Source organism: Pagrus pagrus (assembly GCF_965226575.1).
Source record: "Pagrus pagrus genome assembly, chromosome: 15".
NCBI lineage: Eukaryota > Metazoa > Chordata > Actinopteri > Spariformes > Sparidae > Pagrus > Pagrus pagrus.
The window spans coordinates 3844724-3895257 of NC_140199.1; the positions used below are offsets into that span (position 1 = coordinate 3844724).

The window sequence follows — 50534 nt, forward strand, 5'->3', positions numbered from 1 at the left end:
TCTGCACTTCTTGCCATCATCTGCTGCTGAGGAAATAGCTGAATACGCATCAATTCAGAGTGTTTAAGCTGCTGTCTGTCAGGCGCCAACACCAATTTACGTTCAGTCATAAACTCCTGTGTTTCCTCTTTGTTGTTGTAGGTTTGCGTTATGTTTCCGCTGCTAACATCCGAGTTTGAATGTTATTGTTCTCAATCGCCCGATCAAACCCTCATAAAAGACGCATTGTTCGGATTCGACCACGTCTCTGCTTTCTTTTCTCTGTTTTTCCCTTCTCGAGTTCACACAGCTGCCTTCACGGCCCACAACCAAAGACTTTCAATAGCACTTTTCAGAGTGAATTAATCCGACGACAGAACAGGGAGAACGTTCCTCCTCAGACACGACTGAGGCTGTTGTTGGTATTAAAAAGTACCCGTCACCTCCAACCTGGTCCGTGATCAATCATTTAAAACCTCAATATACACAAACAACACAGTCGGAGTCACTAAACTACTCATGCTAATTTTTTCAGATGAGAAAATAGCAACTCCATCTCCTAAAAATGATAGTTTTATATATTAAATTATGTTTTTAATGCGGTTTATAAAGCGAATAGCTCAAATGGTTTCTGCTTTGTTTTGCCATCGTGTCCCTGTGACTTCCTGCGGTGTGTCCTTGCTTTTTGGTTCCTGAGTCACTCTCATTATTTCTGGTTTGTACTTTTTTTGCTTTTTGGCTCGTATTTTGTTTTGCTTTTGTTCTCAGAGTTTTGTTTCCTGCCTTTTGTTGCTTCTACTTTGGATTTGAATTTTCAGCTTTTTGTTATTATTGCTCTCTTTTTGTTTAGTTGATAACCCCGCGACAATACAGAGCTGAGGGGGAGAAGAGGAGTAAGGACTGGTGAGTACAGAGTTCATCGAGAGGCTCAACTGAATTTAAACATACGGACGGTCGCTGCTCGCTAGATTACGGTGAACAAACACTCGCAAGAGTGCATGAAACAACAACGAATGATCCTGAAGTCAAACTCATGCGAGGAACGCATTAACTTGGTTGAGGTCGGGGATAAATTGTGGTTTTGGTTTAATATTTCAGTCCACGATGACTTGAACTTCTCGACATGCCATGTTTTTTAACATTTAACTGAAACCACAAGTGTTTTCTAACCAAAGAATAATGATTTACATCTTTCATCAGATCAAAATGTCTTGTTTTCTTTCGACCTTCTCTCTCTGTAGATCCAAAGATCAGTCAAGTTTTATTCAAGCGTTTTTATCTTCGAATCTTATTTACATTTCCGAAGTATCCAGACTGAGCGGCTTCCCTCTCTCATCGACGCCTCAAGTACCTTCAGTTCTATAGAGGCTTTTCAAACAACAACTCAAGTAAAGTTTCTTCAGTATGTGCTAATCTCAACTACTTCCTGAAGAAGGACAAAGCTCCTATATTTGCTTTGATCCACCTCATCGTGATAATGGCTTTAAAGTAAAACTGAGACCAAGTTGGAGAAACTCAAACTTTTGAGTCGCCACTGAAGTCCTTGTTTGTGAGAGAGCTGGAGGCAAACAGCTCCAGATGACTCACATGGACACACAAATAAAGGATAAAAACAAGAGGGGAGAGTCAAAGAAAAGAGGCCTGAGAGAGTGTTTGTGCAGGATGGTGGAAGGAAAGAGTGAGAAAAGAGAGAGAAGAGCTGGTGTCAGACAGAAAGGAAACAAGCAGAGGACCTGGCTTCACATGTCTGACGTCAGGAGGAAATACCGCTTATCCAAAACTAAAGTTTGGCCTCGGCAGAAGTGCTAACGCTGGAAGTTTTTTTAGCTCATGAGGTTTTTTTTCTCGACTAAATGAATTATTGATATGAGGTCAAGTCAGCATGAGATTACACTAAGAGATGGTGGGGAATCTGTAAGCTTGAAACAGAATAGCAAAGCTTCAGAGTGTATCAGATGTATGTTTGTGCTGGTGAGGAGGTGAAACTTTCTCCCCCTCTTCCCTTCACTCCTCGAAACACAAATTAAACTCTCCCTGTTTCTACACGTTTTAACAAGATAAACATGATCCCAGACGGTAGAAAACCTGGCCACAGATACAGCCTGTGTTAGCGTGTGTGTGTTAGGGATAACTTGACTGACAAGGTCAGAGCAGAGAGTGTGTGTGTGTGATGCCATTGAAGAAGGTGTTTTGTAAAGAAGAAAATAAGCTCTTAGATCTTTACAAAGCTGTCAGCTACCTGTCATTGTTGTGCTTTATTCAGCTTTAAAGTGGAAAGAATAAAAGTTTACAGTCATGCCAGCAGCACTGTGAGATCACAGGCTACTTCTGACATGCCGGTGCTAAAAAATGCCTAAATACTGCAGAGCAGGTGTGTATCAGCATCTTAGTTGAGCCTGTTCTCATGCTAACATCTGGTAATTATCACCAGTGTTGAGCAAGGTTAATAAATAACAATTACAATGTTTACTGTAATGCACAAAAATACAGAGGCGATTTCCAAATGTGACCCCAAACATCCATTGCACTGAACACAAAGTTTAGCTGAAGCTGCTGAGAATTTCATCAGTTTATCAGGTATTTGGACAAATTAAAATTTTTAAACAACACACTTTATCCTCGAGCCCAAAACGACCACATCAAATAGCTTGTTTTTGTCTGATGAAGAGTCCGAAGGTTGAATGTTTTTCAGTTTTATTGTCACAAGAGACAAAAGAGAAGCAGATACTCACAATGACGCGGGCATGTTTGGACATTTTGCGCGAAAAGGGGAAGTTAAAGATGAATTGTTAGATTTTCAAACTAGTTAACCAAATAATCCTTCAGGTCCTAATTGCTTTTTTTGTAAAGCACTTCTGTGTTTGTATTTGAATATGCTCCTATTACTGTTTGCACTGCGGAGTTTTAGAAAACAAATCTACAGATATCTGCTGCAGGCAATCAAACCCAGAAGACATCCACGACTACCGAGCAGTGGTGTAACTCGTGTGTGTGCCCTCCAGCGAAATATTCTGCCTGGAAATTCAAGAAAACAGCTTAAATGCAAGAAGAAAATGTGGAAATGTGGATTGTAATGGATTTTTCAGCTGACAACAAAATGACCAAATCATCTCTGTTGTGTTTGTATTTCCTTATTTTCAATCAATCCTGAAATGAAGTAACTTGTTTTTCTGTGGATCCAAAACAACAAAATGAGTCACAAAGTTTTGAACCCAAAGTGTCTTTGAAGAGAGTTGTTCTTTTAAATCAAGCGCTCTTCACATGTCCACACCTCCCACGCCTGTTGGTTCACCTGCTGAGAGCTCCTAACAGGTGACGACAGCTCTGCAGCACCAGTGATTTACAAGGTTAACCTGTTAAGCCTGAGCAGAGCCCATATCGGGCTATTTTTTGAGCACCTATGGTAACATATAAAATAAATATATAGTTTGGCACATGAGATATTTTAAATGGCACAGATGGTGCCAAAGCTCTGTACTGAAACCTCTTTAATTTTGCTCTGATTCACTTTATTAGCGTTGAAGTTGGCAGAGGTAATGTTCAGATGTTTTGCAAGAGATTTGGAGCTGCAGCTGCATCATTCCTCAGGGGTGGAGACGAGAAAAGGTAACAACATCGTCATTCCCTATGTCGCAAGAACATCTGAGAAACTCAGAAAAAAAATAAAAGGCGAGTCCTTGACAGGTTAAGAGAGTTTATTAAATGCTTTTACCTCCAGGCCAGAGCCACAGACACCGTGAAGACTTCCTCGCAGCTCTGAGATGATAAATATGAACCAGAAATACAGATTTCACATTCTGACACTTTGGTGTATCTGTCTTTATCGTGCTTTACATTATAATTAACTAAATTCTTTAAACACATTCATAATTTCTCTCTGTTCGTTTTGTGTTTGCTGTCGATTATCCTGCACTTTAGTCATTTATGTATTCAGCTGAATCTGTCTGCAGGCCTGGAAAATTAACTTTCTTTTTCCATCCAGCCTGCTCTGCTCTCTGTGAGGAACATTGAATTTCATGGCCTCTTAGCGAACACTTAAAGGCATCGCACTCAGAATAAGTCCTCAATAGATTAATTTGATTTTTGCCGATGATTAAAACCATCTTTTGACAGATTTTCATAAACGTCCAATAACAACACTTCTAGGAGGAAATCAAGTTTTGAACGATGAATAACAAACTGTGAAAACATCTGAATGTACAAGTTCATGTTGGACGCGATCTTTTGAAGAGATTGGGAATTTAACAGATTAAAAAATGTAATGTTGATGGTTTTATGTGTTTAAAACAAATTCAAGAAACATTCTGACCAGTCCAATAACTTGAATATACAACGAAATTGTGGACGTGTTTCATCTTTTCATTATGTTTGGTAAAATTGGAAAACAACATCAACCCTGGTAAAATTACAGATCAAAACAAATACATCTTAAAGTGGTTGTTGAGCTGTTCAGAGCTGTGTGTAACATTTGGTTGAAGCCTTCACTTGAGCGCTTCGTCAGATGTCTGTCTGGAGGCACTTTCAGAAACAACTGCTGCCGTCGTTCTTCTTGTTTCATAGACAATCACATCAGGTTGTACTCACGCTGCTTCCTGCACAGGATAAGTTGTAATAAATGGACGAAGTAGGTTTTTTTTAATTCCAACTAGATCTCGTGGCAGTCTGACCTGCTGAGTAACATCTGTCTCTACCCAGCGTGAGACATAAACCCTGAAACCAGAGCTGTTTGTGTTTTTAAAAGGCTAAAACAACAACAAAAAAAGCAGGAGCTCACAACGTAAATCTCAAACTAGGCTTGAAATAACAAAGACTGGAAATGTAACTTGGCAGTATTAACAGGCCATTTATCGAGCGTTCGCATTCGGTCCCGGCTCTCTGCGGTTTTGACTGACGGCTGTAGAAATGATGGAGAAAGGAATGAGAAAACTCGCAGCGTGCCTCCTCCTCTCCCGGCGAGGGCCAAATAAATCATGCAGTCACAGTAAATGACACAAGCTTGTCATGAACTTGACTCCTGTTGGAGACTTTGCCTCCTGTCATGTGCATTTAATCTGATTTTTATTTGTATGTTGCTCTCTAACAGCAATGCAACAACCGAGCGAGTCACCACCAAGGGAGACGGCAACAATAATGCCTCCCTCCGGCTTTTGCTGTCACAGTATCGCCTCCCGTCGAGCGGTGCTGTTTCCCACCTGCTTAAAATTCAAAAACATTGTGTCTTGACAAACCGGCCGCTTTTATTGAAGTGTTAATAAAATTCTGATCAATTTCTGTGTCTTGTTTTTGTTCCTAGAGGAGGCCATGTCCTCACCTGCATATTATATTGTTATCAAAGAGACCACAGTGTTTTAATATTTGGTCGACATTCAGTCGCACTCACAAAAAATACAATTTTATGAGTTATATTGTTGTTTTTTCCTTGTTAGTATCTTTAATGTCATGAGTAAGTATTGCTCTAAAAATCCTGTGCAAGTGTTTTGATGCCTATGTTGATATATAATAAATTCTCAGTTTTTAAAGTCCCCCTCCAGTGAAAAATGTGTTTTTTCTTCTTGTTCCTACAGTTAAATGTTTGAGCTCACTGATAATCTTATTTTATGGGCGTTATTTGTGACATCACAAATAGTTTGGAGGCTGATTCTGGTCCAATTTGCAATTTATGCAAGTACGATGTGGAGACTTCACAGTAGACTTCCTGTGTCAAGAAGGAAAACGTATTTATGTTAATATTTATAGACATTAGAAGGAGGATATTATGTGCCTAATTATAACTACTGTTCAAGCCGAAAAAAAACACATTTTTGTTCCCAGCTGATTATTTGTTTTTAAATGCCAAGAAGGGATCTTTAATATTATATTTTCTAGCCCATGTATTAAAGAGTTATATGATATGATATAATCTATAGGCCCTTTGAGAAATGTTTCTTGGGCTCAGTGTAAGTGCATTTAGACTGTTTTCACATATATCCATCGTATGTTTGTGCAAGTGCCAATAAAAGAAAAACAAACAAACAAACAAAAGCAACATACTGAACTGACTTTATATCATCGAACCTTTCAACGTATGAGCATTATTGCACTCAACATATTACACTGTATAGCTGGACTGCACAGAGTATCAGGTATTGATTGAGGCGCTATAGAAAATGCACATTGCTGACATAGTGTGAAGGCTCAGGATGTTGAGAACGTTAATGGAGGAAAGAAAAATTTTTCTCCATCAAAAGAGCAAAACACCTTCACCTCGACTCCAAACTAACAATTAATGACCGGTGACGTTTTGTACAATGTCTCTATGTTGATGTTCAGTGTGTTGATAAAAACACTGATGTTTATGAGAAGAAATTCTCTAGAACATTTTAATGTTTTGTTTTCTTTCATGTAACTTGTATTTGAGATTTTTCTGATAAACCTGGAAAAGGAGGGAAAGCTCGGGAGTCCAGAAGTAAAAGTTGGCAGAGCTTCTGGATCCGATGAGTGACGCCGATGACCAGCAGGGGGCGACTCGTCTGGTTTCAAGCATAAGTCAGATTGAATGTAAGCTTATGAGAAAATGACCATACTTCTCACTTGATTTATTACCTTATTGGTCTCAGTCTCTAGTTTCAAATCTTCTTCATCACAGCGTGATGATCATTTTCTAACTTAATGTCCTGTTTAGAGTCAAATATACGATAAAGCAGGGTTTAATTTAGGGCGTGGCCACGTTGTGATCGACAAGTTGGGTTCTCAGTCAGATCCAATCAGGATATCCTCTCCCGGCTCCACCCTCTCGTCTAAATATGGTCACTTCTGGCCCCCTAAAAACAAGATGGCGACGACCATAATGCCAAATTGAGGCTTCGCTAGGTACTCCACAAAACAAAGGGTGACATCGTGCTGAGTTGTATTGTTTGTGTCGCCATTTAAAATTGAAACTCACCAGTCGTCCTCAGATGTGTGTGTGTGTGTGTGTGTGTGTGTGTGTGTGTGTGTTCGTGTGTGTTCTGCTTGTGTCAGTGGATCTTTAGGACCTGTCCTCCCTCCATATGAGCCGAATTTATGGTCCATATTTTATCATATTTATCACACTCGTAACGCTACAACTAACCTCGGCTGACTTTGATAACTCTGCATGGTACTCATGACTAGGTGTGTGTGTGTGTGTGTGTGTGCGTGCATGTGTGTGTATGTGTGTGTGTGTGTGTGTAAGACTGAGTATGACTTTCAGAGCATCTGCTGGGTGCGGGCATGGCAGGGGGGCACAGGTGGTATATTGTTTGTACCCACGCACACACACACACTCACACACACACTGATGAAGCTCACAGATGCTGACCTTGTACGAGGCCAGGCTCCTGGACTGTCAGCACTTGTCACACACACACACACACACGCGCACACGAGCGCACACACACAAGCACACACTAAAGATGAGGTGCCCATTTACTCAGGGCTTGTCAGAGGCTGCCATCCTTCCCAGTGGGGGTATATGTGCGCTGCCGGGGAGGGAGCGGGGTATCGAGGTGGGAGTATTGATGAATAATGCTGCAGGTAATGAGATGGGTGATGATGGGGACAGAAATGTGAGCAGCCAGGAACTTGTTTATATGTACTTTGCTGTCGGATAACTTCTTGAATTATTTGTGAAATTGTTAGAGAGATAAAAACTGCCGACTCACAGCAGGGTTACGATCCTTCAGGTGCTCTCAGATAAACACTGCATCGAGCGCTGTGACAAAAAACCTCCGTATGTACAAATATAAGTAGGCGTCCGAGAAGAAATCCTCGCATTCACTATGATTTATCACCAGAATCCACTCCGGGAGATGAATGTGTATGCTGAAGCAAAAACAGTTTCTCCAAACTGCATTATAACTGTCACAAACGCTGTTTGACACAGAAATGCAGTTTTTTTACTAATCACTGAATTCCTTCCACTTTGCAGCCTGCAGGTATTTCTTTTATCTACTTTTCCTGCTTATACACAATATTTTCTTTCAAGAAAAACAGTGTGAGAGCTGTAAATGAAAGACAAACACGCTCGTCGTCCGAAAAACTGTCTCCGTTCCGACATGCAGGACGTGAATCCCTGGAGATGAGTGCAGGTGATTCAACAGGTGAAGCGTCGGTCATGAAGTTAAGCATCCCTGACCGGTGCTGGTGAACAAAACCATTTAGCAGCTGTACAATCCACTTCAAATTGACTGCATGTGACAGATTTCACATCCATCCATAGATGCATTCATGCACGCATCCATCGATCCATCCATTATCTATAATCCACTTACCCTTTCGAGGGTGGTGGGAGGGCTGGAGCCGATCCCAGCTGTACCACGCAACAGCCACTTTATTTACAGTTCCTTCTTACCACAGACCACGAGGAACAGTGGCACTAATCCCATTTCTCTTTTTCTTGTACGATATATAATTATATATATATATACATATATATTTCTTAGACCATATGAAACTCACTGTTACTTTGAGTAAACTTGTGGATTTCTCTGGTTTAAACATTGTTGGAAACATTTGGGATAATGTCAGGACACAACTCAACAAAATATATAACAAATGTCTAGTCGTTTTTAGACGTTTTGATACAGAATTACAAGGTATTATATCTTTAACTGTATTCAGAGTTTGTGCAAAGTGATCCAGTAATGTATTTGACCTTTGCTTTTCCTGCACTGACACATTTGAATACAGACCAAGTAACTCGAGAAGTCCACTGGTTGCATTTGCATTGCCAAACGGCTCCCTGTGGTTTTGCGCCATGCTCCCTCGTCCGTCAACACCCACCGGCTGCGTTTTGAGTGCAGCGCCGGGCAGCACTGCCGGACAGCTGGAGAGGCGAGACCGAGCCGTTCCTGTGGTAATAACAGAATCACGGGCAATGGCAGGTATACATATGTGTTATAAACACGACAACAAACAGACAAAAGGTTAGCGTTTCCAACCGAGCTGTTGACTCCAAGCCTGGCTCCGCCCGTTATATGGCTGAATTCGGCTGAATTGACACACTGTGCTCCGGCATCCGGCAAAAATAGAAGCCCTGGTATCAGACTGGACTGCCGGAGCTGCGACAGAGTAGTTACACAATGCGGCAGAGCCAGTGGAAGTACACACATAGACTAATAATAATAATAATAATAATAATAATACATTTATTTTATATAGCGCTTTTCAAGGTACTCAAAGACGCTTTACAGGTTAAAAAGCAGAATAATAAAAACAACACACTAAAAACACAAACTAGAGTGAAACCTATAAGCTCGGCTTGCGTGGGGGATCGGAGACGGGCCGAACACGGATCTGGTTGAATTTGGGGGGTAAACCGCCATTTACGAGCCACAACCAACTAATTCTGGATTTCAGCTTTAAAATGTGTTTGCATATATTTTGCCCAACTTTAATTGAAACCATTAACTTTTGTACTGACTGTGACTCTCTCCTGCCCTCTCCTTTGTACCCTGCTCCATTAGACTACACGTCGCTCCAACTGGATGCTGCGTCCCATCTGAAAGTCTCTTTATACAAGCGCAAGAGCAACTGACATTTTTATGACCCTCAGTATAAACCAGACATGTTAATTACACTCTTGGTTACAGGCGTGATTCAAAATTACAGCGCATCAAGAGGAAAATGGCAGTAAAATTTGTCTTTGGCAGATAAATCAGTCAGGGTCAGATGAAGCTCTGTTTGACTCTAAAACATGGACGTTTGAGTAAAAACTGTCAGTCTTTGGGTTATAATAAAGTGTTATCAGGACCTGGTGTCAAAGAGGCTGCAGCTCGACACAAACCTGCTTCTCTGCTGTCAGGAAATTAACTCCGATTCTGTCTGACCAAATATTGATTTGCTGCCGTTCATGGTTTGGGGTTAAAGCCCAGGTGATTTAGGCTTATAGTTATCAGTTATGTCCAGTTAAATCAACTTTATTTATATATCACCAGATCACAACTTTCTCTCAGAGCACTTAACAATCTGTACAACCGACTCAGTGTCCCTAATAATCTTCATGCCTTTATTGGATGATTCTCCACCACCAAGGGTCACGTGTCATGCCTGCTAGAGTTGCAGTTCGTAATCCCTAACCACACCTTAACTATAGTTAATGTGCAATAAATTAAATCTTTCCTAAACCTTATCCGTACCGCAGCTGCCAAGAAACCTCGCCAAGAAATACTGAACATACCATATTGTCAGACTGTGCACACCTCATGTCACGACCCATATTTACTTTTCAGTTAGGCAGCGACCTCTAGTGGTCGTAGTAATTGTTGCAGCAGCAAAGGAGGAAGTCAGGTGAACCCGTTTTTTTTTTTTTTCCATTATTGCATTACTTGAGTGCATGTAAACACGTCAAATCAGATTATTATCGTAACCTGATTATTCCCAGTAATCAGATTATTGTGGTCATGTTAACGTGCTCACTGACTTATTATATGATGACGGTCACTGACAGTCGAACTATGCAGTTATTGAGGTATGAGGATGTGTTGGTCCAACACAAGTCACGTTATATCAAGCTGTTCTTGTTTAAATTGATTAACTTGCTTTAAAATTTAACACGTTTTATCTATTTTCTTCAGGTTTGGTTTATTTTTACTAATGTTTCTATCAGCCACTTACATTCCCTCCCCAGATACCCGTTAATACTTGGACTCAGATGTTACTAATGACTCACCTGAGGGCCAGGTGGTATCAACGACTCACAGGTGACATTAACGACTCTGAGAGGGTTCAAAGCCTGCAACTCCCCACCAGTCAGTCAGAACTGAAGGCGCCTCAGTCTTCCCAAACATATTTACTGATTTAGCTTTTTCTTATTTTTACAATTTGTTATTATTCGTGTGTTTTTTTTGCTGTCTGGGTCTTTTGTATTTTTCTTCTTCTGGGTTATATTGTAAATTAGTTCTCTAAATCAATGTATTTCTGAGTTCGAAGCATCAAAATGTGACTTCCTGGAGAGTAATGGTTGGTTGTTGGTCAAAATTCATGAAATACTGAGGCTTCTGACACGAGCTGCCATCCCAAAGCCTCAGTATTTGATCTTGCTTTAAATGAAGGTTGAATATCTTCAGAAAAAAAACCTTTTAACCAGAAGACAAAATGCTAGAAAACCTCCGTAGGGCAACAGAGGAGGGAGCCGTCTTCCAGAGGCCGATGTGGATCAGACAGAAGCAGCAGTATCAGAATTACAATATGAAGGAAATAAAGTAAATAATGATTTAAAATAATGTCATATTAGGTTAATATTGAGTCAAGTAAGAAAACACACGTTTCTCTTCAGTTTATTTTGTCTTCTGATGTTGTGGGAGTTGCTCTATATTTCATCCAAGGTGTTGCTTTTCCACTAAAAAAACAATATAACCCTGATTTTGATCAGAAGCAGGTTTCAGAGGAACGGTTCACCTGGAAAATGTTGGTGAAATCGATGCAAAGCAACCGTTTTTAACCCAAAGTGCTCGTGTTGCTTAGCGATACATGCGGTAAATGTGGATATTTTATTCAAACAGGCTGCTGTTTATCTATTTTTTGAAGTGACTGATCTGCTGTTGGAACAGAATGAAATAGGCATTTTTTTATTTTTTTTTTACAGCTGGAGTGCTGGCAGCACAATGTGCCACAATAAACACTGAAAATGGATTTGGCAGGCTTTACTTCAATCATTACAATATGCGGCGATTGGTTCAGATATTGATCCAGCGGACCAGTTTCTAGATATAAAGCTGTGGGAGCTGCCCAGTATAACCCTGCTGGCTGAAAGGGCTCTGCGGCTATGATGGAGCAGCTGGAGGTGAAACATTTCAGTCAAGGGCAGTTTGCTTTATAAAGCACAATCCAAGACAACTGGATTTATGAAAAAAACATAAGCAAGAAGAGTCGAAAAAACAACCTAATGGATTTAATGCTTCTGTCTTCCTTTTGGCAGGACATTTGAACGTTTCTCTGCAGGAGGAATAATCAGCTGCTGCTCTGGGGACCTGCACTCACTTACATTTCTTTTAAAAACATAGAAAAACAACACTCCTGACATACCAACACGACAGAGCCATGTAATATTATTTCTCTGCGTGCCCAGGGTCATACTTTTCAACAGGAATGGTCCCCTGTCTGCACATATTGATATTGAAAGCTTGAGGGAAAAAAAGCCATCACAAGCCAACCTTGAGCTTCTGTAAAGGAAAAAAAAGAAAAACACTCAGAACAAGATGAAACAGATAGAAATTGATTTTATGTACTATTGTGACTGCTTGGCCTCTCAATGTGAGACTTCTGCTGATATTACAAGCTGAGCTGGCCGCTGTGAATGAGAACAAAGTAAGAAGCCAAGTGCTTAAGTCAGACTATTCAGCATGTCGGTCTTAATTAACTTCATTATGATCGATAAAGACAGAAACACCAGGCTGTGGCTTGTATTTCATTCTGCATTTACATTACAAATAAAACACATAGTTGTCATTGTATTATTTAAGTCTACAATGCACTCGGCACTCTATAAACTAGTGCTGTAAGGATTAATGCAATTAACAATGATTTTATTGTTGAATAAAGATGCTGAATGTCAAATTGTGAGGATTTCCTGTTTTTCTTTATTGCACAATTACATGTTTTTCAGACTGGTTAGTCAGTCTCTGGTTGTTGGAAGTTGTGATGAATATTTCTTAATATTTTCTGACATATTCAGACGAAATGATTAATCAGGTAATCATAAAAAAAAATAAGTCGATAAAGAAAATAACCATTATTTGCAGCTAAGACGAGTGCTCAGTGTGAAAGCTGTCTGCTGCGTTGGTATTTGTAAGGAGCTTTGTTGTCTGTGTGTGTGGGGGAAAAAAATGGTGTGAAATGTAATATGATGTATTTTAAACCATGGAGATGGAAAATACTCATTTCTGAATGCCTGACAGGCGTCAATTAAGATCACATAGCGTGACATCTCAAGAAAATGGGCCTCATGCTGATCTAAATGGAAAAAAAAACGACTCCAACACTTTTGTTGCCATGGCATTAACACGATAATACACTGACAGAGAAAGTGGACAAACATTGTCATGTACAATCTCTGACTTCCTCCATGTCAGTAATGTGTTACTGGTATAAATAGCAGCACTTCGTATGTTTTTCATGAAGCAGCGACTTTTATTTTAAAACGATCAGATGCTGGTGTGATGTGACGACTGTGTAGTGGTTCAGCACCACAGCTGTGCCTTTTTAAAACTTCCATTGCACACTTTCAGTAAAGGAAAATGACAGGAAATATTTGAAAGTATGCGTCAGGTGTGTCAAGAATACAAAATGGGGATTATTGCTCTTTTGTTTTGTCCTTGTGGAGTTCCCGTGTTGGAAAGCATTTCCACTGTCTGCAGATATCTGCATCCAAATTTCAATCCGACAATCTCTTTCTTTATGTTGCACCTCTGATTACCCGTGACAAGTGCGGCTGTCACACTGAGGTACTCAGCGACTGTGATCGCTCAGTCATTAGCAGCTGCAGCACTTACATGTCGGGTGATGATGGAAGTGACTGCTTCCCTCTTTGCGGCGGTTCAATTAGCAACATTTGCATTTTGCACCTACACCTGAAACACATCACTACGCCGTCGTCGTGCATTACAAAAAAATCCTGCCGTGTTCTGGTACGTCTGTTCTTTGCACTGGAGGGACACGTTACATATTCATGTGTGTTGAGAGACACATTAGCAGCTTTACTATCTCAGTAAGTGCTTTTAACTTAACTGTGAGACGGAGCGCTCCTTTTAGTCATTTTTGACCTTGTGAGGAAATATTCTAAGCTTAAGGGGTCACAAGGATACCCGAGTTAACACCTAACACAAACCATTCAACACCTTAGACATGAAGACCAGAGGGGTGTATGAAACACTTGCAGCAGCTGTGGGGAACACGACATGTGTGAAACAGCCAGGACCCACAGGAGAAAGACTTGAAGAGGCTCAGGATGTCCCAGTCAAAATCTTTTGGCACCAGTCCTGATCCAAGTCCTTTAATATTGGGTGTCTTGAGTCTGATATTTATAGTGACCTGAATGTTGATTAGATATGTTTCAGACCAAGTATAAACCCACTGTGATGTCAGCCGTTGGCTTGTGGATGTTTTAAAGAGTCAGGTTTGGCATTATGAACGCGCCATCTTGGTTCTTTGGAGCCAGAAGTGACCGTATTAGGACGAGGTGATTGGTACAGATTAGTGCTGAGGATGATGTCGAGAAGCTTTTCAATCGCCATCGATTAATCTCCCAATCCCCTTCCATCTTAATCGATCAGTCATCTGGTCTCAAAAATGACGCAAAACAGTGAAAAACATCCAAGATGACCTCTTATATCCTGTTCAGTGTTGTATCAGGTTTTCTGAGTGACTCTCATATTCCCATAGAAACCAGCGTTAAGTACAGTATGTATCAAACATTCACTGGTCTTGAAATAAAATTCAGCGTCCTCTTTGTCTGATCCGAGACGAGATCGAGACCTTCAAGAAGTGGTCTCGAGACGAGTCTTAAGACCGAGACCTTTCTCGAGTACTACAACGCCAATCCTGTCGTCAATCAAAACTGCATGTTATCAGGTCCAGAGGAGTGGTGAAGTATACAGAGTATATGTAAATATATAAATATCTGTCTTTGCCCTTCACACTCCTCTACGTGCCAAAACATTGACAGAAAGTTGAAAGCAAAAACCAAAAGAAAACATTGAAAAACTACCACTGGAAAGTACAGACATGAAGAAAAACGCATCAGAAAACACAAATAACAAAATAAAATAAAATATTTTTTAATGTCTGTGTTTGATTTTTCAGAGGAACTTTTTTCCACTGCCAAAAAACTTTTTTCCAGTACGAGTGTTTCAGTGCCAATGTTTTTCTTTTTCAGTTCAGGTTTTTGTTTCCGATGCCAAATTTTCTTTGGCACTGAAGATATTTAAGAGGTGTTGGGTGTGAATGCTGGTGGGATGGAGGACTGAGGCAGCAGCTTTAAAAAGTAGCTGGAAGCATCGGGCTCAGGTGCTCACTGCACTGCATCACCAGCCCTGCATACAGGAGGTACGTGCCAAGAAACAAAGACGGAGGCCAAGAAGGGCCGTCACAGTCGGTGTTCGAACTGAGTTTTGTCCTGAGTGAAAAAGGCAGACCCCTTTTTTTCATTTTGAATGAAGTGGCACAGCAGGAGGGGGGAGCGGCAAAAAATTGCAGGGTCAACCGGCAGAAATGTTGAACCGGGCTCAATTTATGCCTCATTGTGCAGTGGCCAAGAAAATCACTCCAGTCAAATATGTGCATGTGCATATTTTCCAGTTCTCTTGGTGAAACATAAAACAACTGTCACCCTGAGTTTTAAAGTCCAGTTTCAGAGAATTAAAAAAACACTGTGCTGTGTTTACTGTCTGAAAAATGCCTTCAAACTCATGGATCTGCTCCTCAAACAACACACACCACAGATTTAGACACTTCCTCTGCTGTTGTTGTTGTTGTTGTTGTTGTGCCGGGCTGTTTCAGGTCCGAATGCTATCAGACACCCAAGTCTCTAGCTGCCTGTACTGATGTTCCTTCTGTGGTCGAGTCTGGTGCAGGTTGACTATAGTTTGAATTGTCTAATTGTCCTGGGGTCTTTTTTGAAAATGTATTTATGCATGTTGGGTTCAGGTCAGTTTTCAATCGGTCCATTTTGGATGTGGTTCAAAATACCGGACCGGTTCAGACCTCTAAGACCTTCCAGTGTCTGCATGCAACATGAGTTAGCATCAGCAACACAATTAGCTTTATTCCATTGTTTCCTATTGGAGTGACCTCACTGTTTCAATGCACCCAGCATACAGTACTGCCCTAACGTTAGCCAGCGTTAGCAACGTTAGCTATGTTAGTTTGTGCAGCAAACTGGAAAACCCTTGAGGTAGCAGATGATTCGATCATCAGCGGTGTTGTGACCTGGATGCAATGAAAGGAGGTGAGATAATGACACATGTAGTGGCTGAATGATATCTTTAACACCTTCAGGTAAAAGTGCGTAAGTTGTTACTCCCCACCTCTAAAGATAACACACATTCTCTACTTGCTGTTGGCTATCTTATATGTCATTTCTAGTTGGAAACATCTTTGTTCTCTGTTTAAAAGGCACAGACAAAGGAAGGTAGGCTATCTTAGGAAACACTCCCATCTGTCACCTGAGTGGTTTTAGACACATTGTTTGTTTACTTGACATAACACAATGCATGTTTATCAGATTCAGTGTCCATTGTGTGGCATCCGACGCTCACATGCAGTCGAGACCGACTAAACAGAAAGTAGTAACTTTAATATCCACCCACCTGTGTTCTGTGATCAAATGGACTTTCAGTCTCCCTTCAATTTTCACCTCATCGGGGAGCTTGGACTGAAAACGTCTTTTTACCGCCTGTTTTGATTCAGCCTGCGCGCTTACACCAACAGAGGAGATTGTCACTCAGTAACACAAAGTGGCACACACACACACACACACAGATACAACCAGGTGAACACACACACACACTGAGAGAAACTTGATACATGCATTCCCACATCCATTATACACACAATCAATGAAGAAGTACACGTTCTCATGCACACAAAACACACACAAGAGGAGTGAACTGAAACACTCTCTCTCTCTCTCTCTCTCTCCTCACACACACACACACACACACACACACACACACACACACACACACACACAGCGTGCCATTGGGGGTTTGATCGCCCCTCTCTGTCAAATCAGTGCATTCCTTATTAACGGCCTTTTTCTTCTCTTCCCTTTTGTTTTCTCTATCTTCTTTTTTCCTCTCTTTTTCTCCCTCCCTTCTTGGCCTCCCTTTCCTCTCCTCCCCTCCTCTCCTCTCTCCTCCTCTCCTCTCCCTCCCTCCCTCCCTCCCACTCCTCTGTCAGAGAGCAGATCTGCCTGAATAATTTCTTCCCCCTGGACCAGCTCTGCTCTTTAATTCATGAGCCAGAGCGCGAGAGAAAGTGTGTGTTTCTCTGTGTGTGTGTGAGAGGGAGTGTGATTGTGTCAGGGAACATGTGTGTGTGTATTTGTGTGTCAGCAAGTGAGGGAACAAAAAAGAGAGCTAGTGACAGAAAGTGTGACACCGCCTGTGTGTGTGTGTGTGTGTGTGTATAAGTGAGTTCAGATAAAATGTAATTGTGGTGTTTTGAGGTCTCTGCATCCCCACGTTTGCGTGTGTGTGTGTGTGCACGTGCATGGCGACAGTACGTGTACCAGCAAGCATCTGTGCACGTGTGTGTGTGTGAGTGTGTGTGTGAGTGTGTGTGATCTTCTTCAACCACAGAACGTCTATTTTTAACTCCAGGATGAAACTGGCTCAGAGTCATATAGAACTGACTCCTCTGAATGAATCACTTGCTTCCATTCAACATTAAGCTCCTTCCACTTCTGCTCAGATGAATCATTTACTTTCTTCGCCACTCTCAGAATTAATCTTTTAGCGCCTTTTCCCAACATTTCCAAATTAATTATTTGGTTTATTTCCGTTGTTCTAAATTGAGCCATTTAGCTGATTGCAAATCTTAACTGAAACACTCAGATCATTAAAGCAGAGTTCATTTTAACTCTAATCAAAATAGTTTGAGCTGAGCGGCACGCTGTTCACACACAGGAACGTGACCGGACTCCAGAAGAGGATCGCTCTCTTTATTTATTCCAACTTCAACCAACTAAGTTTTTTTTTAACTAACAGTTTATGCTTGTAAATGATGTTCCATGTTGCTTTAATACAAAAAAAACCAAAAAGATTATTAAAATGCGGACATGCCCGCGAGGCTCCGACAAGCTGTGAATGACAGCAGGTGAAATGTTCATCTGTATTGTTTTATTGGCAATAACAAGAGCCTCAGTCATGGATCTGAAGCTGATTTACAGGTTTCATTTCAAGCCGCAATAAATTTTTCTTTACTGTCTGTTAATATTTCAGAAACACAGTTTATTAAGTCCTTAAATCGTAACAATTTGCCGAGCAAACGTGACACGACTCTTAACTCTAATAGTGCTGAGCTTTACTGCCAGCAATCATCTGCTGGTAGGCGTGAAAAAAAAAAGTATATATATATATATATATAATTCTTGTGTGGATGTCTAATTTTGGAATGAAAGTCTTCATATTTTATTTAAGAGAAGTCTAATTATCAGTGGCAATAAAGTAATCTGTGAACACTGCTGTCATAATCTGACTCAGATTAGAATCAAACAGAAACACGAGTTTCTTAAAGAAAGTCTAATTAGAGAAACTAAAATATTCCTTGTCGCCCTCTTCCCTCCTTACTGCAGCATTTTCTAAACACTTTCCATCTGCATAGGAGCTGCTCAGTACTTTTTGGTGCATGATCCTTAACTGTGTCTTTTGCTATCAATAATGAAGGAGGGCTGCATTCAACAGTGAGACGACGTATACATTTTTAATGTGCAGACATTAAGTTATCTGTCATACATAATATAATCCAGAAGAGACTCTTATAGTCTTGATAAGTGGCTGATATGAGGGGATAGCTCTTTAATGAATGTTATCACATATGAATTTTGGATTTATATATTTTTTTCACCCAAGGGTGTCCAGTGCCTGCGTCCTAGACTTCCACTCTATTAAAATTCATCCCTCAGACCCCTCACGTGCCTCCTGTGCCACCTTCAGTCGACAGTTTGTGACGAAAATATCATGTGCCAACAACATCGTAAGGATACAGACTAATAACCATTTATTTCACATGGACGGTCATAAATGAATCCAAATGGAGAAAGTAGTGTACCGTCAGTGCCGCCACTTAAAGGATAAACTCACCCCAAAATGAAAATCCAGTCATTATCTTCTCACCAACATGCTGATGGAAAGTCAAGTGTAGTTTCGTAGTCAACAAAACATTTCTGGAGCTTCACAGCAAAACAGCGTTGCAGCGTTCTCCTAAACAACTGAAGGATAGCTGGGGTTGGAAAGACATGCAAAAAACCCCCCAAAACAACCGTAACAAGGAAAAAAAACATAAAACGGCTCCATACAGAAGCCCTGAGACCCCAAATTGATTTGAAAAGACATTGTTTACACTCTCGACTCAAAGATTTTGTCTTTAAATGTCATATTGATGAAATTATTACGTAGACAATTCATTCATCATTTTAAAATAGAAATAGAAATACAAAGTTTTTATAAAGGTGCAGAACAAAAGTATCTCTTTTCCTTAAAAACATTATGATTGTGAAATAACAATCATAATGAAATATATTGGGGTCCAATATGATTGTTTTGTTTGTGAGCCAATAGTTTAACGCCGTTGGTATCACATGGTATCTGTTTTGTCAGCGTCAAGAGTGGTAGTTGTCAGTTTGTGGGAAAAAGCATAGGTGCTAGGTAGCATAAGCAATGCTAATGTTTGCTAGCTTATGTTAGTAATGTTAACGTTTGTTAGCTAACAGTTTAGTGGCTGATTGTCGTCAATAACATATTTTCAAATCAATTTAGGATCTCGAGGCCTCTGGAGACTTGGATTACGGCAGACACGCTGTACGGAGCCATTTTATGCTGTTTATTTTCGGTTGTTTTCATGGGGGTGAGTAGATAATGACTGAATTTCATTTTTAGGTGAACTTATCCTTTAAATCTACCTGCTGTCTTTTGATTATCAGCTGACAGAGAGAACCAGTTTGGATCACAGGAAGAATGATGTCAGACGTCTGGAACCAGGCTTACCATTCAGGGCCCTCCTCAGACTGTCTCCCTGCCCACTTCCTGCCACATTATGTGCAATCCCGAGCCAATTAGCCTGGAGTAGAAGTGGGTTGTAAAACCCTCCCACAGGGACGCCCAATCCCAGTGTCCACACTAACGGACTCACAGACTTTGAGGCCACTCCTGGTAAGTCTTTGAGGGTTTAAGGCTGCCCTACTGTCAAATCATCAAAGTGCAAAAGGGCTCCCTCGCAGACATGTTGAGCTCTTTAAGGCCACTTTCCTTAAGTCTGCATTTCTGAAGACCTTGCCTGAGGGAATTACCCACAGTTCATAGCATTGTAATGTTAAACACGGGGTTACCATGGGTTACCAGGGGTCCATCCAGATGATGGCACTCCTGAATATCTGATTAGAAAGAGAAACAGAAATTTTACATAATTATACCTAAGATCTGACATTTTTCTACTAGTACTGATTTTCTACTTTATTCTCTCACGTTGAGGTTTAAAGTTCAGGAGTTAAATTAATGATATTTTGATCGTTTCACACGACCTTCATCAACAGATGGAGTTTGACGACGTTATCTTTGAATTGTAAATGTTCCAATTTCTGTTCAAGGACTCGTCAAAGATAATATGTTCCCGTGCCCAGAACAGTAACAAAATGTACCTCGTAGTGAGATTGTTTTCTGAACAACTCGGCCTCCATTAACGCTCCCATTGATTCCAGTTATCTGCCAGTGTACCATCACCCTCCACTCCTCTCTGAGTGACTCGGAGCAGTTCAATTCAATCTTTATTGTCCCACGAGATGAATATGGTTTGCAGATGGAGTTAACAATAAAATAATGAAATAGAAGCGCACAATAAGAAAGCCTTGTGGGAATGCAATAAAATGAGGGAACACAAGTAAAATCACGAAAAGCAACCAACAGTTTTATGCCACACAGTCAGGCATGAGCTGATAAAAACCCTGCAGGGAGTCGATATCTGAATATACCGCAATAAAAAAACCCTCAGTCATCAGTGCTGCCGGTGCATCCACCAAAACGAATTGGTGGCAGCACTTATGACTGACAGTAATAAGGTTTACAAAAAGCTCTGTTCAGCTGTGAGAAGGAGTCTGGACATTTTTTCTAGTGAGTGAATAATGGGACAGCTAGTTAAAGGGGAAAATCCTCCTGAGAACAGCTTAACATTGTTTAGAAACTCAAAAATATCTCTAATTCTTCTTATTTAGTGCAGCGCTTCTCTGTGGATGACTGTGGTTATTATTAGATGTTTCCACTGCAGATACACAACAAGTAAAAAGGGCCAGAAAAGAAGCATTTCATTCTTCTTAAACATAGGTTGAACATCCTGTCAGTCCCTCAGAAACAGATCTTTCAATTCAGTTTTGAGGAGTCAATTATTTATTTGGTGCTGTGTTTTTCTGTGGATAACTGTGGATATTTTTAGATATTTCCAGTGCAGATACAATGGTACAAATAAAGTATAAAGGACTGTGAATGCAGCACTTAATTCCTCTCAAACATCCACAGTAGGCTGTCCCTCAGCGACAAACACTTGAGTTCAGTTGTGAGAAGGAGTTGGTACTTTTAATTGAATGACAAATATCACCACTCTGCAAAGGTTTGGGTTTGAATCACTGCGTTACTGCTCTAACTTCTGTTACAAACATACCTACATTACCTTAGTAACTTACATTCGGTACAGTATGTACAGTACATGATGTTACTTAACTATGGTGGTGAGTTAGAAGAACTCACCGTTGACTTCTGGGACACTGGACACGAACAGCGGTCTCCTGAATTAAAGTCCTGTGTTTGCTTACTCCAACTGTCCATCCCCGACCTCCTCCCTAAAGACTTTTAAGTCACAAGCATGATGTGTTGAATATCTGCATAGATGCATGCCGTATGCCGTAGCCTGCCGTGCACCTCCCCAGAAATGTAACTGCGCATCACAGCGACACTACGACTGCGATTAGGGGTAGGTTCCTCATAAGCCTTGGCTATGTTTGTCATTCATACGAAATAAACATTCATTCATTCATTCATTAGTCCACTTTGTAGGATAACATTTTGCGATTTCTCCTCTGGTGCTAATACCAGGGATTGTGAACTGTAGTTTTCCCAGTAAACACACCGCCCTCTTCAGCTGTTGCAGTATGAAAAAGTGTCTTTGGGCTAAAGAGAGCGGACAGGCCGGATGTTTTAAGGACGGGCAGCCCGGTGGCAAATGGCACTTTGCTGAAACCGAGTCGTCCAAGCTCAGTATGTATGCATTCACTGCAGACACTCACTCTGCATAGCCCAGAGACACAGATGTGAGCCGAAGGGTACGTCGTGTTCAACATGGGAAAGTACAGCTGGCAATCCTCTCAACAGCGCCAGTAACAACGCCAGCGCACATGTATAAATGCTCACTATGTTGTAGGCCCATAAATCAGCCTTTCCTCACTTCCTCCTTTGAAGCTGGAATAAATACTACAGCCACAAGAGGCCGCCGTCTAACAACAACCGTAAGTATGAGTCAAAATTAGCTACTCGCATTTTCAATGTATATGGTTGTTTTTCTGACGAGGATATGGTAAAGATAGTTAAAGGAAATATCCTCCTGAGAACAGTATAGCCTGAAAAATCTCAAATTCTTGTTATTTGTTGCTGTGTTTGTCTGTGGGTATTATTAGATATTTCCAGTGCAGATACAATGGTACAAATAAAGAAAAAAGGGGCACAAATGCAGAACTAAATTCCTCTAAAACATCAACAGCAGGCTAAACAGTCTGTTTTGGTGTCAGTCCCTCAGGATTATTGAGCAAAGCGCTCCTTTTCAGACTCTTCATTTTGCACACACTTTCAACCGTCACACAGGGAGAAAGAAATCCACCAAGAGAGGAGGAACACACAACAATCTCTCCACCGACAGTACCCTCCAGGGACCCAGAGTACAATACATCCAGCAGACGAGTTGTGTTATCAGTAAAAGGATACGATTTTTCCCTTTTCTATGATGAAGAAAACGTGTTCTCTTGCTGTCACTATCACTGCCGCTCCCGCTATCGCTCATTACCTGAACATAAAACACAAAGCTAACTACAACAAGTTCACACCTGTTCTCTTCGGGGTTGTTTAGAAATGTAGGAAATCATCATCTAGAGCAAATGTAGACAAGACAGATTGAGGGGGAATTCACAGAAAAAGGAAAAAAAGGGAAGAAATTACAACATCTTCAGCAGAAAATAACTCCTGGATTGGGAGAAGCATCACAGGCTGATGAGATCTCAGCGGTGTGCTGGGAAAAAGCCGCAGAGGTGATGGGAGGTCTGGGTCTTTATGCAGCGGTGTGCAGCCTCTCTCTCCCTCCACAGAGAAGTTTTCTCAGTCTGTGCTGATAGTTGCCTAGGTGGGCCGGCCTGGAGGCAATCTTTCCTGCCCTTTCCTTCGCCCCCGGTGTCGTGCAGCTGCTTGATGGGGAGCAACTGACAGCCGATGACCCGCTCAGCCGTCAGCAGCGCAGACAAGGTGCTGCTGCGTGTCCTTGGAAGCAGGAGGAGGCCGAGTCCGACTGAATACCAGGACACTTTCGATTACCAGCTCGTGAAAAACTGGGCTGTTATAGGCTGTGTAGTGTCAAGTTTTCTCTGATGTTGTGCTTTGCTAATTAAGAAGAAGGCGTTTTCTTTGCATCTGCATTCATGCGTGTGCGCTCGTGTTTGTGTGTGCGTGTGCATGACATGCGTGGCCTCCGCAGTAAGATCGATGTTCGTATGAATATGAAGGAGGCTGTTATAGGACAGAAATGGTCATGTAGCAGATATTGTGATTTATTAGACTGCCCTCAGAAGGAGAGAAAAAGAGGGAGTGGGAGCAAACAGAGAAAAAGTTTGCTCGAGGCAATATTACCCACCTCTGTTATCCTAAAATCCAGCCCTCAGCCGCATACACTCAGGAGTTGTGTCAATATAGGTTATTGTATACAGAAGCACGTATCCTTCAGCATGTAGGAAGGGCGCCATGCATGACAAATATGTTATAAATAAATATGTCGACATCAGATGAAATATAATAAAAGTCACATCAGAGCGCGTGAGCAGGCGTACAGACGATGCAAACACACGACTTGTGACGACATGTTTGCAGCCAAGGACGATGTTACTAGAGCAAACTCGTCGTCTCACTCTGGGACTCATTAAAGCGCACAACTAGTACTGTCATTATGTGGGCACCCAAACTGAGTAAATGTTGTCCCTTAAAACTAAGGCTCATTAAAACACACGAGAGTAAATGAGGAACCCAGAAGGAGCAGGCGTGTGTGACCCATTTTGGCTCGTGACTGCGCTGTGGTTTGCTGTGCGACACGCGAACGCACACCCTAAAAAGTGAACTGGCCGACGAACTGAGACAGGATGTGGATGAAGGCCACACGTGTCAAATGTGCCAAATGAAATCACATTAGTAAGTTAAGTGAAATCTAATTCAATCAAGTTGAATCAGCAGCTGAAGCGGTAACACCACTGCTGGTTGGCTCTGCGCCCTGCAGCCACGACACGATCGCACGCTTCTGGTTACAACAAAAAGGGGGTTTTCTCTTCTTAGCAGGAGATCAAACTCAAAGGACTGCAGCTCTGTTGTTGCAGAGACTGTTGCTGTTGCATTTTCTGCTTTGCCTTAATTTACTCCCCAAAGCACTTAAGAGTTCAGAGAGAAACACAAGCTTCACATATAAGTCTGAAAATTTCATCCAATACTCAGTAAAGGCAGTAAAAGTCAGACCAGGGGTGTCTTAATTGACCGGCGGTCTTTATAATCAAACTATTAAATGGAGGCAAAATGCTAATAAAACAGGCATATGCCCACCAGCCAGATGGTGGCTCTGTAACAACCTCTTTCATACAGACAATTATAGACAATTATTTGTAAACCACCTATCGTAGAAACACATTTCTTTCCCTCATGAGTTCTTTGTATGAAGAACTGCACGAGGGAACCAGTTTCTGCACCACACTGACTTTTTTTTTTAATAATATTTTCGTGTAAACTTCATCTCATCACCTTGGACTTTGCAATTTGCCATTTGGCTTCTCTGTCTCTCTCTTCCCATTAATGGAGCCATGATTTTGGACAGGCTTGTCTTAATCATGAGGTTGCTGCGGGTGCAAGGCTGCAGCACGAGTCTAACAAAACAAACTATTACTCGTTCACGTGATTTAAATGTTAATGAAACCTGGCAACCTTTTCTGATTTTATCGCCTTACGTCTGCAGAAACCAACTGTAATGATCAGACACTCGTGACTCCACAGAGCTTTCTAAAAACTGACATTTGAAGAAAACTGTTTAGTTGACATTCAATAAGATTTTTTCCAATATACCCGGAGAGTTCATTTTGATCCAGTTTATATTCAGGTGCTTGAAGTCATCCTGTTGTTTCTGAGGAGCACGTTTATTAATCTCGGTCACGTTTTGATATCAAATCGCTTCTCTCAGGATTTATGTTGGATTAATTTTGTTCATACCCGAACACTGAACTGTCCAGTTCCTCTCTCATCTGTTATCTCTCCTCAACTGGCAGATACTGCAACACTGCCACCTGGTGGTCAAATACCATGTTTTTTTTAAGTTTTTCGTTTTCATTTTTATCATCAGAAACATTAAATGACTCTTCATTATAACTTTACCCATACCTCATATATTGCAATATTATTTTGGGAGTTATCTATTTAACCATTCAGCTCAAGATCCAATCAATATTTAACATAAATAAATACCAAACTTGTTTCTTAATTTTCAAAGTTTTGCACCAGCCTGCTTCACTTTTCTGTGTGTGTTATGTAATTGTAATATTTATCAGGATTGTCTCCAGGATCTTTCTGTCTGTAAGATTTGTTAATTTCATCCATATGTGGTGTATAATACACGTCTTCTTTTCTTATTCTATGTTTTATTCTGATCCTATGCATAGTTGTCTGTATTTAATTTTTATGTTCGGGACCACAGTGAGACTGGAGGCACATCCATGTGCTTCTGAGGTGGATCCTTAATAATCATAAACATTTTCCCAGTCCAACACTGATGTACAACTATAATACAAGACATACTAAATGTTTACACCTCCCAATGTTGCATATGGGCTCTTCCAGTTCTCTATTGGATACAAGGGGGACGGCTATGGAAAAGTTATATTTAAATAACTATCCAGTCTACGTCTCTCAAGAATTACAAGACTTGTTTAATGAACTATACTTAACTATCTGAACCGACCATATAAGACAACATTTGACCTTTCTGTCTGTCTGCTTTGTATAAGAACATACGTACACACACCCTCATTGTGTTATTTTATTTGTTTTTTGTTATTGCTGTTTGATGTAGGCTACCTTATGCTTGCTTTTTGATCCTATGTTTTACCTCTGCTTAGTTTTGTGGATCACATGACTATCATATTTGTTTGTAATATGCATTAAGGTGAGATTCCTCATAATAAGCCTCTCGAGGGGTTTTCTATATCTCACCTGCACAACCAGCTTCTTTTCTTTTCTAGCTGCATCCCTGCTGTTTTGTTTTGCTGTGCAAAATAAATAAATATATGATATAAATATACTATTATGAATCAAAGTACAGAGGCATATATTTTAATATTGAGAATCCTTTTCTGATATTGGTCATATATATGATTATTTCCCAGCAGCTTTTCACTTAAATCTATGATTTTTCTTGTAATAAAAAATTCTGTGATTGTTTGTGTTCTGTGTGACAGTATTATTGGCTTATTTATGTCTGTCTCGAGTAAGAGATTTTAACCTAAAATACACTTTTGTTGAGTTAAATGTTTACAAAATGCTAAGAAACAAAGTATTGTAGAGTAAATTAAATGAAATAAAAGTAGCAAAGTAAATAGAGAAATAGAAATTAAGGTAATTTCAGTGGGAAATACATTCAAACAAAATAAAAACGTAGATATATTTGTAAAAATAAATGATTTATGAAGGATTTCTTTGAGCCTATCCCAAGAAACAGATGTAGTTTTAATCTTTGTTCCAGCTGGTTTTCCTTAACTGGATAACTTCTATCTGTAAACTACAGTACCCGTCGTGCATCTCGGCGCGTGATGACGTCACAGACCATCAACAACTCACATGTGGCCTAGCGCCGTTGCTGTGCCGCTGTGCTAGCAACAACTGGGTAATGTGGAGCTGAGTTCCCAGCCGAAACACCACATTGAAATAAATATTACTCGGCTATACGCGTTTTTTACACAGCTGTTCCTGAGCCAACATGCCTCCGAAGAAACCCGCCCAGCCCGCGGGGAATAAAAAAACTCAAGAGAAGAAAAAAGAGAAGATTATTGAGGTAAAACTAACACGAGTTAGCATGTCGGTGTTTAGCGTTAGCTGGCAAGCTAATGTACCGTTATCGCACGCGCTGTAGGCTGGTAGTCTAATGCTAACCGGAGCTAGCATGGGAGCCAACAAGTTACACTGGCCTCTGGGCACTTGTCAACGTAACCTAACTGTTCAGGAGTCACTGTGATTAATTTACCTTCCTTCTGACAAAAACATTAATATCTGTAATTAAATTTTAAAGCGAGTTGAGCAGCTGTCAAGAAGCTAGCTGTTCACTTTGACAACTGCACTGTACCTGAGGCGGTCAAAGTGCTAGCAGGGCCGTGCCGCCGCCTGAAGAGTTCATAATCCTTCTAGAAATGTTGATTTTAAATCCCTGAAGCTATCATCTAAAACCAGGGGCCGTAACATAACATCTTTATATTGTGTTGTATGATAAGTTTGGTTGTTTTTTATGTGTGAGCGGGCATCACGACGCGAAGCGATGGGCCTGCTAACTGTCTCTGGTCGGCCCGACAGGACATGAGAGGCACCAGATCTGAGCCTGTTTCCATGACGAGCCAATAGAGAAGAAAAGTTAAACGTTTATTAAGTTTATATGAGTGTCGTTAATACCGATGTTGACTCTTGCAACCAGTAAACCTCGTTATCTTTCTGTCAGTAGTCATTACCGGCTTATTAGCGTTAGCCGCCTTTTGCTGTTGGACACAGTCACATATTGTACTGCAACGTGTTAATGTGCCAGATGGTTTGTTATCTTCTGAGTTAGTCCAAAGAGTTTATCTTCTGGTTATGTGACTCATCTGCCCTGAATATCAGAATCACCTGTCTTAATTTCAAAACGGGAAGTGTTTTTGTTGAGGAAGTTAGTGTGATGGCACTTTGTATATCAGCTCTGATGTCTCTCTAAAGAAAACTAAACTAAAATGAACACTGAGTTGTTTCTGTTACTAATGTGTGATCCAAAGCCAATACTAGTATTAGAATAACAATACTTCATACTTCTTTCCATACCACTGCAAATAGAAATAAAAGTCCTAGACACATAAAAACAGATCCTTCTGGTGGACCACCATGGGACCTGATATCGGAAAAAAATATGCTTAGTGGTAAATCGAGAGATAAAACTATGTTTTTGAGCCTGTTTCATTTGTCCCCCAAATTATACAGATGTTTGCCAACTTTAAAGATAATTCCTCAACTTTAAAAGTCAAGTAAGTGACGTTGTCTGGTTCAACGCTCAGCGGTTTCACACAAAATGCATGATATTTTACTATCTTTACTACAAACTTACACTATCTTGCAAAATTATCTTTCTTAGTTGATGAACATTGTATTCAAACAAAATAAAAAATGTGTTAGTCTCTCCTCAATGACTACTGTACAGCTTTTTTCCCGAAATTAGGACCCACGGGGAGCACCGGAAGGATGGGACTTAGCCTCTCTAAAGTCCAATAGAGCTAGACAATATGCAAAAACAAATCGTATTGTGATTATTTAGACAGATATATTTCTTTTTTGCTGAGTCTGTACCAAACAATGTTCCCTTATGTCTGGAGAATATGACTCTGTAGCATCGCAATGGTTCATTTACAACAGCATGTCATATGTGACACGTTTTACCTTCATCAAAATTGTGATTTTGCACTTCAACATATTGTGATGTTGTCCAGTAACTGTTGAGAATTCATGTGAGCCACACGCTTGCACTGGATGACATGTTAATCTGTGGCTGAATATAGTTCAATAAAAACATGTTGCCACACAACACCAGTGATCCTTCAGTTTTAACAACAGTCTGTCTCTGAAAACTCATCCTAATGTTAAACACAGTGTGCACTGGCAAATTTAGACCAGAGTCTGTCAATAGTTTTGCTAAATTAAAAACAGATCTGGAAACAATTCGTCTTGTATAATCATCAGCAGTGATTCCAGACAAATCCACCAGGGAAGGAGTTGTCACATCTGATTTATTACAGCTCTCTCCTCCTAAACAGACTTGGACAATTGCTGAGACAGATTGTTGTTGACCCGGTGGTTGTAGACAGATTAAAGCAATGTAACATAATTAATCTTTCATGCTGTGCGTTTTGCTCCTGGTGTGCTCAGAAAGCGTGTGAGCTTTGTGTTGCTGAAAGTTTCCCCGAAATCATTTATTAACCACCAGCATGTCCGATTGTTGGTGTTAATATAACCAATGAAAACAGCTGAATTATCATTATTTTGCGACTCCTATACATTGTGATAACCACAGTTTGTCACACTGGGGGAGCTGAGTCGACTAAAAGCCTGGCCGCAGTCTGCGTCAAGACTGTAAGATCTGAATTTGAGGCATGTCAGAATGTGCAGTGAATGTCTGAATTGTAGCGCTGTGCTATAAAAATAATTGTGTAAGCAGAAACACAATCTCTCGTGAAGAAAAATGTCATGCCTTCTCATGAAAATGCATCAAAAAGACGAGCAGCAGTTCAATCTGAACTTTTCCCCGTTCATCTCTTGCATTTTCTCAAAATAATTAACATAACGACTTAATTCATCTCGCAAAACCCCATAGCTCTGCTCCAAATAGTTCTTGGTTATGCATTTTTGTTTTGTTGTTGGAAGTTAATTGTGTCTGACATTTTTTTCCTATGTTTTTTCCAGGACAAGACATTTGGCTTGAAGAACAAGAAAGGGGCCAAGCAGCAAAAGTTCATCAAGAACGTCACCCAGCAAGTCAAATATGGACAACAAAGTGCCAAACAGGTTAGAAGGCAGCACTTGTTCTCAGTTGTTTCTCCACCAGGATATCAAACGGTCTTGTCTCTCTTCCTTTACTGTCTCTCCTTCTACTTCTTGTCTGATTCTACCAAATAATTATAAATGTCTGTTGTGAAAATTTCACATTTCTAAGAAACTAAAGAACAAGAAAAAGACATCTGATTATTGACTAGATTGTACCACCTGTCAGGAGGTTTTATCCACCTGGCTGTGTGATGCAAATACTGCTCCATCTGCTCAGATATCTACAACTAATCACACTACGTATTTAAACCGTTGTGAACTAATTCAATTGGATCAGATCATCTGCAAACATATGTAATTGACTGTGTTTGTGTTTGTAGGTTGCCCAGGGTGACACCGGTAAGAAGACCGATAAGAAGAAAGAGTTGGACGAACTCAACGAGCTGTTTAAACCTGTAGTCGCTGCCCAGAAAGTCAGCAAAGGTAACCAGCAACACTGTCTGTGAAAGTGACAGAAGATGAACTGATTATAACTTTTCCATCCTTTTGTTTTAGTTCTTGTGTTTTCCTTGTGTGTGTGTTCTTTTAAAATTGACCAGTGTACTAGAAAAGATAATCAATTGTTCCCTCTTCTCTTTTCTGCAGGTGTCGACCCAAAGTCAGTGCTGTGTGCGTTCTTCAAGCAGGGCCAGTGTACTAAAGGTGACAAGTGCAAGTTCAGCCACGATCTGTCAATGGAGAGGAAATGTGAGAAGAGAAGCGTCTACGTGGACGAAAGAGATGAAGACCTGGAGAAAGGTCAGTGTGTGGTGAAGGTTACTGGGATATATTATAATACAGTATAGTGCTAAGTGATGTCAGCATTTCCTCATTACGATTTAGACTTTAGATAATTAGACTGTTTGGTATAATCATCTTGAAAAGGCTAAAGTAATGAACAGAAATTCACTTTCTGACAGCTGTTTCTTCTTTCTGTTTATTTAAATTTGAATGATTCAGTATTAGTTATGTGTGAAACGAGGTACAGATGATTTTTAAACACCTGAGACCTGAAATTCACCCTGCTGATGAAGCCAAACTCCTGCTCACTAAATGCAGATTCATAGAAACACTGACTGCTAAGATGTTTTACATCGATGCGTCTGCGCCAAGAAGCACAGCTACAGTGTTAAACATTTGGTTTTATTTGTTGTAGAAGACTTTGTGTTGATGAACATGTGGCCTGTTGTGTTGTGTTTAGACACCATGGACAACTGGGATGAAAAGAAGCTGGAGGAGGTGGTCAACAAAAAACACGGAGAGGCGGAGAAGAAGAAAGCCAAAACACAAATTGTAAGTCTACTCGGAGGATGAATAATGAACACAGGCCACCGACTGATAATTGATAAAGAACTTTGTGAGGAACCCAAACTGGTTGGTTTTTTTTTCGGTCTTGACTGAAGAATCTTCAGAGCAAATAAGTCATTTTCTAGACATGTATCAGAGGTAATGAGATGAAAGGGGAATGTAGAAGTCAAGAAGATGATGAAGAGACTGGGGAATAAAATCTACAAGGGCTTCCATGGACTAGGTTTGGGCTTTTGTATATGTGTGTGTGTTTGTCCCCAAACATTTGGACCCACACGACACATGAAACTTAAAATTCATCCAGCTAAAAACATTGCTAATACAAGATGATGTCTGTTTTCCCTGTTTCCTCTCTCTCTCATTATCTTCTCTGTTGTGTCGTGTCTTCTGCAGGTGTGCAGGCACTTCCTGGACGCCATAGAGAATAATAAGTACGGCTGGTTCTGGGTGTGTCCAGGCTCCGACACCTGTATGTACCGACACGCCCTGCCGCCCGGCTTTGTACTGAAAAAAGACAAGAAGAAGGAGGAGAAAGAGGACGAAATCTCGCTGGAGGAACTGATAGAAAATGAGGTGAGGATGGATGCAGAGCAGCTTTGTGATTTGTAGTTAAGAGATGCAGAAAATACTTTGATCCAATTGTATTTCTGGGGGCTTGGATGGGATGCAAGTGAGGATGTTTCATCACTTAACTGATGTACTTTCAGATTAACAGATTCAATGTGCTTCAGACAGACACATTAACCAATACTACAATGAAATACAGTAAAACTATTATAAGATAGGCTTATTAAAACAAGTTGTAAATGTTGTAAAATGCCTGTCCATACAGATGAACTGGAAATCCAAGAGAGATCATTGTTCAATAAATACCATATATATAAATAAATAAATAAATAAATCAAACAATCAAGTGAGCCAGAGCCAGCCAGCCACCTCAGATATTATTGGACAGAAGGACCTCCACAGAGGCTACCAATGGGGCCTGACTGATGTTAGCCTGGAAGCTGTCTGTACTCTGCTCATCCTGATGTCTGTCTGTCTGTCTGTCTCTGTCCCTGCAGCGTGCTGCTCTGGGTGCTGATGTCACTCGGATCACCTTGGAGACTTTCCTGGCTTGGAAGAAGAGGAAAAGGCAGGAGAAGGTTGGAACATCTTCAGTCATTTCATTATCATCCGTTTGTCACATGTTCCTGTGAAAATAACATGTTCTGGTGATTCAGGACATGCAGTTGTTACTCCACAACTAAATCCCACATTTTCTACACTTTTAAATTGATTAATAGGTGGACAAAGCCAAAGAGGAGATGGAGAAGAAGAAGGCTGATTTCAAGGCTGGAAAAGCACTGGTGAGTCTCTTTATATATTTCATATTTGTTGTCCATTGTGTCTCATTTTACTGACGGCGTTTCCATAGCAGACATTTCCACAGTCACAACAGCTCTAATTAAATCACATGTATCTGCAGGTGAGCGGCCGTGAGGTGTTCGAGTTCCGTCCAGAGTTGGTCGACGACGACGATGCTGAAGCCGATGACACTCAATATGCCAACAACGATGATGATGATGATGAAGAATATGAGGAAGAGGTAACACAGTCACAGATTCCTGAGACTCTGCTCTCTGTACAGATCCTACCCGCCTCCAGTCAATTTAATTTAGCTTTGTGTGACTTCATATTGATTTGCGCTCTGAGGTCCTCTCACCTGAAGGAAGATGTCTCAGCACAATAACTGCTCTCAGCATTGTTTGGTGTCGAATAGAGTTTGCATTGTTGGCACAAAATATCCACAGTATAAGAGTGTGTGTGATGCAGACTCAGTGTTTCCCTGAGTTATTTCTGTTTTGCTGTGAGGTCACTGTCGTCAGGCAGTTATCTGCAGGCATGAAATACTCTGGAAAAAGGTTAACATTGATATGAAGTGTTGAAATAGTTTGAACACAGAGAACAATGAATGCATAACAAGTTTAATGCAGCAAGAAAACATTTCTCGTTCATCTTAACTTAAACAAAATGTAACTTTTTGTCCCTTAATTCCGAACTCTGGTTTCCCCGGTGGTTGTGAACATGGTACCGAAAATCAATACTTCAAGTTACTGTATCAAAGTTTAAACTTTAAGTATCATGACATCACTATTACTATATATCCCGCAGAGACTTTCAGTAGATGTTCAGTGTGTATGTTGTTTAAAAGTCACAGGGTTTAACAACAGCACACTGGTACAATAAACCAAACGCAGAGAAACTGTACCAGTTTACTCTCCCTGATTCTCTTCATGTTGTTATAACATCTGTCTTGTGTCAGACTCCTGTTTTAAACCTTACTCACAACTTTTATTTCAGATTAATACAACAGAAGTCCAGGACATAGACATATCCCGATTTGTTCCACAAGAAGTTGACCACACAGGCATTACCGTAGCAGCCACGGACCGATTCACATCTCGGAAGAAGACTCAGCCTAAAGGAACAGACGACGGTAAGAAAAATGAGTCGACGTCAACACTAGCCGACACATTTTGTTTTAATCATCATTTAAGATGACCTCAAAGAAAAACACTAAAGCACAGTGTGAGAACTTTTGATGCACAAACATTAATAAAACATTTTCTTCGCCTCCACAGAGGAGCAGCTGAACGGAGCTTGCGGTGGCGCCGAGGCCAACGGGCTTTCGGGAGCGGAGGGAGGCGGGGAGGACGGAGAGGACGGGGAAGGGGATGACGACGAGGAGGAGGAAGAGGAGGAGGAGGAGGTACCGGTGGATGAGAACCTGTTCACGGGAGAAGATCTGGAGGAGCTCGACGAGGAGCTCAACACACTGGCGCTGGAGGACTGAGAGGGAGCGCGTGAGAGGGAGGGAGCGAGCGTGAGGTGGATGTTAGGACGGACTAAGTGACAAAGGGATGGACTGATGGATGCATGGAGCTAAACAACAAAGAGACCAGATGTTTGAACGATTTTAAAATTTCAGAGACTCCAGTATTAAAGCCTGATTATATCATGACATCACTGCCTGTCTCTGCCCCCTCTGTTTCTGTAACGCCCCTCTCACATGCCACCATGTCCTCGGCTTTCTGTCCATTGGGTGTCCAGATTTCCACAGCAAGTCCAATTAGGGTTAATCAGGGCCAACTCCTCATGAATGTGTCAGAATTTCCATCACAAGAGAATCAGGCAGCGGTCGTTGTGCACTCGTTGTTGCATGACATCGAAACAGAAATTACTTTTTGAAATTAGGCTTCAAGTGCTTCTCTACATGATCAGTTAAATATTGAATTTGATTTGCAGAGTGAGACAATGTAAAGACTTCAAAATGAAAGCACTATACTCGTGAGATTGTACTGTGAGATAAGACTTAAATAAATGATCGATGGATGTTTGACAGCTGTTAAACTGTACAGGTTATGTGAAAAATGAACAGGAGTGATTCTGTTCTAAGAAACTGAATCTGTTCATATCTTCATCAGCTCTCATACCAAAATCAAAGCTGTAGTTTGAGGATTGCACTTTCATCTTTCTGGGTAAGATTGTTTTCCCCTCAGCAGGTCCATATCATTTATCTGAACTGAAAGCCCTGTTGAAAATTCTTGTGTTATGGAAATTTCATGTAACTTTTTGAAGGAAAAGTCCAGTCACAGCCTCTAAGATGTCAACCCTGTTTCTCAGATCAGATTAGTGCTGTAATGAAGCCCCAGAGGGGAAACCAAAAGGTCCCATTATCAGCCCGGTATTGTAAATAATGTTCTCGAGTTGCCTCCTTAAGAAATAAAAAAATACTGTACATCCAGTGTGCGTCTCTTTGATGACGAATGACAACGGGGAAGGCGTGACGTGTATTGATAATCTGAAGCTCCGCTCTCATTGTTCTCAGCTCTAACTGCTATTCAGATTCTCTCTCACAGTGCAGTTTTCCACCACGTGGGCAACTCTATTCATCTAAAAACCCACCGGCTTAGCAGCCAACAGCAGAGTAGCAGTAAAGTATACAATATATTAAAGTCTTGGTGAGCAGTTGTCGATGTTGCTGAACCAGAACAAGTGAAGATTCAGATTTTTTAACCTGATCAATGAAAAAAAGTCTAATTTGTGATTTGATAGACTTGTTATGCGTCTGATTCGATTCCATTTCCCAAATTTGTCCTAATCTTTATTACACTTTTCCGTGTACAGATCAAAGTAAAACAGCCGAAGGACTTTCAGAAAACAGACAAATAAGATTCAAAGATGAATTTAAAAACCATAACATTTTTGAAAACCATAACTGTCAACAGTTATTCGTTAGGAAGCTTCAAATGAAGAGACGAGACAGGAAGAATGGTGTGTTCAACTGATCTTTATTTTTACTGAGACAAAAAAAAAGTTCACATTTTGATAAATGCCTTCAAACTGAGCTCAACATTAACATACAGGGCATACTATGAGAGAAAGAAGGAAACGAGAAAACAAATCCTGTTTTCTAGCTTATCAACAGCCTCCTGTACTTAAAGAAAATGCAGCCAAACACCTGACCTACCATGTGAGATATTTTAACTTAAATGCTTTCATCAGTAGTATGTTGATGAATCATGGTGAACTACTGCTGTAGTTGTACATTGGTTAGTCCATCTGACACGAGCTAAAAGCAGTCTCAGGATTGAAAAATAAAATGCGTGAAAGAAGCGTGACACTGAGCACAGCTACACATACTCACATTGTCGTTCACAGACTATAATGATAAAGACTCCATTGTAGTAAGATGCTACTGTGGTTTTATGAGTGAGTCACAGCAAGGTCACTGGCCAGAGGTATGGTCAAACAGGTGTTAAAGGTCGTGTCAGAGGTCGGGAGACGGTCTTGATGTCGGTCGGTCGGTCAGGTCAGGTGTCATTGTGTCATGACAACAGTCGCCTAGGGAACAAGAAGCTGCAGTGTTATTCACAGGAAGAGAAACATCAGAAACTTGTTGACATCTTGTCAGCCTACGAAGCGCTTTCCTTAAAAATAGCAGAAACAGATTTACAGCAATGTGGAAGACTGCGGGCGGACATGTCAAGGCGGGAGAAGCTCTCGCACACAGTCTACGCAGGTTTGCAAGTAAACCATGTTTGCTATTCTAGATTGTGTATTAAGGAATAACACATCTATCACCCTTTAACAACAATGGTGCTACACTTGAGTATAATGTCGTACCACTGTACTATTATTATTATTATTTAGGGGAAGACCTGCTGCTAACGAGCTTTCTTTGTTTAACCTGTTCTCATTCTAGTCATGCCTCATGTTTTATATCATATATACGTGACACAAACAGAAAATGCACAGTGATTGTGAGTCTGTGTTCAGATATAGTTTCAAAAAGGATTTGGTAACACTTCATTTTACAGCTCCACAAATTTCATGGTAAGTAGGTGGAAATTACCAAGTAACATATATATAGTAACATAACAATTGTGCAGAACAGCTGCAGAAGTTGGCCAGAAACTAGCTGGATATTAAAGATGAAAAAAATGGAGTATGGAAACGCCACAAGGGGGAGACAAAATGTTCATACTCCGGCTTTATGCAGAAACCAGTCAGACATTTCCTGGAAATTTATTAAAGAAATGACCCGCTATTTATGAACTGCTTGTTGTAAAATAGCAGAAGGTAATTTTCAATAAATATAAATCTGTTTAAATATATATACACGTCCGTGTGGCAACAATAAACAGTCTGATGGGAGTGCTGTCCTTTTGTTTATTCACTTCAAGAGGGATTCAGCACCCCCTACTGAACGTTTATACATGAGTTGAGCGCGTTGTCTCTTATTTTAATAAATATAAATGAAATATATAATTTCAAATATGTTACTCGGTAATTACCACCTACTTACCATGACATTTGTGGCCCTGTAAAATTAAGTGTTAGCCCATCTTTCATATGCTAAATTAAACTTGGTTGACTGTTTCGTTGATGTCTTTCCTAGGTGATCACTGGTCAGTTAACATGTCGACCTGAAGCATATTTTCCTACTCAACAATCTGAGAAATGTGCCTTTTCTGCTGTGTGTACTGTATTTATAGTATACAGTATATAATACATCGTTACCAAAATACTTTGGTACCCTATTCTCCAGTTATTAACACTGGTGTTCCCTGCAGCAGATATTTGGCACTTACCGGTCATTTTTGTCACGTGGTCCTAGTAGGTCCGGAGACGTTTGTGAGATTCCTCTCTGGGAGGATCAGCCAGCATCACCTTCATCTTTACTCCGTTGACGACCCGACCGTGGAGAAGCGCCAGGGCGTCTTCTGCACACTGAGAGGAGAGAGATAGGGAGAGATTAACAAATCAGGATGAAAGGGAAATTTATTGAGGGGGAAATACATGATTTGGTTTTAAATGCAGAAGCTCAGATTCACCTGTTTGTCTGCATACTTCATGTATCCGACCTTTCTTCCAGGAACCAAATGGACCTCAATGAGGGAACCAAAGCGACTACAGAGACAGGCAGAGACAGACAGAGACAACATTTAGTTGTAAAACAGGAACATTTGATGAAGCTGATTGTCTGGATCATCGTTTACACAGCAACATTACATCAAAGCTTGGAGTTTTCGTCAATTGAACCTCTGAATGAAACTAAATGAACTATTATTTTCACCATATGCTCATTTTTTTAAGCATTTTGTGACATTTATGGAAGAATGTATATTTACAATGTTATAATTAAGTAGAATTATGAGTCAACACATGGGACATTTACCAGAAAACATCCTCCAGCACATCTGGGGGCAGCGGGGAGGGGCTGAACACAACAAACAAGCGCTCCTTCGCCTTGCTGTCGGGGGGAGCGAGCTTCTTCAGAGGGGGCAGGTTGACGTCTGTCTGAATCCGGGACATTGGGGCGATTGTGGAGAAGCCCTGGTGGATACCGACAAACACACCCAGGATCAGTGATTCAGCTAAAACATTTGGATTTGCTGTCCAAAAACCAGTTGGTCAAATGTTGTTTTATCATTATGAACATCAGTTTCCAGGTTAGGCGTGTTCAATGTTGTGTAATTAGCAACTGTTATTACATTGATTATTTAATCTGTAAAGTGTTGTAGGTGGCCTGAAGGAATAATTACCCAGGAGAGTAATTAACCTTAAGTTGTTATTTACAAGAAGTAGTTATGTCGATTACATCATCTCTCTAATGTGAGACCACCGCAAGAAAAATGTAAATCTAGAACAACGGAGCTCACAAACATAATTCTGATATTCTGCTGAAATATAATCAATTTGTGAAGAAAGCAGTGGCTGTAGCAAAAGTGGCATAATAAAGAGATAGAGAGGAGAGTGATCTGACACATCTTAATGTACTCACAGTGGGTTTCATTACTTGGCTGGTGGAGGGTCCGTTCCACACTGCAGACATCATCTGTGCTGCAACAAACTGCATCGCCATCCGACCTGCAGGACTGCACACAGAAACACAAGGCCTGTTTCAAGCTGATCTTCAAAGCTTTATACCCATTCAGTTGTTGCTGTGTGACCAAACTACTTACTGACTGGGCTGCATACAGACAGACCAGGAAACAGTCCATCACATTTCTAATTAAAACTACTTTGTGTCTCTCAGATTTTTTTTAGGTCAGTTTAAACCTTGTTGGGTGATTTGTGACAATGTGAAGTTACATGAGTGTAGAGGTAGTGCCATTTATGTGACTACGCCCAGGTTAGCATACTGACCAGGCTGCTTTTTCAACAACACTTTCTTTAACACAATGGTTCATGTAAGATAATCCTCCAAGTCTCAACTATGTGGTGCCAACCACCTTTGCTGCTTCAGACTACGTGCTTCTTTGTTTACTACACAAAGACTTCCCGATTCTTTTCTTCTTCATCAGGGCTTCACACAGGGAGAACAACTGCCCGGTCACTGTGGCCCACAGGGGTAATAGTCACATTCAACCGTGAATATCTAACAAATAGAACGTGACCCAGAAGACTTCTAGAGAAGGTTACTATTAATTACCAGTGGCATTTTGGTCCCAGTTTTTTAATTAATGTATGTATATATTAACTTTAAAGGGCATTTCTGTTGTGTGACCCTTCTGAAGTGTTTACTGGCTTTGTGTATTAAGTATATACTGTACAGTCATGTGTGTGTGTGTACCTGCTGCGGTCCTCCCCGTCGTCAACAAAATTGACTGCCAGTCTGTTGCCAGGTGGGTATTCAAAGCCATTCAGCTTTTCTTTGGCGTAAAGCGCTGATCCAAGATTACTGTAGCGGATCAGAGCATGACCTGAGGGCAGAAAAACAGCCAACAGGATGAGTTTCAAGCAGAATACTTCAAGTTTAAAGTCACATCAACATAGACTAGATGAATTACAATCTACAGTTAGAACCATTTTATTTATTTTGTGTTTTGTTGCCACAGGTGGAAAACAACATGTTGTTGAAATAATCTCCTCTTCTTTAAATTAGGATATCAACATTTTAACAGTACTTAAATCTCAGCGAAGACATCTCCTTTTCAGACAGCTGAGAAAAACTTTCTCTGGATGAGTAAAGCTATACTTTGTGTTTAATCGCTCACCTTTACTCATTCCATAAGCGTCTCTCTGCAGCTCGCAGTACTCCATGCCAGGAATGAGGTCAAATAGAGCAAATATCTGCTCCTGTGTAAGTGCAGCTCGCGTTGAGATCATCAGGCACCGCGTGAAGTCGCCCGAGCGGTAGTCCATTGTCTGGTAGCTGCCAGGGTCGGCTGTGGAGGGAAGACACCAGGGTCAATAACAGAGACGACTGCAGCTAGGGATTCCCATCAGAGAGCTTTGAGAAGAGACCATTTCCAGTTTAATCAAGTGTTTCTGTTAAGTATCACTGAAAAAGAAAAATCCTAATAGAGACTGTGAGCCTCCTCATTCACCTCTTCAATCTAACCGGTTGTCTCTTCACCATTTATACACAAACATTTCCTTTAGTGACATCCTGCACAAAACTAACAAATCCAGCTTTAAGTTCACAGTTGATTTGAATAACAATTAACAGGCTGACAGACATCTACTCTGATAATATACCTGCCTCCCTTTCTGGCAAGTCTCCTCTGAACTGCTCACCCTCCTGTCGGGTCGACATTCCTTCTCAATGACTAAGACTGAGAAGGAATGTCAATGAGCTTGTTCTCAGTACCAGTAGATGGCTTATCAACAGTGTCTTAAGCCACTTATCTTTATTAAAAAGTGTGACATGCATTAATTATATCTATGGTTACTTGCTAGCAGTCGTCTTCCCTGCCTTTGCTGGTGCACTGCTGTGTTTCTTGGCACGCTACTGCCACCTGTAGATCATTGGAATAACATGAAACTCCCCCGAAAACAGGGACCCATTCATGAAAACATTGCTCCATGACACTACTAAAAGTAAACAACTCCAGATTACATTTAAAATTAGCTACTGGTTACTTGTTCTGAACAGTCCTACAACACATCAAAGGTTTGACGTTAAATACTGATATGACTTAAATGCTGGGGCCCAATCGTGGGCTTGAGATTAGGACTTCATATCCTGATACAGGTGATTTCATGAGGAGATAAAGGTACATATCACTTTAAAGAGCATTTTATATAAATTTAATGAATACGTAGATCAAATGATCACACAGAAGGGCCTTTTTCTTGATATATTTTGTCCTCCAAAAAACACATATTTCATGATTGTCTTCGTTTATTTAGTAAATTTATGCAAATGTTCCATTAAGGATGGAATAAAATATGAAGTAATAAAATTAAAAAGGGGGTTAAGAAACACTTTTCAACTATAAATACAAACACAATAAATATAGGCCTTAAATTTTGAGGACGGTTCTGCAGCATAATTTGCAGAGTGCAGTTTTCTGGTCCTTGTCACACTTTTCAAACTCAAACCACAAGTGTCACATTCACTCCGTGATTGTTTTTATGCCATGCAGAAAAACACAAAACATCGTCCAAATTACCAAAGACCTGGACTCTAAATAAACAATAGAGCATAATATAAATCAATAGCTGTTTTTCTATGTCACAAGATGTACATCGCCACATCACACAGCCCTGAATCCAGATAAAACAGAAAAGAAATACTGAATGAAGAAGTCAAACAACTGCGTACCCATAGGGAGAGCATACTGGTTCATCCCGTCGTTACCACCACCACCACCGCCCATGTAATCAACTCTGACTGGTCCCCCGGAGTAGTCTTCTGTTGAAGAAGCCTTGGTGCGAGGTTCAGCCAGGATGGCCCTGTAAGCTAATAACACCACCAACATCATCAACAACAACAACAACAACAACAACAACAGGACAGCTCTGAGTCAGTACATCTTCCTGCAGCAGTATAAGATTTGGACACTGGCTTACCTTTGTCACAGTTTTCTATAGCGATGGCAGCTTGAGAGGGTTTGTAGTATCTCACGTAGCCGAGTCCTTTACTTTCCCCTGTGGTCTTATTCTTGATGATCACGCAGTATTCAATATCACCGTACTCCTGAAGGAGACAGACAGAGGCAACAGCCAGAAATTACAGAATTTGTATTCTTCTTTCTAAACTGGTTATTTTGCATTACACGTTACTTACAAGTGTTTAAAATAATCGCCAACTTTTTATGATATAATTGGAAAGTTTGAGCTAGTTTCAAGTCCGAAAAAAGTCAAAACTCTCCGATTACAGCTTCTTAAATGTGAATAGCTTCTGGTTTCTTTCATCCTCCATGACAGTAAACTGAAAATCTTTGGCTTGGGGAGAAAACATGTCATTTGAGGATGTTATATTGGGCTTTGTAAACTCTGTTAGACATTTTTCATCATCATCTGCCATTTTATGGACCAAACAACTAATCGATTAGTTGGGAAAATAATCAATAGATTAATGGATGATGAAAATTGCTGTTGCTGTTAGTTGCAGCCCTAGTGAAATTACTTTGAATGTCTCTTTAAGGTCGTCCTCTGAGAAGGTTTTGGGGATCATGACAAAGATCCTGGTCAGCTCCTCGTCCTCAACGTCTCTGTGTCTTGTTGAAGATCGTGACTGAGCAATAAACACCTACACAACCAAGAAGAGAAGGGGAAAAGGGTTACAAGTGCAGCCTAAAAAAAACAAACAAGATGTTTCCTCAGTAGGGCGTAGTTTGAGAGGAAAGTGGAACAGCCTTAACAACTGAGATAAAAATTTCTGGACAGACAAGACAGACAAGTTATTGAAGTGTTCATTTTCGTTTATTTCGGGCCCCAAATCAAAAGTAGTTTCACTTCAGCTGGACTGAAGCAGTAACAGACATATTAAATACTTCAGCAAATAACACATTAGCTACATGCAGTGCTGGAAACCTTAGGAGTCTGTAAGAAAATGTGTTTTTGTGTAATTGTGTAATTAATTCGAACTGACCCTTTAAATACTGGAGTAGCTAACGTTAACGCCCCTTACGTAGCATGCTAGCAAGCTAACTAGTGAGCAGACCTAACGTCTTTTGTGATTCGACCGTTGAACTTAAACTTTAGAGATATTAACAGTAAACGTAATTAAACCTGTAAGTTTGTGTTACCTTAATGGGTTTGGTCCCCTCCATCAGCACTTTGCCGTGCATTTCCTCCATGGCCAAACAGGCCTGAGAAGACTTAGCGAACTTCACATAGCAGATTCCTTTGGACTCCTTTGTCTGCTTATCTTTGACCACCCAAACCCCCTGAATGTCCCCGAACACAGAGAAATTCTCCCGGAGTTCATCTTCGGTTATCGACCGACTGGTAACCGCGAAAAGCCGACTGTTTGGAGGGTCGTCGAGGTTCTCGATCCCTTGTTTAGAGGGATACTCCTCCATCTTTGTTTTCTGCTCAACAGAGTACTGCCGGAGAGCCGTTGGTGCTGCCTTCATGTGCTCGTCGGAACTTCCTGTTTCAATTTGGAACTTCGGGAATCGCAACTGAAACGGTGGAGACACCGAGATCCAAAGATGGCTACTCGTCGTGAAGCGTGAGTAAAAAATGTCATTTGATATAATCTTTAAATGTGTTGACCACGAGTGTTTTATGACTTAATGTAGTCTTGGCATAAATTAGTATGTTAATTGTGTTAATTCTTACAGTTCTGAATCTATCAGTGGACATGTAGTAGATCGCAAAGACAGTGGCCAACACTGCCACCTGCTGTACGGGAGGTGTAACTGCACCCCTGGGTTCTTACAAAAGGATGCTGCAGAGAGCTTTTGTAACTCACCAGCTGTGCAGGAAGAAGTCACATCCTTTACTGAAGAAAAATACCAACATCATATTGTAAAAATGCTCCATTACAAGTAAAAATCCGTTTACTTAAGTAAAAGTCTGTACATATAATCAGAAAAATGTATCCTACTGAAAGTATTAAAAGCAAAAATAGTCAATGTAGAAATGACCCCTGTGACTGATATATTATTAGATATTATTTATTAAGGTTAAGGTTATTGAGGTTATTATGATTTAAACGATTATCTAAATAGTTGCCTGTAAATCGATTGATTGACTAATGATTTCAGCTCTACTTGCTCATGTTTTAATGTTTAGCTGTGCTAAAATCTTAATCTGTAAAGACCAAATTCATCAAAAAAAAAAAATGTAGTGGATTAAAAAGTACATGTCATGAATGGTACGTTGAATTAAATATGGGCTATTACATTACTAACCCACATAGCATATTACACACACATAAGTCTGTCAGCTGATGTTATGGCATCAGAGGCATGTGACTCTTTTGTCGGGTTGGGGTGAGGGTCTCAGGAATGATCTATAATTGTGCCACCGTGTGTGTGGGTGGGTGTGTGGGTGTGTGGGTGGGTGGGTGTGTGGCTCTGTGTTATAGCAACTGCTGAGCAATCCTCTTGAGGACAAATGTTTAACCTCGATTCCAAAAGGTAAATAAAGACATAATTAAATAATTTGCAAACAAACTGTGTTTACCGACGACAGTTTTACGAAGTGTTCCTGAACACGTCTGTTATTCAACTGTGTGCCCCATCCTGTGAAGACTGAGCCTTTTTAGCATGCCCCTTTCATACCCAATCATAAAACTATCACCTATTTACCCGTGAAATGTTCCAAACAGGTGTTTTTGGAACATTTCACAACTTTCACAGCCTTTTGTTGCCCCTGTGCCCAATTAGTTTGAAACATGTTGTCAGAATCACATTCAGAATAAGTACATATCCACAATAATCATTGAAGTTGATGAGGTAAAACTCAAAATATTGTCTTTCCACCTTTTTTTTTGGAGTCTCACAATGTCAGCATTACCACTGTGTAACTAATATGTTGCATAGACCTGTGTTGATCTATGTGATATTGCTGTTAATAGTCTTGTACCAGACAGAAATATTAGAGTTTTAGCATACAGAAGATAAGTCTGACCAAGTCACCTCAACTGAACTCTGACCCAGAATGAATTTTAATGTGTGATAGAGAATAGATCATATTTGACCTTGACTTCCTGTTTATAAAATGCTTGTTACAGAGAAGATTGGAAGTTTTCTGATGTTTTTTGTGAAATATGAATTAATGAATTACTGTCTGGACTTGGCATCCTATTATTAATAATATTTTTTTTAAAAATCATTCAACCACCACTAGAATAGCTTGGATGCCCAGCAACATGTGTGCCTAAACTTTTTTTTATTAAATAGCCAAAAATATTAAGATTTGTTGAGTTTTTCCTATATACCCACAGTCTTGGAACTGTAATATAATGGATAAACTACATTTTATATATATCCAAAATGATAAGATAATGTAATTTGTCCATTTTGACAGTAAAGAAACGCACATTTTATAGCCCTTATATAGCCTGTGCGCGCCTGCAGGTGCCTCTGTCGTCACAATGGAAGTTGGGGAATGCGACAAGTTGCGGGTACCAGTACCACTCCACACTTCTCGCTTCCTTCACTGGACCCTTGTTCCATCCCTTACGGAACTAGCGACAACGGCAACATTGTGTCACCATTTTTGATTTATCAGAGTTTATTTGAGCTTTGTTCCCCCCAAAAAACAGCTATTTTCTAAGTAAAACGAAGCACATAAAGTCGGGTAAGGAAGCGCCTCCTTATAAAAACGGGACGCGGCCGGATTGAAGTCACCGCGTCAGGATTCAGACGCCCTGCACGTGATTGGATGATGACGTCAAAAGCCGGTGCCTCTAAAGTGAAGTGACCTTCTTTACGACCGACAGAAACCGCTCACCGGCCGAGAGAAGCAGCCTGCACCTGCACCCGAGTGATTTTATCCCCGCTCATTTTAACCAAAAGGTAAGCTTTTATGCCTCTCATTGAGAGGATATATGAAACAAAGGCCTGCTTTGTGGCTTTATTAGTCAAAATGATGCTGAATTAGAAGGAGGGAGATGCTGGGCGGCTGAGTCCCAACGGAAGATTCTAGTAACGTTAGCCGCCATGTTGGTGAATAGCCCGGTTGCTCGCTTTACGTGCATTAAAGCGTTCATCAACGTAGCCCGTTATTTAAGTGTGATGCGGTGTGTTTTTAAAGGATTGTGTAATTGTTGGGAAGATTTATATATGAGCTCATCAATCGTGCCCGCTATCCGCTTGATTCACCTGTTTAAGCTAATACCTCTGAGCCGAGTGCGAGCCTTCCTACGCCGACATTGAAGCATCCTTGACAACCTGGATGGGGTGACACATCTCCGGCTAACCTTACTAGCAGGCTAGCCAGACCAAGCTAACCTAGCTCAGTGAGCTTTGCCCTTTCACATAGAAAATGTCAAAACCATATTAGCTGTCTGTGATCAGAAGCTGCTTTCAGTTTCTAGTGACAGTGCTGTGTCCTTGGTGCTTCCCTAGAAGGATGTGTAGCCCGCCATGTTAAATGGCTGTGTGGGCTGTGGCATATAAGCTAACTTAACCTTCCTCTGTACCTCAGATGGTACACATATATAAAGATCTGTACAGTTACATGTTATTATATAACTCCAGATCCACCTGCTGCAGTCCTTTTAATTCATGGACGAGCGGCCTTTAGCTAATAAATGCGATAAGAAGTCATTGTTTGGTAGATAGTTTATCTAATTCAGATATGAGTGTTGTAAATCGCTCTTTATATGTCAGCTTTCCCCAGCTTTGAGTGTCACATTTGGCTGGTTGACAGTGTCAGTCGGGCTGCTGCGGGTGAACACGACCGAGGTCACGTCAGGACAAGACACACCGGCTGCGCTAAAATCTGCAGCGTACCCCCTTAAAATGTTGCCTGGTGATATTAAAGCTGTATCTCAGACAACGAAGCATCACTATTATTGTTACAGTGGAGGTCAAGATTTTTAGTTAGCGTGTTATTCACGCATTGTAAAGGCTTCCTGGTTGGTATTATGAGGAAGGAACGAGGGAAACACACGCTGGCACCTGTCTGTCCTCTGCCACACTGGCATGTATCATTAACCCACCTTTAGCTAAGTACATCAACAGTAGCTCGTTTAAACTCACTGGCTTCCCTCTTCAACAGCGACATGTTAAAGCTGTACCCTAATGGCGGGACACCGTTAAGATAAACCGCATTTACTCGACAAGCCTGGCAGCTCTTCTGGTAAAGTAACCCGAGCTGAGGCTGGCTGTGCTCTAAAGAATGAGACGCTGTTATTAACTGTGGTATAACGGGAGCGAGTGGAGGCTAAGCTAATGTGTTTTCTATTAAGGGTGGTTTCCTGCGAAGGTATGTTGTTGGATTTCCTTGAAATGACCTCGGCAGGCTGCCGGTGCACAGGAGGGGAATGTCACGACTCGCCAGAATGCAATATAAAGAAAGCGGTGCAGATAAAGTTGTCTCCTTACACGACCTTCACAAGATGGCGACGGCCAGAGCAGAGCTGTGAATGAGCTTCCTGTCATAACTGTGGTCTATGAATAGAAAACATCTAAACACACGTATTATTCCAGTGTGGATAGGATTATTACAACTTGCTCACTTTTTTTTCTTTCTGTTCTCTTTTCCTCTCTTTTCCCTTTCCTTCAGCTGACTATGGGAGACATCGCCAAAGGAAAGAAGGCTTTCGTCCAGAAGTGTGCACAGTGCCACACAGTCGAGCAGGGCGGCAAGCACAAGGTGGGCCCCAACCTCTGGGGTCTGTTCGGACGCAAGACCGGGCAGGCAGAGGGCTACTCATACACAGACGCCAACAAGAGTAAAGGTCAGTCCACTAGTGGTTGGATGAACAAGCGAAGAGGGGAGACATCAAGATACATAAGATGTTCTGTGTAATAATGGGACATAACTGTAATATCTCAAGAAAAGCCACTTAGCTACTGAGCTAGTGGTAGTTTTAAAAAAAAATAATGCTTAAATAATTTATCCTGCTTTCATCATCATTTGATCATTTCATTTTTTTTCTCTGCGCAGGTATTGTGTGGGCTGAAGACACCTTGATGGAGTACCTGGAGAACCCCAAGAAGTACATTCCTGGCACCAAAATGATCTTCGCTGGCATCAAGAAGAAGGGAGAGCGCGGGGACCTCATTGCATACCTTAAATCAGCGACATCATGAAGAAGTAGTCATGAAAATCAGAATATTTAATGTCATTTTATTGTTTTTGTTTATTTTTAGGCTTGCACATGCTTAACATGGTTTTATGTTTAGTCATTTGTACATAAGATTAATATATATTGTCCAAGGTTAGAAAAGTGGCACATCTTGTGAGCCAGCGAGTTCACAGCAAGTGTCATTTTCTCTTTCAATGTCAGGGTGCAAGCAATAGTTCAAGTGGCTTAACATAAAACCACAGTCCTTTTTTTGTTTTTTGTCAATCGGTACTTTGACTCTAATGAGAAGAGCAACAAACAAATCACATCATTTAAATGTATAAAATGATAGGTTACCTGACCTGTCACTCATTCTGTTTTCAATGACAACACTTGTCCTGTACTTTCTGCTTGGAGAGCCGCCCGCCATCAACCTCATTTGTAAAACTATGACGGTAAAAACATCTAGTATCAGTTACATCAGAGTGATAACGGTTGGAGAGCTTGGGACTTTTGGTGGTTAACTGGTGCTGATTATCAATATACTGCCAGCTTTCATGACAGCTGGAGTTTCTAACCTTACAAGAAGTGACAGCGTTATTTACCTGCACTCCCTCTGATCTAACCCTGTGGTTAGAAACTCCCCCTTTATGTGAATGCTCCTTAAATTTAACACACTTAATATTAAGTTAGTGAAGCAGCCCCTCTGAGCTCCTGTTTTTACCCCCTGCTGTCATTCGACTCTGTACGAGTTTTTTAAACATTGTACAAAGTGTGACTCACTGTTATCTGCCTCTTTACAGCTAAGAATTGTGGGGTTTGAGTGCACATTTAATGCCTAAAACCGTCACCATGCTGAGATCTCTACAGTGTGAAATCGGCTGCAATTCAGTCACCATGCCTAACAATGTAGTGGAGCTACTGTATTATATAAGAAACCCATCGAGGGCACCATCTAGAGGGAAGGAAGACTTTGTTATTTACCTGGTTTCACAGGCCTGGAAGAGTGTCGTTTTAACTTATTTTACTACAATCTGAGACTGAATCTATACCATGTTTTGATGGGGCTGCTTGCTCTTGGTGCACATGAATATTATTATTATGTGGTAGCTATGTTATGTAGTTGTGGGCAGGATGGATGATGGATCAATTAAAAGTAAAACGTCCAAAAATATAAACCCGACTGGTTGTCTCTTCATTTTTTGTCTCCAAGTAACACTGCTTGATATTTTCTAGTGACAAGTGGATTAAATCATTCAGAACAATATTAAATGATAAATATTCTTTCCCTTGGTGAAATAAAACTGGTATAAAGACTGGGTGTAAATTACTGAATTCCCTTCAAATGAAATTATTTAATTTGCTCCATTATATTTGATTTAACCATCTTTATTAAAACCATTTTCTTCAGATAAAACCAGACCGATTTTCCGATGATCTTTTTGCAGCTGTATTGAATTTCGACTGCTATATTAAAGGGAAAATGATCTTAAACGCTCAATATTCTTATTAAATCTTTTCTAAAATCATTTACTGAAAGGAACAGTTCGCCCAAAAAATGAGAATTCAGTCATCACCCACTCACCCTCATGCTGATGGAAAGTGTAAAACAACAATAATGAAAACATAAAATGTCTCCATACAGCTCGTCCAGTGTAATCCAAGTCTCCAGAAGCCCCAAATTGATTTAAAAAATAAATTTTTTACACCCTGTTTAAAGCTGGAATCTTCAATGTAGCTGCTCGAGGTGTAAATGACGTCTTCCAAATCTTGGCATCTGGTCTTCTGGAGATTGCAATTACTATTGGTGAGCTGAATGAAGCCATTTTGTGTTTTTTGTTGTTTCTTTATATATATATTTTTTTTAAAAACCTCCCCATCTACTTCAGTTGTTTATGAGAATGCTGCAACACTGTTTTGCTGTGAAGCTCCCGAAATGTTTTGTGGACTACGAAACTTTATCCAACTTTCCAACGACTTGAAAGTGAGGAGATAATGTCTAAATGTTCATTTTTGGGTGAACTTATCCTTTAAAATGTCATACAAGAAGACCTTCACTGTCTTCTCTTTAGATCAAACCAGAGAAACTTCAATCTGGCTCCTGATTCTGGCCTTGTGAGCGTGTTATCAGTGTAATGAGGCGAATGTAATCCTCTAATAACAAAATAGTAAACTCATTAAGATACTGTTTCAATAGACAAAACAACTTAGGGACTTAATTGTTTCCTGTTTAGAAGGCGTGGATCAGATTAGATTTCACCACAGCTCATGAAAACATCATTTTCTGTCCCTTCGTCCTGTGCTAATGGACATCATGACTTCTAGCTGAGTTGGACTTAACTCCCCTCTATGACAGCCACGCCTGCTCATATACAGCGTAATGTTATATAATCCTCCACTGCTCGTGAGATCTTTCTAGGAACTGTGCCAGCTGAGGACAGCTCAGGTCCTGTCCCCTGTCACGTTTCCTCCACCCGATCAAAGCTCAGTGTGCAGCAGGGACGTGACTGGATCAGTCCGGATCAGTCTTCAAACAAACTGCCTGACTGCAGCAGGCTGCGCACATTTAGGTTATTTGTGCTGCTGGGCTGGAAACTCATTAAAATTATATGAGGAACAAGTTTGCGGAAAAACCATAATCAAGATAAACATCTGTTACGGAGCACTATGTTCCACCTAATTACATACTTTCATATGGAGAAAGCCATAAGTACAGTGGATTGTGTCTGTAAAGTAGCTCTGGTGATCACAATGGTTCAACATGTCTTCATCCTTATTAAACAGTCTGTATCTTTGTGTAATATACAGAATATGAAGAAACACAGCAGCCTGAAGGACAGACTCACGAGGACTTAGTAACACCTGGTGGTCAAAGTGGTTGTTATTATTATTATTAGAAAAAGCATTATGTCACACTGACACTCTCGTAATGAAAGACTGAAGAACATGGCTCTCGTAACTGGCACAGGGAATACGACCCAGAG

General features: G+C 40.6%; 3 protein-coding genes across 4 annotated transcripts; 2 read left to right on the plus strand and 1 right to left on the minus strand.

The window, feature by feature from the left end:
* The first annotated feature begins 26814 nt into the window (after positions 1-26814).
* zc3h15 (zinc finger CCCH-type containing 15) lies at positions 26815-34866 on the plus strand. The gene is made up of 11 exons (XM_084376070.1): positions 26815-27015; positions 29652-29753; positions 30113-30215; positions 30378-30530; positions 30973-31064; positions 31473-31652; positions 32144-32224; positions 32366-32428; positions 32548-32667; positions 33423-33558; positions 33704-34866. The coding sequence occupies exons 1-11, from the start codon at positions 26941-26943 to the stop codon at positions 33913-33915; spliced, it is 1317 nt and encodes a 438-aa protein (XP_084232196.1). The 5' UTR covers positions 26815-26940; the 3' UTR covers positions 33916-34866.
* rbm45 (RNA binding motif protein 45) lies at positions 31989-42952 on the minus strand. Of its 2 annotated transcripts, none has more exons than XM_084376069.1 (11): positions 42608-42952; positions 41986-42108; positions 41427-41553; positions 41179-41316; positions 39626-39796; positions 39202-39331; positions 38410-38503; positions 37804-37961; positions 37460-37535; positions 37217-37355; positions 31989-32195 (listed from the first exon to the last, which is right to left on the minus strand). In XM_084376069.1, exons 1-10 carry the CDS (start codon positions 42935-42937, stop codon positions 37239-37241), a joined length of 1464 nt encoding a protein of 487 aa, XP_084232195.1. In that variant the 5' UTR covers positions 42938-42952; the 3' UTR covers positions 31989-32195; positions 37217-37238. The 2 variants fall into 2 exon arrangements, with proteins under 2 accessions (XP_084232195.1, XP_084232194.1); XM_084376068.1 differs by lacking the exon at positions 31989-32195 and adding an exon at positions 35395-35966.
* Positions 42953-45221: 2269 nt separating this feature from the next.
* LOC311270859 (cytochrome c) lies at positions 45222-48733 on the plus strand. Its single transcript, XM_084376071.1, has 3 exons — positions 45222-45331; positions 47046-47220; positions 47430-48733. Exons 2-3 carry the CDS (start codon positions 47052-47054, stop codon positions 47573-47575), a joined length of 315 nt encoding a protein of 104 aa, XP_084232197.1. The 5' UTR covers positions 45222-45331; positions 47046-47051; the 3' UTR covers positions 47576-48733.
* Positions 48734-50534: the final 1801 nt, after the last annotated feature.

Excerpts from the sequence above, each read along its gene's own strand:
- zc3h15 (XM_084376070.1), top strand. The coding sequence starts at position 26,941 with ATGCCTCCGAAGAAACCCGCCCAGCCCGCGGGGAATAAAAAAACTCAA. Across the intron at positions 30,531-30,972 it reads AGATGAAGACCTGGAGAAAG|ACACCATGGACAACTGGGAT; the intron begins GTCAGTGTGTGG and ends TGTTGTGTTTAG. Across the intron at positions 33,559-33,703 it reads GCCTAAAGGAACAGACGACG|AGGAGCAGCTGAACGGAGCT; the intron begins GTAAGAAAAATG and ends TCGCCTCCACAG.
- rbm45 (XM_084376069.1), bottom strand. The coding sequence starts at position 42,937 with ATGAAGGCAGCACCAACGGCTCTCCGGCAGTACTCTGTTGAGCAGAAA. Across the intron at positions 42,109-42,607 it reads AGGGGACCAAACCCATTAAG|GTGTTTATTGCTCAGTCACG; the intron begins GTAACACAAACT and ends TTGGTTGTGTAG. Across the intron at positions 39,332-39,625 it reads CGCTTATGGAATGAGTAAAG|GTCATGCTCTGATCCGCTAC; the intron begins GTGAGCGATTAA and ends TTCTGCCCTCAG.
- LOC311270859 (XM_084376071.1), top strand. The coding sequence starts at position 47,052 with ATGGGAGACATCGCCAAAGGAAAGAAGGCTTTCGTCCAGAAGTGTGCA. Across the intron at positions 47,221-47,429 it reads AGACGCCAACAAGAGTAAAG|GTATTGTGTGGGCTGAAGAC; the intron begins GTCAGTCCACTA and ends TTCTCTGCGCAG.